Consider the following 72,089-nt stretch of genomic DNA (forward strand, 5'->3'; position numbering starts at 1 on the left):
AAAAATTCATACGCATTTAAACAACAAGCGTGTTACATATAATGACTCCTAAAGGACACCGTAATTAACACCCCTGAAGAAATCAGTAGAGGACTTTGCTATGCACTTCACGTTACCCGTAGCAAAATACTGAACATCCATTTTAAGTGAACTAAGATGATCATATTCTGTGAACTATAGACATTTTGGTATTAAATGAGACTCTAGTAGGGATCATCCTGCTTGCCCTACATTCTCAGTTTTAGATTTTAATAGATAGTTGCCAAATTTTATGCAGTGTTTCTCCAGCCAGTGGAGGAATTTACAGAACAACAACAACCCCAGAAAGGATACGTTACAGGTCAGACATTTTAAAAGTTTGTGTTGTCTTATTTTGGTTTTCATTTTTTTTTTTATTAAATTTGACTATATACTGCACAATTATTGTAAAAAAAAAACACAGCAAAAGCGTACTTGGTATGTCCTACGTGGAGATTGTAAGTTCTCGTTGATGTTACAAGAAACAGTAAAATCATAAAAAAAACTTCAGATCATAGATTTATTATCTATGTTCAGATTTACTGATTACTCGAATTCATGTCAATTTTTTCATGCAAGTGGCTCCCCGTACGAACAATTCGTACGGCGAGTCCCAGGGCTCCTAGTACGAACTGCCATATAGATGAAACGGATACGAATTTCCAAATTTCGGTCTTGGAATAAATCCCGTGAATGGTGCATTGACTTTGACCCAAAAAAATCATTATGTCGAAATATAAAATCATTCAATTGATAGACTAGCCTGATGTTTAGTGACTATATGGACATGTATCCTACAAAATTTTAGATGAAAATGCCAAACACACTAAGAATACGCAAACATCTTAACTGACGATGGCTGGTTATTGTTAAAAGAATTGATGATTCAGAATAAGGAGCATCATGAATGGGATTGTTTTGCTTGTAAACAAACACTTGGTGTTAAGGAAACTCTGGCATGTGATTGCTGTCTAGAGTGGCACCATCTGCAAATGTGTCCATCTGAAATGTGTGCCCAAACAAACGTATTGGATCTGTAAATCTTGTAAGTAGTTTCATGCGTTTAAGGCAAAATACAGATTTGAACTTAATATATTTAAATGTAAATTATATGTCTATTGTAACATTGAAATTAAATTTCCTACTTCCATGAACCCCATAGTACGTAAGTTCAATGATGGCTGATAATTATTTTAATTAATTTATATTTCTTATTTGATATGAGCATGTTTATATTGATTCTATATTCATTATGTTTCCTTCTATTTCTCTCATTGCATGAATTTGTTTTCATTTTAAGTCATGTTTAAAATTTATTGACTGTTTTACATTTTATTTAAAATTGTTAAAGACATTTTAATCTGTGGCTCTATGTGGATTCTGCATATTTTAAGTATTTGATTTTAACTGGGATCAATATAAAACGATTGGGATTTGAATCACTCAGTATTTCTATGATACAACAGTAAATTTTCTACGTCGTGTCTCAAACTTTCACCTATAACTTTTGATTTACTCATCATAAAATTATTCTAAAAATTATGCAGGGAAGCTGATTTATTACTGATTTGCAAGATTAAATTTTCTTTCGCATAACAATAAAATCCTAATTTTAGAAAAATAATAAAGGCATGAGGGGTAGTTTTCTTGTGAAAAGAGGTCGTAAAAATGTCAAGAAACCTTCCAATAAACAATTGAAGTTATCGATGATTAACGAGCGGCGGAATACTAGAAATCAAGAAAATTGCGTAACTTTAACTGGTTAGTTTACCTGTTAAATTCCACACTACTATTATGAAATTTAACCTGGATAAAGCTCTTAATATTGGCTTTGTAACCATATACAATTTATGCAGGTGAGAATATTTACAGTGTGATTTTAGTTTTACTGACGTGACCCCACTAACGGAAATTTACATCAAATTTTTGGGGTTCAAAAACTGAACTTTTCATTATATATTTTTGAACTAAATATTCAACTAAATTTAAAGAAAAATATATCATAGGATGCCTCGAAGTTTCCTCTTTTCAGTCATATAATTTTAAAGTATGAAATATTTTTGGGAAAAATAGAGAGTGTTCCCAAATTCACGCCAACCAATCTCTCTCATTCACCACCAAATGTGATGCAAAGAAATTAATGAGAGAGACACCCGGTGCTGAATGAGAGAGATAAATTTTAGATCAATTAGAGGTAAGTACGTAAATTAAGACCCCTTATTCAATTTGTTTTAAAAATCAGAGAATGCTATTCTGTGGCAAATTCATTTCTCTATACGTTGGTATTCATTGCTTGCATGTAAACACAAAACTGACAACGTAAGACGTTTTCTCCTACAAACATGTCAATGGAAATACAAGAAAAAAAGTCAAACAATTGTCCAGAAATCAATGTTAATCTAATCTTATCTTACCAATTTCACTGTTGTAGAAAGTTTACCAGCAAGGTATCACTACCATGTCATATCAAGTGTCAGACTCTATCCGTTTTCTCTCAATCATTCTTTGAAGTTAGTGATGATGCATGAGAACTAGTGGTGATGCAGGAGAAAAGTGGTGGTGCATGAGAGGACAACAAATTTCTTTATGCTTATATCAAAGTGTTCGACAATTATCATGTGAAATGACTGTTTCAAGTTTCAGTTATTCATCAAAACCTGAAATTGTCTTTCTGGGGACCTTAATTATCATGTTTACCTGGTTCAGTCGACATTGCGAAAGCAATGCGATGTCTGCCTTTTTGATTTTCTCTATTTTCTGATAATAAAGTTACCATTTTCATGTAATTTATCAAAATAGAGGAAGATTACCAAGAGCAATTTTTGTCCGTCCCGCCTGCAACAAAAGTCATGAAGGCGAGACGTAGCGCTCCTTAATTTCGTCGTCGTCGTCGTCGGCGTTGTGATGATCAACATCTGGTACACCCTGTGTTTAAATTCCTTTAAACATTAATAACTTAATCAAATCATTATGAAATCATTTGAAATTTAGACAGTGACTTTATGTTGAGGAGGCACTATCTATAACAATATTTTGAGAGAAAAAAAAGTTTTATTATTTTTTCTGAATTTTATTGGCAAATGGACAGTATGTTGCACATCATATTTTGTACACGCTATGGTTAAAAAAAAATTCAAACATCAATGACTTCATCAAATCTTAATCAAATCATTTGAAACTTGGATAGCAGCTTCTTCATGATCAAGAGATATAGCATGTTTCAAAACTAAATTTTGAGAAAAAAAAAAGATTTTCTTTCTGAATTTCACTGGTAATTGGAATAAGTTTTTTGCACTTTACATTTAGGTTCAGTCTGTAGTTAAAGTTCTTTAAACATCGTTTACTTTATCGGCATGTCTCTTTGGAATTCCTTCTAAATTGGATCGAGGCACCTTTATGATCAAGAAATTGTACCAAAAAATATTTATCTATTTTTCCACAATGTACTGATAAATGGACTTAGGTTTGTTTTTTTTTAATTTTTTTTTTTGCATTTCACATTAAAGGGTAGTGTATTGTTAAAGTTTTTAATTATCAATATTTATATCAAACCTTCATGAAACTAACTGAAACTAGTACCAAAGCTTTTAGTGATAAAAGTACAGTGTTTTTATCAAAATTTAACAACAATATAGATTTTTCCAAAATTGATTGATAATAAGACTTATTTTTTGTCAATTTACATTCTGGTACAGTCTGTTGTAAATCTTTCCGTCATCAGAGACTCTTATTAAGTATTATGAGGTGGGGAACATTTTTCTTCAGGACAGTTTTTGAAGATCAACAAATTAAGAGTTACATGTTATCACTGATTCCATGGAACCTTAACGAATTTTTATAGTATGGATTTATTTTTCCAAAGGCCACATCTGTCTAACCCCTCGCATGCATATGCACCAGTTCAAAGGCAGGAAAATATTGGCCATGGGTACATTTAGTAGTTCTATTTTGTATGTTTGTTGATGTTGTGACAAACTAATGTGTTATACTGTTCGATATATATTTTTTTTAAATCTTGTCTGGGTCATTCAGAGCTTGATACCCTGTTGAAAAACTTGAGGTGACCACAGTGAATTTGTGTCTTGTATTATGACCGTTTTTTATTCATGCCTATGCCGTTCTAAGCCAAGTCACCATTCATGCAAAAGTTACCTTTATCAATGAGCAAATTTGAAAATACTGATCATATACACCATTGGAAAAATAAAACCATATTATAAAAAACACTCCAGGTATTCTTCCTCTATTTTTACAAATTGAGATGCAAATGGTAAAGTTATACCGAAAATAGAGAAAAATCAAAAAGGCAGACACCGCATTGCTTTTGCAATGTCGACTGATTCAGGTAAACATGATAATTAAGGTCTCCAGAAAGACGATTTCAGGTTTTGATGTATAACTGAAACTTGAAACAGTCATTTCACGTGATAGTATAGAGAAATGAATTTGCCACAGAATAGCATTCTCTGATTTTTAAAACAATTTGAGTAAGAGGTTTTAATTTACACACTTACCTCTAATTGATCTAAAATGTATCTCTCTCATTCAGCTCCGATTGTCTCTCTCATTAATTTCTTTGCATCACATTTGGTGGTGAATGAGAGAGATTGGTAGGCGTGAAATTGCGTCATGAAGTGAAAAATTCTGCGGTTGATTTCTATAAAAACAAAAATTACCCAACTTTTAGAGCAAAATTTCTGTACTTTGGAATAAAACTCTCTGTCAAAAAACTATATCATCCCATGCAGGAATCTTTTCTCTTTAAAATTTTCGGATTAATCAGATGAAGCATTTTTGAGTTACTGTACGACATTCAAGAAATATGGCATTTTTTTAAAAATCAAAGTCCCATAACTCTGGACACATCGCAAAATTGGAAAAAAAAAGGTAACCAGACATTACCAGCCTAATTTTAAAATTTCAGTTCAATTGGATGAAGCATTTTTGAATTCATGAACGACATACAAGAATAAAGAGCTTGGCCGAGTGCACCATGATATGACCGCAATGATCGACAAGTGTTGACACACTTCTAAAGTGGACACAATAATATGTTTGACACAGTAATTTGCTGGACACAGAAATTTCATTAGTACTAAAAAGCACCACTTTGGCCCTTAATCATTTTAATAGGTTGGAAAAACTGCAAGTCCTAGCTAAAATTCTCTGTTGGAAATTTCATAAGGACTCTAAAGAAAAAAAAAACCTTTGAAATTATACGAGAAATAAAAAAGTTTGTTTTTTGGGATTGAGCACCACTTTGGCCCCAAATAGCTCGGAAACGGTACAAGCTACGTTAAATCCTTCGAGACTCTATCAGTGCAGAAGTTCATAAGGAAAACAATGAAAAAATCAAAATGAAAATAAGATGAAAAATATAAATTTCATGAAAAAAAAAAAAGAGAAGTCCGTTTTAGCCCCTTTTAGCTCTGAACCCTTAAGTCCTAGCTCAGATCTGTAAAAATTCACTTATTTTCTATGATACTCTTTGATCTCACCAATCTTAGTATTTACAATTACGTGTATTTCATTTCTCAAACAAAATCTTCATATTAAGTAGTGTTGTCAAATTGAACAATTATGCCTAACCGGTTAACCGAATAATCGTTCGACCGATTAACCGGTTAACCGGTAGTTACGTTGATGTTCAAAGTCTTATACAAAGTACTTCACGAATGACTGGTTTTATGATACAATAAATTGACATTTATCCCAGGGTATTATAACACAATAATGCAAACACTAACACAATTAGGATTTCAATATGTAATAAATTACAAAAAAAACAAATTTATAAGTATGTACATTTAGAAAGAACGAAAGAAGAGTTTTTCACATTTTTCCTCGGGTACATAGTTTTTATTCAGGAATATTATCTGGTCGATTACAGAGGAAGATAGTCGATTTCTCAGTTTAGTAACAATGAGACCCGCGCATGAAAAGATTCGTTCTGACGGAACAGAGGTAGCAGGAATACTTAAATATTGTCTAGCTAACACAAAGAGTCTGGGGAATTTACAATTATTTTCTTTCCACCACTCGAGTGGGTTTGAATCTTGCACAGCACGCTCCTTGATGTATAAGGACATTTCCGATTCATCTTGAAAGGACGTATCTTCGTCGGTGTCAAACAAAAGAAAGTCCAAAGATCGTTGGACTCTTTGTTTCTTGGCTGGTTGCTTGTCAACTTCAGTTCCAAGGTTTTTTTATGACGTTTTAACTGCGGGCTTTAATGGCACATCGTCTAACTTGGACTCTAACATTTCAATGGCGACTTTTTTTTGTTCTGGGGAGAAAAAGTTAAGTGTTCTATGCCTCGGATCAAGTAAGGACGCTAAAGCATGCTGTGTAGATGCAGTTTCAATGTCATACGGTTTAAAGCGGGTGATGAGTTCTTCCGAAAGACTTGCTTTCATTTTATGCGCAAGAGCACTATCCTCTTCAGAGTTTTTTAGGTGTTTTTTTAAGAGTCCGTTGACAATAGGAAGCATTACAGAGGCTGATACGTCCTTTTCCAAACACATGTATGTTGTAACATGAGACATTTGCTTCAATACTGCGGAAATTTCAACCAGATAATCCCACTCATGATCTTTGAGAAGCATATGTGTGTCACATTTCTTAGTAACAGTTGTATCTAGCATTACATCCGTAATAACTCTGCGTTGTTCACATAGGCGTTCAATCATTAGCTGAGTCGAATTCCATCTCGTAACTACGTCTTGTATAAGTTCGTTCTGTCTTAGTCCGAACAACTTTTGTCTTTTCCTCATTTCTGCAGTTATTGTAGTTGAATGCTTGAAATGTCCCACTAACTTACGAGCACGTGAAGTAAGTTTGGCAATAGCGGGTATTTCCAAGCATGGTTTAATGCAAAGCTGAATGGTATGACCAAAGCATCTCATATCGTCAAAGTCACATTTCTCTGATGCACAATTCATGTTCCTAGCATTGTCATGTACAGAACTCACTATTTTACCGTCCAATTCAAACTCTGAAATTGTAGATTTCAGTCGTTCAGCAAGATTTTCGCCTGTATGGCGTTCAGGCATTTCACGAGTAACAAGCACATTTGACTGTAAATTCCAGTCTTTGTCAACGTGATGTTCTGGACTGTTAAAAAGCTTTTTGTAGCATTCGATGTCCATGTATCAGAAGTAAGGGATACGCTGTCAATGAGATTTAACTCTTTAATCAAACTCTCTTTTTTGTCACTATATGACTTTTCTATTCTGGATTTAATAGTATTTCTAGACGGAATTTTAAATTCTGGAGCTATTATCGACATAAGTTTTGAAAATCCTTTTCCCTCAACAATGCGAATGGGTAGGTAATCCAATATAATCATATCCACTATTGAATTTGTTATTAGTTCAGATTGAGTAGACGAAAATCTTCTAGATCTGGGTGTCTGAACAAAGTCTAAAACCGATGACTGCTTAACTTTCTCAGGCGTTTCAGAAAAGTCATTGGGATGCTTTAACTTCAGATGATTCAGCATATTACTTGTACCACCAGTATAGACTAATTCCATTTCACATAGTTTGCATTTCACTATTTTGGAGTCGGCATTACGTTTAAAAAAAGACCAAGCCTTAGATGACGGAGGTGGCATATTTACATGTACGCACACACAATATAAAGTCAAAGTGAAGAAATAAACTAAATCATAAAATTTATTCAGCATGTTCAGCTTACAACTGTTCAAAATAAACTTAATATGCTAATTATGTTTACATTATACTTGCCCGGAGCTGACAGACAAGTTGTCTATGTGCTAATTAAGTAATAAAATTTAAATGTTTTCAAGGTTAACAAGATTAATCAATAAACTGAACAATTGATCTGTCTAATCAAGTACCAATCAATTCGTACAATCATTTCACATTATTTACTAATGATTTCAGTACACATTTACATCAATTTTATTAAAATTTTAAAAAGGTCCGGTTAACCGGTAAGCGTTTTTGGTATTCGGTATTCGGTCGTTCGACCGGTTAACCGGTTAACCGTTGACAACACTAATATTAAGTGATCAATGACTTGTTTGTAGAGCTTTTATTGCTGATCATTTTTGCAATTTTTAATTTTTTTTCTATCTATTAAAACTTATTAGATAATAGCCAAAAACATTAAAATTGGCCAAAAATAGTCTTTTATATGCAATAACCCCTATGCGGGGGCCATCCGACAATTTTAACTCAAAAGTAACTAAGGTAGATCTTGTCAATCTGAACATTTGTCACCCTGTCAGATTTTCTCAATCTGTTACAGTTTCCAAGATGGCAGTTAATATTTGCATTTTACCCCTATGTTCTATTTTTAGCCTTGGCAGCCATGTTGGTTGTCCGGCAGAAATGTCGTTCACAACATTTAAACTAGTTACCCTAAGGATGATTGTGGCCAAGTTTGGTTCCATTTTGGCTTGGCAGTTTCAGAGAAGAAGATCTTTGAAAAAGTTAAAGGACTGACGATGACAGACGACGACGGACGCCAAGTGATAGAAATAGCTCACTTGGCCCTTTAGGTCAGGTGAGCTTAAAACTAGAAATTTATATACCTATAAATTTGCTTCCATTTGGTCTCATCAGTCAGGGTAGGAATCAAATTCATGGTTTCAAGAAATATCTATATCATCTGACTTTCCCTGAGACCTTCCTGGTTCTAAAAGTTAGTACATAATTGTTAATGTACATAACTATTCCAAACTTGAGCTTTTAATTTTTTAAAAATCATCAATTTTTATTTTCATTTCAAAAATTGTATTCAGAGGATATTTAATATTTGACAACAAATAAAAATAAATAATTCTAAGTTTAATTTAAACTGAACCAGGAAAGTTTCGACCTGCCAGTTAAGCATTAGGACATGCAAGTATTTACATATATATATGAACATAAATACAATAAAAATTTGATGCCTGAAAACTGTAGAAGCAAGACAAAATACTCTACCAACTGAGGATTACCCCATACAATTTAGCTAATCTATTGGGAGTCCTCAAAACAAAATTATATACATAAAATAATATACAAAAAGGTGAGTTGACCAAAGAAATAAAAAACAATACCTTATACACAACAAACAAGCAAGTAAAATGTCATATGAAACAAGTATTAACTATTATATTAATTTTACACAGTATTTTCAGAAAATTTCCAAATCTTCAACTGTCCATGTTTTATGGGTGAACAGAACTTCAGCTGATAATGTGATTAAACTTTTGTCGTATACATCCTTTGTATAGTGTAATTCATTAGTTTGAAGTGCAGATTTTGAATATTCTATAGGAAAAGTATGATTTAAGGCGTATAATACAAGCATATCAATAACAATATAGACTAGCTACATCCCTTTTTGATATTTATCCCATGGCTTTTTTTCAAGATGCACTTTATATTTTCTTATCAAGTTAGTTATAAGAATAGAGGATGTGGTATGATTGTCAATGAGACAGTCATCTGGAAAGGTTCCAAGTACAAATAAAAATTTATCTACAGGTTACCGTACGGCTTTCAACAATGGACAAGAATCCACAACATAAAGTAAGCTGTAAAAAGCCCCTAAACAAGAAAATGTGACACAATTCAAGATAACAACAAACCTTTATAAATTTAGATTCACCTTTATAAATCAAGGCATCATGCATCCCCTGTAGGTCGATATTAACAGAGATTTTCATATACAATGCTATAAACCTCTTTATATAAGCAAAAGTAATACATGCATATAACTGCCAATAAGTGCACTCTAAATCTAAGACTACTTTTTAACTCATGTAATTTATATCAAAAGAGCAAAACCTAAGAAGATATAATTGTAACAGGATGCTGTTATAGATGTCCAAAGAAACACAAATTGAATTCTCCTTCAAATCAAAAACTATCTCCAGGGCCTGTATAATTCTAGAAATGCCCCTCAGGGCACTAACCTTGTATGATCAGTGAATGTGCCTTGCTAAAACATAGGGTAATCCATGATTACAAAGTTCGCCTCATCTGCAACATTCTTTGTACCTAAGACAAACCTATAAAACACAATAATTCATAAAAGTAAGAGCTTTAAGCTAAGGAGGGTCAACTATGCATGAAATGTAGGTCAAATTACATGATCCTAGACCATATAGTGACTGAGAAATGAACTCGACATAAACTTTAACCAAAGTCAATCAAGCATGAAATGTAGGTCAAATTGACCTATTTTGGTATGGATGCTGACAGGCTCCCAAAGTTACATCCCCACATCAAGTGACACGATCCTAGGTCATAAAGTATCCGAGAAATGAACTCGGATGTAAACTTTAACCAAAGTCAATAAAAGCATGAAATGTAGGTCAAATTGACCAATTTTGGTATGGATGCTGACAGGCTCCCAAAGTTACACTCCCACATCAAGTTATATGATCCTAGGCCACATAGTATCTAAGAAATGAACTTCGACGTAAACTTTAACCAAAGTCAATCAAGCATGAAATGTAGGTCAAATTGACCTATTTTGGTATGGATGCTGACAGGCTCGCAAAGTTACATCCCCACATCAAGTTACATGATCCTAGGCCACATAGTATCTGAGAAATGAACTCGGACGTAAACTTTAACCAAAGTCAATCAAGCATGAAATGGAGGTCAAATTGACCTATTTTGGTATTGATGCTGACAGGCTTGCAAAGTTACATCCCCACATCAAATTACATGATCCTAGGCCACATAGTATCTGAGAAATGAACTCGGACGTAAACTTTTAACCAAAGTTAATCAATGTGTACTTACATTTTTGATACTTACCAATCACTTGGTGTGAACGTTGAAGGAGCCTTCCTTTTTCTCTTGCCAGTTTTGAGTGATACAACTTCTATTAATTCATTATTATTATAGGTTCAAGATAGGAATTAAATATTAAACAAGATGAACTGTGAGCTATTACTCACAAAAGTCTACCCCCGCTAACCATATCATTATAGGATCTGCAAGTTCGTAAACAGGAAGTAGAAGAGCAGCAGACCTGAAAACCACTTAAACAATACAGCACCCCAACCTGATACTTGATAACAAATATCTAATAGCTGTAATACATAGTAGTTGAGAAAAGTGTTACGAAAATTTTTCATTAATATCCCTGTCTAATTTATGTACTAAGTCCGTAAACAGGAAGTTGAAGAGCGACAGACCTGAAAACCGCTTACACAGTACAGCACCCCAACCTGATGCTTGATATCAAATATCAAATAGCTGTGATTCATAGTAGCAGAGAAAAGTCTTACGAAAATTTTTCATTAATACCCCTATGTCTAATATATGTACTAAGTCTGTAAACAGGAAGTAGAAGAGCGACAGACCTGAAAACCGTTTACATGGTACAGCACCCCAACCTGATGCTTGATACCAAATATCTAATAGCTGTGATACATAGTAGTTGAGAAAAGTGTTATGAAAATTTTTCATTAATACCCCTATGTCTAATATATGTACTAAGTCTGTAAACAGGAAGTAGATGAGCACCAGACCTGAAAACCACTTACACGGTACAGCACCCCAACCTGATGCTTGATACCAAATATCTAATAGCTGTAATACATAGTAGCTGAGAAAAGTGTTACAAAAAAGTGTTACGGATGGACTGACAGAGGACGGACTGACTGACGGACAGAGGTAAAACACTATACCCCCCCTCTCCTTCGGAGCGGGGGTATAATTATTACTGTTAATTTACTTAGCTGGCACTGATAACGGTAATTAAAGAGAAATTTAAAATATGACAGGTGTGTTTTTTCTTTTATATTGTCTTAATTACATGTACTTAGCCAAGTGGCATTTATAACCATGCTAATTTTTATTCCGATTAAGTTGATGCCCTGACCTCTTTTGATCTCTAGTTAACACTTGCCAATAATATAAACATACAGACCATGAAAAGAAAACTTGTTAAGTATGAAAATGGGAAAGAACAAGAGCAAAGTCGGCTCTGGACCTGCAGCGCTGGCACTTCATGGAAACATAGGTGCTTACCAATCGCAGCATAATAGTATGTAGCATTGGATAATAAAGTGAATTGTGAAAACAAAAGGAAATTGAGTACAGGTTTTTTATATATAAAATGCAAGAAATATGACAATTTTAGCATGATATACATCTATTAAATTTTGGCCTTGGCAGCCATGTTGGTTGCCCGTCAAGGACTACGGATATAATTTTAAAAATAGATACCATAAGGATGATTGTGGCCAAGATTGGTTCCATTTGACCTGGTAGTTTCAGAGGAGAAAATTATTATTTGCGAAATTTTAACCCTCGCTAACACTCGGGATTAAAATTTTACACAAACAATGCAACCCATGTTAAAATCTCCAATAAACCATGGCTGCCATGAATTATTTCTTAAATAGTCAAAAACGTTAAAATTGGCCAAAAATCATCATTTATGGGCAATAACCCCTTTGCAAGGGCATCCGACAATTTTGGCATAAATGGAACTTAGGTAGATTTTGACATTCTGAACATTTTTGCCTATGTCAGATTTTCTCTATCTGCAATGGTTTTCAAGAAATTAGTCAATATTTGCATTTTACCCCTATGTTCTATTTTTAGCCCTGGCGGCCATCTTGGTTGACTGACATGGACATCATACCCTAAGGATGATTGTGGCTAGTTTTCGTTCCATTTGGCCTGGCAGTTGCAGAGGAGAAGATTTTTGTTAAAAGTTAACGGACGACGACGACGGACGCCAAGTGATGGGAATAGCTCAGTTGATCTTTCAGGTCAGGTGAGCTAATAAAAAGTGAAAGGGAACCAGGCATTACAAATTCCAGCCTAATTTTAAAATTTCAATTCAATCGGATGAAGCATTTTTGAATTAGTGTACAACATACAAGAAAAACGCATTTTTTTAACACCAAAGTCCCACAACTCTAGAACAACATATAGAAAAATCAGAAAAAAAACGAAAGAGAACCAGGCATTACCTATTCTAGCCTAATTATAAAATTTCGGATTAATCGGATGAAGCATTTTTGAGTTACTGTACGACATTCAAGAAAAATGGCATTTTTTGTAAAAATCAAAGTCCCATACTCTGGACACATCGCAAAATTGGAAAAAAACAACAGGTAACCAGACATTACCAATTCCAGCCTAATTTTAAAATTTCAGTTCAATTGGATGAAGCATTTTTGAATTCATGAACGACATACAAGAATAAAGAGCTTGGCCGAGTGCACCATGATACGACCGCAATGGTCGACAAGTGTTCATTTGGGCAAGTGTTGACACACTTCTAAAGTGGACACAATAATATGCTTGACACAGTAATTTGCTGGACACAGAAATTACATTAGTACTAAAAAGCACCACTTTGGCCCCTAATAGGTTGGAAGAACTGCAAGTCCTAGCTCAAATCTGCTAAAATTCTCTATGTTGGAAATTCGATAAGGACTCTAAAGAAGAAAAAAAAACCTTTGAAATCGGACGAGAAATAAAAAAGTTTGTTTTTTGGGATTGAGCACCACTTTGGCCCCTAATAGCTCGGAAACGGTACAAGCTACGTTAAATCCGTCGAGACTCTACCAGTGCAAAAGTTCATAAGGAAAACAATGAAAAATGAAAAAATCAAAATGAAAATATGAAAATTAAAAATTTCATGAACAAAAAAGAGAAGTCCGTTTTAGCCCCTTTTAGCTCTGAAACCTTAAGTCCTAGCTCAAATCTGTAAAAATTCACTTTGTTGGAAAAAATATGACTACTTTTGACATAACTGAAAATCGAAATTGTCAATTTTATTTAATATAAAAAGAAATTCAGGTTTAAAGATATTTTTTAGCCTACAACTTTTGAAAATTTACTGGATTTTTTTTCCTTAAATTGACGATTGTTGTTGGAAGGGACTTGGACAATATTCATGACATGGTCAAATTACAACTAGATGGAAAATTAGACGCCTTTTTCGTGCCACCGTGACAATAAGTGAAGGGCATATTGTTTATACTGATCCATCTGTCCGTTTGATGTTTTAGAACAAAATAAAACATAAATTATGGATGGATGGACAACAGACAGACGATAAATAATGGATGAAAATGCTTAGTGATGGTGCTTAGTGATGGCAAAAACTTGCAAGCCTTTCAGGCTAAGTGACCAAAACAGAAACCAATAATACAAATCAGCAATTCTTACTTTTCTTGTTTTCTTGCTTTTCAGCTACTTTACTGCTGCTTGGAGTATATATTTTTCTAGGAATTCTTTTCCTTTTTGGATAGGAAATTGGAGTTTCCATTGTTGGTAGATCTGCAAAAGATGAATATCATATTTGACAGATGTTTCACTATCAACTGTTTCATTACCAGGACCAAAATAAAAAAAATAATGCATGATCTGACAAAAAAAAAAAAACAAGCTGTGTCAAGTCTTGTATTGCTGTTTTATATTTCAGAATATTTATGTGTCCGTGTCGTTACCAATTCCACTCTGAATGTAAATCATAATAATTTTGCGCTTGACACGAACCAGCTAGTAACTATTGCAAGAAAGGTAACTAGAGGCTCCAAGGAGCCTGTGTCGCTCACCTGTTTTCAAATTTGTCTAAATCTTCCTTTGAGGATGATTTCAGACCCACTGGCTGTATTTTTTAGATCTTGTCCTACTTAACATTTTTGCTGTTCAAACTTTCAATATATCTATAACAGTTTAAAAGATACTTTTTAAAGCACTAAAATCGGTGAAAATATAAAAATAGAGGATATGGTAATAAACAAGTAATAAACATTTAAGGGCAATAAATCCAATAACAAGTGGTCATTTGAACTGTGTGTAGAGCTTTTATTGCTGAACATATTTGCAATCTAAAATATTTTTTTTTCTATCTATAATGACTGTGCTTAAACAGCTGTGGGTAACTTAAGTTACCCACAGCCCAAGATGGCGCAAGACATCTTCTGTTTATATAGATTTTAGTTATTTTAAAGCAAAACAAAGTTGTTTAACGAAGATAAAGCTTTCAAGAAGATGTATATCAGTTTCGCCCGCACTAATAAAAGTAGAAATAACTCAAGTATAAAACAATAAGTCGAAAAACAACTGATTTTAAAAGTCCAAAAGAGGTACGTAACTTTTACAAGAGATATCCGTAACTTTTTTTACGTAATTTACAGAGATGTCCGTAACTTCATGATGTGTCTTTAACTTTTCTCAGAATTTATATTGTTATACACAAAAATATAAAGGTAAGCTATGAAATATCGTAAGTTGGTATACAACTACATTTAGTTACAGTAAAGAGTAAAGGTTAACGCCTTACTTATTCCCAAAAACGGCAAGGGGAATTCATAGTCAGAAGTTCCAATTTTCGAAACGATCCCTTAAAGCAAAACACTAAACCCCTTCAACATTTTTTATTCTAGATTATATGTGATATCACTCTGTCTGTTTTACTCATAAAATTACAGCAACACAGTACTGCAACATACATTTTTACAATAACAAACCACGGCTGTCCTTAATCAACTAGTTTAAGATGAATATTAAGAAGCCGAAAAATCTGAACATGTAGCTTAAATGTTTTTCTTCTATGCGGTGCCAATATTCAAATTTTCAGATGAAATTACAAAAGGGAATAAACCGTACATTAATACTGAAACAATGAAAATATCTTAGCCTTATTTTTTAAGAAACCAGGACTAGTTGGGTTAATAAACTTTCTTCATTATTTACTTGTGTTACTCATCGAAACATAGTGCAATTACATATATGTAATTTCAAATAGATTTGCCAGGATCACATTGTTGTTTTTCTTCAAACAGTTGAAAATAAAATTTCTACTGGGATAATGATTTATTGAGTTCTTTGAAACCCTGTCTCTCCTTCGGTAGCTGTTAATAGTGGAAAACACTGGTATAAAGCCGATGCCCGTAAATGCAGTTACGGTTAGCCGTAGATGGCATACGAAAATATGGGCATTATATTTTCTAGCTTTTAAGCCTATAAAATTGTTACAATTGTTGAATTTTGCAATTTAGGAAAAGGTCAGTGTCTCAAGATTTAATATAGACCAGAATCATGTTTATTATATGTCTAGCTATTTCATTTTTAAAGCTCTTAGTGAGCTGTAAGATGCGTGTACCTGCTGCTTTTTCTACAGTTTAGATGCCCTTAACTTGTAAAGCGGATGCGTGTAACTTGCAGATCTAATGATTGTAAATTGCAGTAGCTGAAATGCTGAAGTTTATTGCATGTTTAATGTACAAATTATCCTGTATTGGTACGCAATTTTATGTTATATTTTCATGAACGTAGAGAGCGTGGCACTCTTCCTATACGAGGCATCGGATTTAATGTCCCTAATCTGACCGGACCTGACTGTGTATTTGTACATCCAGCACAGCTAAACGGACCAAAGTTAAGCGCTTAAGTTGGTATTATCCCCATGTTTGTGAGTGTCATTTTCTTCGGTGTCCGTGGAAAAGGAAAACAAATGTCAGATCATTATGTATAAAGAATCCTTATATACGCAAAAATTATGCATCCAAAGGCTACAACAGAAAAATTACCCACGGCCAGAGTTTTCGGTTAAGAAAAGTTACGGACATCTTTTGCCATTTTTAAAATTGTTCTTAGGCTAAGCTAAGACAAAATGCATTACATTTTTTGTTTTCAGTTGATTATTTTGCCTTAGATACAATACATTGACAACTTGTAAAGAATTATTAATGCGTAAATCTAAAGATATTTGATAAAATTAAAATCGCATTATTTTACGCCGCCATATTGGGCTGTGGGTAACTTAAGTTACCCACAGCCGTTTAAGCACAGTGATAATAGTTTATGAGATAATAGCCAAAAGCATTCAAATTTGCCAAAAACTGTCATTTATGGCCAATAACCCCTATGCAGGAGTATCCAACAATTTTGACATAAATATAAATTAAATAGATCTTGTCATTCTGAACATTTTTGTCCTTGTCACATTTTCTCTGTTTGCAATGAATGGTTTTTGAGATATTAGTCAATACAGTCGAACATGTTTTTCATTAACAGCCATATGTTTAATATATGTACTAAGTCCGTAAACAGGATGGCTTAGTATGACGGACGAAGGGACAGACAAAGTCCATGATTTGCTATTGGAAACCGCAGAAATTGGTAGGATCAAAATCTAAATTAGGAGGTGCACAATGGGAACATGTAACAAAGATTCTCTGACAGTTTCATGGAATTCCCTTCAGTAGTTTAGGGACGGAAGGATGAACGGACGGACACAACGAATACTATATACCCCGTTTTTTTAAGCGGGGGTAAAACTAAATAATGTATCAAATTATTACAATAAAATATCAATGAAAGACTCATTTTTTTTTTTACAAAATTTTAAAAATAAAGATTGATAGTCATGTTACTGTAAAGGACAGTTGAAAGTATAATTAAAGAAATTGTTCATTGAAACTTTAGGCCAAATTGTAATATATGGACTGGCAGGCCACTCCAAAAGGCCCTCAGTGTCTTGAACTATTTCTTAAATATTGACCTTAATCACATGAAATATTTGTACAAGGTAAATAAATCCTTGTATCCACCTCATCAAAAGTCATAAATTGTATAATATACAATTATGACCTTCATGGAAAGTTATTAATACAATGTATCCAAAATTGATAAATCGAGGAAGAGGTTATTTCCTGCAGGCATAGCCAAAGGGAAATTCCCCCTTTCGAGATTTAACAATTTTGGATATTAACTTTTCATGAAGGACATAATTGTTTTATTATACCACACTAAACATTGGACTTGTTTTAACCCATTTTACAAGCATCAGCGTAAAAGTTTCATTTCAAAAACTAACTAGTCTTTGAGACTTTCAGGAAATTTACCAAAGTTGGAATTGCAACTTTTGGAATCAGAGCATTTCAAAACATTTCATTAGTTTTTATGATATATATATATGGTAAGTCTTGTAGAATGATTCCAAAAATCAAGCAGTCTTTTTAAGACTTTCAGAAAATTTACAAAACTTGGAATTGCAATTTTTTGAAATCTTAGTGTTCCATGTAATTCCAATAAATAAAATGTAGCAAAAGAGATTAATTGCAAGTTAAATTTTGAAAAATTAATGAGTCTTTGAGACTTTCAGGAAATTTACCAAAAATGGAAATCTGAACATTCAAAAATATTTTGTTTGTTTTTGCAATGTAAGAATAGTAAGTTTTGAAGAACATTTTCAAAGATTTGCCAGTCTTTGAGACTTTCAGGAATTTTCTTAAAACTGGAATTGGCATTTTTTTAAAATCCAAGTGTGCATATCTTTTTATATGTTATTGTAAAACACAATTAGTTTCAAGGAACATTTCCAAAATTTAAACAGTCTTTGAGACTTTCAGGAAATTTACCAAAGTTGGAATTGCCATATTTGGAATCCAAACATACAGTATTGTTCCAACTGTTATACTAATACATAATAAAAAGCTTCGCCGAGCACAGCATGATACGACCGCAGTTGTCGACAAGTGTTCATTTGGGCAAGTATTGACACACTACTAAAGTGGACACAATAATGTGCTGGACACAGTAATTTGCTGGACACAGTAATTTGCTGGATACAGTAATTAGCTGGACACAGTAATATACTGGACACAGAAATTAAGACCCTTGTAGCAGGGAAACCGTAAGTCCCAGCTTAAATTTGGAGAGAATCAAACGGGTTGGAAATTTGTTAAGGAATCCAAACAAAAAAAATGTTGTAATTTGACGAGAAATAAAAAAGTTCTATTTTTGGAGTTAGCACCACTTTGGCCCCTAATAGCTCGGAAACGGTAAAAGCTATGTTAAATCCGTTGACATACTTTCGGTGCGGAAGTTCATAAGGAACATAATGAAAAAAACAAAACCAAAATAAGATGAAAAATAAAAATTTGACAAACAAAAAAGAGAAGTTCGTTTTAGCCCTTTTAGCCCCTTGTAGCTCAGAAACCGTAAGTCCTAGCTCAAATCGGTAAAAATTTTCTGAGTTGGAAATTTCATAAGGAATGCAAAGAAAAAAAAACCCGTTGAAATCGGACGAGAAATAAAAAAGTTTTTTTTTTTTTATTTAGCACCACTTTGGTCCCTAATAGCTCGGAAACGGTAAAAGCTACCATAAGTCCGTTGACATACTATCGGTGCGGAATTTCATAAGGAACATAATGAAAAAAACAAAATGAAAATAAGATGAAAAATAAAAATTTGACGAACAAAAAAGAGAAGGCAGTTTTAGCCCCTTTTGGCCCCTTGTAGCTCCGAAACCGTAGGTCCTAGCTCAAATCGCTTAAAATTTCATGAGGAATCAAAAAAAAAAAAACCATTGAAATCGGACAAGAAATAAAAAAGTTCGTTTTTTGGGATTTAGCACCACTTTGGCCGCTTATAGCTCGGAAACGGTAAAGGCTATGTTAAATCCGTTGCAATATTACAGTTGCGGGATTTCATAAGGAACATTATGAAAAAAATTTGATTAAAATTGAACAAACAAGAATGTGTCCTCAGTACACAAATGCTCCACTTGCACTATCATTTTCTATGTTCAGTGGACCGTGAAATTGGGGTAAAATCTCTAATTTGGCATTAAAATTAGAAAGATCATATCATAGGGAACATGTGTACCAAGTTTGAAGTCGATTGGACTTCAACTTCATCAAAAACTACCTCGACCAAAAACTTTAACCTGAAGCGGGACAGACGGACGGACGGACGAACGAACGGACGCACATCCCAGAAAACATAATGCCCCTCTACTATCGTAGGTGGGGCATAAAAATAAATCCTCTACATCATATTTAATATAAACACTTATTTTGCCCTTTTTGGCCCCTATTTCAGGAACCGGCGGGGGCATAACCCCCAAAAACAATCCTAAGCTGTATTTTGTGGTTATATTCCTTGTGTTAAAATTTCGTAGCATTTGCTCTATCAGAACTTAAGTTATTGTCCGGAAACCATTAATCTGGACGACGACGACGACGCCGACACCGACGACGCCAACGGACAGGGGCGATACCATTATACGAACGCAAAATTTTTGCGGTTGTATAAAAAGTTAGTTGCTTGGATCATAATCATACCAAAAGATGTCGCATATTAATCATTTGGTGGGAAATCATTTTGCCCTAAGGGCAAAGTTCAAAATTCCGAAACCTTCGACACAGACAACTTTCATAGTACTACTTATACACTTATAATTTTCATGTTTCTACCATGAAAGGTGTAAGAGGAGTTCGTGCAGAATCGATTTTGTCATTATTTTTAACCCTTAGGAAAATGCCCTCAGGGCTTGCAGGCAAAATACCATGCCACTGCTAGACTTGGTACCCATAATGGGAGGTCATACTGTTGGAACCAACTTCCTATTGTAAATAGTTTGGAAGATTTCACCATTTTCTGCCTATCTCAAAAACGAAATTTCGCTCATAAATTTGCCCTAGGGCATGAATTTCATACCCTGATCACATACTCTAACATGCTACCAAGTTTCAAGTTTCCATCATTTCTAGTTTCTGAGATTTTGCATGACATTACATACATACAAACAGACGGACTGCATTACATACATGACATAATCCCCCCGCTTTCGCTTAGCAGGGGGGATAAAAACAGCACTTGACAATATTTATACCCTCTTCTTCATTGATAATATTCTCTTCTGAATCGATGAACTGTTCCCTCTCAAAATCTTCTTCTGCCTCTACACCTTCCATCTGAGTATTTCTATCTTCTTCTCTGTCTATTTCTAACTCTTTCTCTGAATAAGGAAAGATATTTCATTAACTAACATAAATTGCTTACCTGGATAGTCTTAACCAAACATATCAATGGCTAAATATAGCAATTTTAATGCCGTTTTAATTTTTTGTGTGTGATCTATGCATTCTTTTAGTAACAATTTTGAAGATGACTGAATAAAAAAAAAACTAGAGGCTCAGGTGAGCATCAAGAATTGCCCATGGCAGCCAATTTTGTTGTCCAATCAGGACGAAATGAGGCAATTTTATAACAGACCTTACATAGATGCATCCTGCCAAGTTTGATTCCATTTAGCCCAGCGGTTTCAGAGGGGAAGATTAAAGTGTGATAAGTTATGATAGATGTTTCATGGTGGCAAAAGCTCACATTACCCTAATAATAATCTATAAAGCAATCAACAATGCACATCTTTCATACATGTTGTCTGAAATAAATTAAATATTCTGCAATCATGGACTAATGCAAAACATATTACAATTAATCATTCAATTATTAAACAGAAATCAAAAACACATGTTTCTGAATTCACAATTCCATTTGTTTCTTTGGTAAAACTCTAAATTTACCTGAATCAGAGTCCAAAATGCATTGCAGTTGTTCTATTACCCTGGGCCTACTTATGACGTACTGCATCACCACAGATGGATTTGCATCTGCAAATCTGGTCCATTTTTCTTTAACTGAAAATATAAGATTTTCATCCAATGATAAACAGAGGACAGGTCTGAGCTTTTTTTTTGCAAAGGTTTATTTTGCCTCTCAAGCTTAAAATGACTTAATTGACAGTCCAAAATAACATTTGAAATTACAGATAATTTTATCAATACAAACTGAGGTGCTCAACAACCTACTTTGTTGACTACTCAATAACCTATATTGTGGTCAACACAGGAATTGTGTTACCAGTAGCTTGCTTCATACAGTAATGTGTTTGATATGCTTACTTTCTTGACAGTCTAACTTGCTTGCCACGATTATGTTGGTAGTTCACTATTATTGAAATATATTGGAAATCAGAATTAGAATAAACAGCTGCGCCACAAGTGCAATATACATACGCCCATTCCGATTTTTTTTTATAGTTCATTTCAAAACATATGCAGTGGAACCTGTCTTATCCGACACACCTCGGGACCAGAGAAATATGTCGGATTGGACAGGGTGTCGGAATACTCGGGTTTCACATTTGATAAAAGTGAAATAAGCATGTAAGATACAAACGTGGGCAATAACACCCAAAATAGGTTTTACTAAGGAGATCCTTTAAAGAAAAATAGTGTTTATGAAACATTACACCACGTCAAGTACGAATTCCCAAGATCTCGTAAATATTTAGTACGATAAATTTCAGTGAGATTGACAAGTTCTTAGAACATTTACAGTGTTAGTCTTCATCAATTGTTTAACTATTTTCCCAGTCATGGTTATTTGTATCATTTAGTCGGAATATTGTCTTCGACACTGGTTACATAAAGTAAACTGTCAAAATGAAATCGTTTCACAGTCCAATTAGCAATATTTCTTCGTCTGGATTTTTTTCCCCAACAATTTACTCACATTGAATTAAGAAAGACATTATGAAAAGTATGTATTAAGATTTATATATTTTCCATATGTTGTAGAAATGTTTTTATCCCGTACTGAGCCTCAAATTTCCTATCCGATCAATAAAAAATAACAAGATATTTGTGTACACAGGTAATGGATTAAATTACCTTTAATAAAAATGCATGAAATACACCTGACTGAATTATGATTACCTTGTTTATAAATTGATTAAGGAGATCAAAGGGTCGGATTAAACAAGTATAATTAGAGTACTTATGAAGGCTGGGACTTGAAAATGCTGTCGGATTACGGAGTAGACGGGTGACGGAATACAGAAGATTTTTTAACAAAGAATGTTAAAGAAAACTTTCGGGACCAGTAAATTTTGTCAGATTTCACAGGATGTCGGAATATTCAGGTGTCGGATTAAGCAGATTCGACTGTAATTATCAGATCATGTCTATTTCAAACAAAACAAAAGAAGAAACACTATGTGAATTTTAAAAGCAAACAGACAATTATTTTTATAAAAATAAAATTTAATAAAATAATGAAAAAAATAATAAATTAAATATAGAACCAAAAAAAATCTAAATGAAAATAGGAAAAAAATATTCTTTAGTTATTCACAAAAAAAAAGTAAGTTACTTAGTCCGCTCCCAACTCCAGAACTCTAAAAGGACAATAGGGAAAATAACAAAAACCAAAGGCATTTACTCTACATAGGACCTACATGTAACATCATGTTAAAATTTAGTAAGAATTGGTCAAAGTAAACTTGAGTTTTTGTGAAAAATGTCAATTTTCAATGAACAAAGTCCCATAACTCTTGAACGACAAAAGTGAAAATCAATGAACCGTAACAAGACTCAAACTCAATCTGTAACATCAATAAATATCTATATACCAAAAATCAGTTCAATATCTCAAGGTGTTTAGTAAAAAAGTCTGGAAAACTGGTTGTTGCGCAACAAGTCAGAATGACAAACAAGGGTAAAACTATATGTCCCGACCACTTTGTGGCGGGACATAAAAAAGTGCTGAAAACTTCAAATTCACTGTAATTTTCTAAGTCCGAGGGCGTAACTTCCGTAAAAATTATTCAACCACAACCAAAGTAGAACTTAATCTGTAACTTCTCATGATAAGACCACATACCAAAAATAAAATCAATTGGTTGAACATTACAAAAAAAAGTGTGGAATACTTAAAATTCACTGTAATTTTGTATGTATAGAAATATTTTATATTTTGGGCCACTTTTACCTTTAACCTATGTCTTTTACTTTTTATTGTTTTGTATGTTTTATATTTGGTTTGTTTAGCCCCACTGCCAGTGGTTTTACATTTACAATTTCTTTGATATTGAATTTTTCTATGTCCAAGGGCTGTAGCTTCCGTGAAAATCATTGAACCGTCACCAAACTCTAACTTAATCTGTAACTCTTCATAATAAGGCTACATACCAAAGATATTATCATTTGGTTGAAGCATTACCAAAATAAAGAGCTACGCCAAGCGCAGCATGATACGACCGCTGTGGTCGTACACACTACTAAAGTGGACACAATAATATGCTGGACACAATAATATGCTGGACACAGTAATATGCTGGACAGAGAATTCTGATTAGTAATAAAAAAACTTTTTTTTTGTTTTTTTTTTATTTAGCACCACTTTGGCCCCTAATAGCTCGAAAACGGTAAAAGCTATGCTAAATCTGTCGTACTCTACTGTTGCGAAAGTTCATAAGGAACATAAAGAACCAGATGCTTCGCAGGGCGTAGCTTTATACGACCGCAGAGGTTGAACCCTGAACGGTTGGGGCAAGTATGGACACAACATTCAAGCTGGATTCAGCTCTAAATTTGGATTGTGATTAAATAGTTGACACAGCATAGGTTTCTGACACAGAATGAATGTGTTCTAATGAACTTAAAAATTTTGTTTTCTCTAAGAGCAATTCACTATGCTGTTCAATATTAATCCTCTCAAAATAATGTTTGAAGAAATTTTCTTTTTGTTTATGAAATTTCAAATGAAAAAATTGAACCCAATTTTTTAATCACATCCCCCTTTCCCTTATTCCAAAACTAATCTCAATTAAAATATTCTAATGGAGTTTGCAACAATAACTACTCATTTAAATACATCATAAAATAAACTAAATAAAATGTAAAAAAACTGCTTGTTATCACTAAATGGTAAAGATTATTTGAATTTATCAGTTGGTAGTAAAAAGTGAATATACATTGTATATTGTATATAACAAAGATTTAAGTTGATTCTGGACAAAGAAAGAGGACAAAGAAAGATAACTCCAATCAAAAAAAAAATTTGCAATAAGATATTTCTTGCTTACTATTTTGGACAAAGAAAGATAACTCTAATTGAAAAAAAAATTTGCTATTTCACAATATTGTGAAATTAGATATTACTTGCCATTGCACAATACTGTGCAATTGAAAAGACTTGCTATTCCACAATACTTAATATAATAATTTTAGATCCTGATTTGGACCAACTTGAAAACTGGGCCCATAATCAAAAATCTAAGTACATGTTTAGATTCAGCATATCAAAGAGGCCCAAGAATTTAATTTTTGTTAAAATCAAACTTAGTTTAATTTTGGACTCTTTGGACCTTAATGTAGGCCAATTTGAAAACGGGACCAAAAATGAAGAATCTACATACACAGTTAGATTTGGCATATCAAAGAACCCCATTTATTCAATTTTTGATGAAATCAAAAAAGTTTAATTTTGGACCCCGATTTGGGCCAACTTGAAAACTGGACCAATAATAAAAAATCTAAGTTCATTTTTAGATTCAGCATATCAAAGAACCCCAAGGATTCAATTTTTGTTAAAATCAAACAAGGTTTAATTTTGGACCCTTTGGACCTTAATGTAGACCAATTTGAAAACGGGACCAAAAGTTAAGAATCTACATACACAGTTAGATTCGGCATATCAAAGAACCCCAATTATTCAATTTTGATGAAATAAAACAAAGTTTAATTTTGGACCCTTTGGGCCCCTTTTTCCTAAACTGTTGGGACCAAAACTCCCAAAATCAATACCTACTTTCCTTTTATGGTCATTAACCTTGTGTTTAAATTTCATAGATTTCTATTTACTTATACTAACGTTATGGTGCGAAAACCAAGAAAAATGCTTATTTGGGTCCCTTTTTGGCCCCTAATTCCTAAACTGTTGGGACCTAAACTCCCAAAATCAATACCAATCTTCCTTTTGTGGTCATAAACATTATGTTTAAATTTTATTGATTTTTATTTACTTAAACTAAAGTTATTGTGCGAAAACCCAGAATAATGCTTATTTGGGCCCTTTTTTGGCCCCTAATTCCTAAACTGTTAAAACCAAAACTCCCAAAATCAATCCCAACCTTTCTTTTGTGGTCATCAACCTTGTGTCAAAATTTCATAGATTTCTATTAACTTAAACTAAAGTTATAGTGCGAAAACCAAGAAAATGCTTATTTGGGCCCTTTTTGGCCCCTAATTCCTAAAATGTTGGGACCAAAACTCCCAAAATCAATACCAACCTTCCTTTTATGGTCATAAACCTTGTGTTAAAATTTCATAGATTTCTATTCACTTTTATTAAAGTTAGAGTGCGAAAACTAAAAGTATTCGGACGACGACGACGACGACGACGACGACGACGACGACGACGACGCCAACGTGATAGCAATATACGACGAAATTTTTTTCAAAATTTGCGGTCGTATAAAAACTAGAAAATGTGTCTGTAAGCCACAGATGCCCTGCCATTAAGATCAATATGAGGTTCCATGTTGTCTCATGTAAAAATTGACCAAAATGCTGCTGAAAAGAGCTGTATGGCAAATTTAAACCAAAGTCACTCAAGCATAAGATATGTCAAAGTGACCAAAAAGAGGTCAAACTGTGCTGCACTGTGCAAGAATACTACAACAGTGTAATATCATTGATACACTACCACAGATTCCGAGAAATGGCAGTAAATGCAAAACTTAACCAAAATCATTCAAGCATAAAATGTAGGTCATGGTATTCTAGAAGATGCTGAACTGTGCTGCACTATGCAAGGGCACTACAATACATTAATATCATTGATATACTACATTAGGTTCTTGAGAAATAATCCTCGACACAAAACTTTACCAAAATCACTGAAGCATAAAATGTAGGTCATAGTGACCAAAAAGATGCTGAACTGTGCTGCACTAAGCAAGAACACTACCAATAGTCTAATATCATTGATACACTACCATAGGGTTCTGAGAAATGGACCTATACACAAAACATAACCAAAACCACTGAAGCATAAAATGTAGGTCATATTGACCAAAAAGATGCTGAACTGTGTTGCACTAAGCAAGAACACTACAACAGTCTAATATCATTGATGCACTACCATAGGGTTCTGAGAAATGGACCTAAACGCAAAACTTAACCGAAATCACTCAAGCATAAAATGTAGGTCATAGTGACCCAAAAGATGCTGAACTGTTGAACTGTGTTACACTACATAGGAACACCACAGTGGTGAAATATCATTCATATATTACAATAGGTTTCTTCACAATGGTCATTTATGAAAAAAGTTATTGAAGTCAATCAAGCATGAAATGTAGGTCAAATTGACCCAAATGTTGTTGATCAATGTAGTACTATTTAAGAAGAATATACTGATGAAATATCATTGGTACATCATTATCACATTCTGAGAAATGGACCTTAACGCAAAACTTAACCAAGATCGGGACAGACGGACGTACATACGTATGTACGGACGGACAAGGGTAAATCTATATGCCCCTTTCACTTCGTGGCGGGGCATAAAAAACAAAACCAAAATAAGATGAAAAATAAAAATTTGACGAACAAAAAAGAGAAGTCTTTTTTAACCCCTTTTAGCCCCTTATAGCTCAGAAAATGTAAGTCCTAGCTCAAATCTGTTAAAATACACTATGTTGGAAATTCATAATTTGCTGTTATACATTTTGAAATTGTTTAAAACACTAAGGTTTTTCTACCTCAAGGCATAGGATTTCCTTGGTCTTATTTTGGTGCCCTGTTTCGGTATATTTTGGGTTTATAAGCTCTTCAACTTTATAGTGATTTTGGATTTGCATAGTTTTAGATACATGTAAGAGCGTCACTGATGAGTATTTTATAGACGAAACACGCGTCTGGCGCAGAAAAAATCTTGCCTTGAACTTTGATGTGATTTTTTTTTTTAACACCATGATGGTTTTCACTGCTGGTGGAGGTATTCTTCCTAGAGGTTAACCCGCTCCGCTAGTCAACACTTCGGTGCTGACGTGATTCATCAAACTAAATGTGCTGTTATAAATTTTGAAATTGTTTAAAACAATAAAGTTTTTCTACTTCAAGGCATAGGATTTCCTTGGTCTTATTTTGGTTCCCTGTTTCGGTATATTTTGGGTTTATAATCTCTTCAACTTCATAGTGATTTGGATTTGCATAGTTTTAGATAAGAGTGTCACTAATGAGTCTTTTATAGACGAAACACTCGACTGGCGCAGAAAAAATATTGCCTTGAACTTTGATGTGATTTTGGGTTTTTTTTGACTGGAAAATGTAATTTTAAGAATTGAATTCAGATTTTTTGCATTTTATGGGCGTGTAAAAGCGTTGACCGTGCGCACATTTTTTGTATGAAGCGCTTCCACGCTTTATATTAAATGTGCTTCGGTCAACGCTTTTACACGCCGATTAAGTACAAAAAATATGCATTCAATTCTTAAATCAATGTGCATATAAACATGATAAACATCATAAACTCACAAGATTCCACAGGTGCACACGTCTTTCTTGTTGTGAAATTTTTTATCCAGGTGTAAAGTCTATTCTTTTCTTTCCTTTTCCTTGAATTCTGTCCACAACTGTCCTTCTCATCTAGAGGGGGACTGTTATACTTGGTTCCAACTTCCTAAAGATAACACACATGAAAATCAATATTCAGCAGTTACAAAACTGTACACTAAATAATAATATATGTATGCAAGAGCAAAACAAGAAATCTGTGTGAACTGATGCTTATTAGTGATACTCCGCTCCCGAACTTTGGCGCTAAATACGGAAAATTGAATAATAGATAGAAATAAAATTGTATAATAATAACATCATGAAATAATGGGTGAGATATCACTGATGAAGATGCGTGTCAAAATTCTTTCAAATCTCCTTCCCAAGGGTATGAAGTTAAACTTGTAAATGTATCATGTGTATTGAGTCTGCAATGAAATTCTTGTTCCATATTAAATCTAACTTGAAACTATGAGCACAACTCTATACCCCACCCCTTTTTCCCTCTCACTTTCCTAACCCTATAAGTCATGAGACTTACATCTGATATCGCAAGAAGTTCATCTTCCAATGATACAACCACCTAGGCTCTACAGTACAAAAGCTATGCCAATGATACAACCACCTAGGCTCTACAGTACAAAAGCTATGACATGAAGAACATGAAGAAGAAAAGCTTTAAAAATTATAAAGAAAAAGTGGATGACATTTTACTATCATGAAGGTCAAGGGTCACATTGACCTAAATTTGGTACGTGACACATCATCTTCGTTTTGCTATCATGAAGATCAAAGTCAAGGTCATTGTGACATAATTTCATTCGTGACACATCCACCTCCCGTATATGATTCATCCACATACCAAGTTTGATAATCCTACAATGTAGGTACTAAGGTACAAAAGTTCTGCTCAGGACAATGAGCAGGACGGATGGACAGACAGACAGACAGACAGAGGTGATTCCTATATACCCACACAAACTTCATTTGATGGGGTATAAAAACGTCAAATAATGCCTTCAAGTTTTTACATGATGTTAACAGTCTACAAACAAACATTTGGGACCATCTTATATTCTTACAGGGTATAAAAAATTGTCATGCATGTCCATCAGACAAACATATATTCCTAAAATTGAACAACCCGTCAACAGTAAAAACAGCAGTCTACATGTAGTCAAAATCTTTTTACTACCTGTCTATATCCTACTATAGTACAAACCTGAACAATGTCAGTTTCTGTTTTCATTTCCAGATATATTTTTAAAATATATATCTCCAGGGGTGATGTCTTTGGTGTTTTTTTGATGACTTCCATCAATTTTTCTTCAAACAAGATAAATGGGGATGTAGGTGCCATGCTCATAAACTATAAAAAAAATAAACACAGATTTGTTACAACAATCATGACAATATCATCTTTTGAGGAGAAAAACGTCACATTTTAGCAATGCGTATTGCACACATATTTGTGTCAGGATGTTAATGCTACAGATACATGTAGTGAATGGGCTATTCCAGAAATAATCCATACCCCCCCCCCCCCCCTATAGAGGGTACATGGGGTTCAGAAAAAAATCCATGGAAAATTTGGGATGTGGTTCAGAAAAAAATCTGGAATTCCATGTCGGTCCTATAGAAGGCAAAAAGATAAATTAAAATATTCCATGGAAAATTATGCTGTTGTTATTAGAAAATTTCTGGAAATCCAGAGCATCCTATAGAAGGCAACAATAAAAGTTTAAAAATTCCATTGAAAATCTGGATTCTAGTCGCTTTCAGTAAACTTAAGATAAATTTGTGCTTGTATGTATATCTGTAGTTCATTAGGTAATTCTAAAGCCCTATGTATCTTTACAAACAATGTACCAGAAATTTAAAGTGGTTTAATAGGTTTTTGCTCGTTGTTGAAGGCTGTACGATATTCTTAAGTGGTTAATTTTGTATCTTTTGATCTCTGGTGGGGAGTTAGTACAAATAATTATGATGTCTAGGAAAGCTATTTTAAGCTTTTGCTTTGACGCCTTCCAGTGGATCAAAAGATGTGAAAATTGAAAAATACCCACAGCAGATGGCATGATTATCTTAACTATTGGAGAGTAGTCTTATTGGCAATTTGGAAATGATACCACATTTTATTATTTTAATACTACATGTATAAAGTGTGTCCATACATGTTGTAAGCCAGAGTTGTCAGTACTGAACTTAAGTCTGAGAGTTGTAAATTTGAAATTGTTTGCAATAGGACCTAAAAAAAAATAAAAAAATGTACATTTGTTCATGTACCTCAGCTTCTAACATAACATTCAGGGGATATGATATTCATGTAGATATTGATAGTGATAATACTTCAAAAGAAATGCATACTTTCAACACCACATGACATGTTTACTATTACATTTGTAATCTTATTGGGACAATTCACAACTTCTAATTGGAGATTGAGATAATAATATTTCCCCTCTTTTCTTTTACCATGGAAGTTACATGTACATGCATGTATATCAGTATATTGGTATTATAGAACTTGTTTGCTTTTTTGCATTTTCATAAAACATGTGTTATCATGGTTATGGTCATGGCATAAGGGAAAAAATTCTCAGAAAATAAATGCCTGTGATTAAAAAAAATATTTTGAAACTTGCATTTCTAGAACTAAGTGAAATTAAATTGATATGAATACTGTGTATATTATAATTTATTCATGACAAAAATGATAAAAAAAAAACCTTTATAAACATAACAAATGGTTCTAACATCCAAATTCCACTAATTATATTTAACTTTTGATTTTGTAATCAAACTTGATTATAGACCCATAGTTATCTTTTTGTTTCAAGTTTGTTTTTTATTGTGAAGGAGTCATATTTTAATGCAGCTATAAGGTTTATGATAAAAAATGTAAAACATCCATACTAAGAAATGAAGAATCAAAAGAAATGACTAAGTAAAAAAACTGGATGTTGATAACAAATCAAGATTTTTACAACTATTTACAAGTCAGTGTTTTAATGGTTTTAAAATAAAAACAAAATCATAGTTCACTATCTGGATTTATAGGGTTTTATTTACAATGATTTATGTTCTCTACAAGTATGTTTGTATTGAAATTTGTGAGAAACCACACACCAGGACCTACTGCTTTTCATAGTCTATTAGTTGTTGAGGTTGAAGATTATTTTATCTAGCCATCTAGTTGACAAACAATCAGTAATTAAAAAGCTTTAAAGAAGTCCCACTGTGAACACATGGCCATTTCTGTGGACTTTAATTATATCATAATATACTACATGCAATTACTTGAACCACATGTTATAAGACAAAGGAGATAAATACTAGGAACTATGTATCCACAATCCCTTGCTCTGCAAAAATAAATATTAAGTCTCAGTTTTAAAATTAGAAAAGTTTATTTTTTTATTATTTAAATTGTTATTTTTTCCGTTTATTTATCAATCATTATAATACATTGACTCTATTTGTCTAAGTGGATTAATATGATTACATCTATTATATGAATATGTTTTGAATATATATATACATAATGTATCATCTTTCAGTTCCATAACTTATCTTAACTTTAAAAATGTTAAACATGTATACATTTAAAAAATCAAATGTCATTCATATTATACAAATTTAGAGTTTAACAATTGTTTAAAAGTTTTGTAATTTTCTTTAATTTCATGATGTTTTAGGAAATTATAACATGTAAAGAAATACAGGAATTTGAAAACAATAAGAAATTATATAAATCGTTCCCCAAAGAAGGATTGTTAGATGTCTAGATTTGGCGACTTTAGTTGCAGGCGACAAATAGAAAATTGTAAAACTGCATGTACAGGAAATTATATGAGATTAGAGACACATTTATTTTGTAATGTATTGTGAACTAATTTATAATTTTTTTAAAAACCATTTGTATTTGGAGAAAACATTTTCAAATTGTGACTGTGGTATGAGAACATTAAAGGAGTAGGTCCGGTAAGGGCCGATTTTGGCCCCAAATTTCAGTTTCATCTAACGAGATATTTAGGACACTTTTTAAACACTTAAGTGTATATTTCAATTGATTCGATTAGTTTATGTAAAAGATTTTAACTGATCAGTCATTAAAAACGCTCCGATTGAAGCTTAAATATGAAAAATCTAACAAATATGCCAAAAAACGTCACTTTTCAGATGGTTTTCGTCAAAAATGAAAGTGGCCGCATCCGTGTTCATCCTCAACCTTTATATATGTTATGTATTATCATCAAATACAACTTACATTTTAATATTATGAATGAACACGAATGCGCCCACTTTACAATACGCACATTTAAAATTCAGTTCAAGAGAAGTCCGAGTCTGATGTCAGAAGATATTACCAAAGAAAATATTTAATCTCCTGAATAAATGTCTCAGAATATTCACATGACATTCATATTTACCAAGCCAAAATATGAAGAAACTCGCCCCTTTACCCTCGTTACCCGTAATGCTGTATACATAACTTCTCTTCATTAGAGGCTGCATTATCTAAGCTTTAGACGGAAACTGTCTAAAATTTAACTAAAATGCTATAATTGTGAAGATTTCAGTAATTTAGCATGACTTTATGATGCTAGTACACGATATTTGTACATTGTATTGTCAAAAACAGCACATATTTATGTAGCAGAAGCATTCTACTTTCCAAAAAATAGCTAAAAGATTACATTTGCTCAATTTTGCAAAGCTGCTTAATTTTGGAGCCAAAAAGGGGTCTTACTGAACCTACTCCTTTGATAACTTCTCAAATTTCATTCCAGTATACAATTTTTTTTTGTAGAAAATCAGTCATTTCTTATTCAAATTTATATTGAAGATTTTATAATATAAATATAAAGATAACATACATACTAAACAAAAATTTTGTTTTACAAAAAAAAGGGGGGATGTCTGGAGCTTATAAAATTCAAAACTCAGAAGATTTTGCCACTAGCTGATTTTGATAACCAATATAACAATCTATTTATGTTGAACCATGGAAGTATTATATTGACAAGAACTACAACGATTTGTTAGCACTTATTTATAACCCGGGGAGCTCTGTAGAAAAGATATGGAAACTGACTAATTAGTATGTTATCGTTAATAGCCCTTTGTGACCATGTGCGATGCCGCCGTCCTAAATTGACCAGACATACTTCTTATCATCACGTGGTTTTTATTGCGAAAGGTTATCTCTAATACCTGTCGGAAAACCCCTTTGTTTATTTCAATCTCGTCTGTGGTCTTTCAGAATTATTCAATTTTTCAAAACAAATCGACTAATGTACAAAACAAGAAAATCGGACGAGAACTTTGAATACTACAACGTTTTGAAGTGGTGAGTGACAATATTTCATTAGTTTGTGGGTTAAGTTTAAATCGTAATTAAGGTGTGTTCCGGTTACCGCCGGTTAAAAATAAATATATTTGATAAAAATAATTACTGTGAAGTTTCGAGTAGTCTATATAGTTAAGGTACTGGATAACCCTGGAAAGTAGAAATTTCCAGTTTAAAATACGAAAAATTAATCGAACAAGTACCAACATCAACAAAATACAGAAGAAGAAAACAGAGATCTCACTTCGTTGTGTAGCTATTTATATAATGTTGGTTAATATCTTTTTAATTGTGAATATAAAAACTTCATGTCTACCCGCAATTGAAAGACCTTTCCGATCATATAAAGCCATGGTCAGTATTTTATCATTTGAACATGTATGACTATGCCAATATATATACTAGCCAAGATTTAAAAAAAGTCTTTATGACCCGAGTATTGTTTTCTCACAAGGACAAATCTTAAAGTTATCAACTTCTACTGTAAATCTTATACTTTATATATGCACTTAAAAAACAAGGTTTAATGTTTATTTCAAAAACGTAAACTGAAACTGTTTTACAGTGCACTTAACATATACATGTCCATGAAATCAGAAATCAGTGATGTATATTTGGCAGTCAGGATATTTCATATATCAGTGGCGGATGCAGGAATTTTCGAAAGGGGGGGGGTGCTAGCCCAGGGCAAAGGGGGGGTGCAAAACATATGTCCCGATTCAAATGCATTGATCTGCCAAAATAAAGGGGGGTGCGCACCCCCGGAACCCCCCTCTGGATCCGCCACTGTATATAATAACTAGAACACACCCGTGATTTCGCGGGTCCGTGACTGAATTAAAGTATATAACTATGCGCAAGACTTATTATTGTATTAGTATTGTCATCTGATAAAGTCATGCCGATTATAAGATAGTTATCACAGTTTTCTCTGCTTTCAAATCTTTCTGTTTGAACCCGTCTAACTGGAACTTATCAATTATTGGTAATATTAATTATTTGGAAAACAAAAGTTTCTGGTATGGAGTATTTTTTTAATCATCGGCAACAGCATTGTCCTATATTAGTTATAAATAAAGTTGAATTCTTTGATACGCTGTTTTACGTCATGCCCGCTAACAAATTGAAAACTGTCCCTATACGCCTTATTTTTAGTATTCGTATTGTTATCTTATAAAGTCTTACTGATTAAAATACTACAATAGGTAACAATTTGACAATTTAGTAGTGTCAACCTTGTGATTATGACCCGTGTATTTGCATATCCTGAATACACCGTTTGGTGGTGCGCCTGTCAAATGCGGAACATACAGATAAGGTAATAGGTAACAGATGAATATACTATTTGTATCGGTATCGGACTCGACCCGGAACTTCTTAGTTATTGGCAATATTAATTACGTGGAAAACAAAAGGGCCTGGAGTGGTGTAATTTTTAATCTACACCTTTGTACTATATAAGTTATATATAAAGTTGAATTCTTTGATTCGTCGTTTTTACGTGATGACGGCTGACAAATTGGACCTCGTAATTTTAGTATTATAGATATACGTAAAGCCTTATTTAACATGGTGTTAAACCAGCCCTGGATTTGGAGTAAGTCTTATAATTGCTCTATAATAAAATTGTCTTTTTTTAAATCTTGATTAAATCGGCTCAATTTTCAATATGTACAGTCCCGAAATATGAATGAAATACATGCCACTGGACGTAAGACAAACAACTTTCAATCACAACTTATGATGTGCTTTTTCTACCCTTCAACCCTTTAAAACAAATCCAAAATAGTCTTTTTTTGTCAACAGATATGGTATAAAATGGACCCAGACTATAACTGTCGTTTATGTGGAACTACAGAAAAGAGAACTGCTCACCACCTATCATACGAAAAATCAAAATATGCTAGAGACATTAAACTCTCACTAAACATTGATATTCAAAATGATCCAAGTGATTTTCCAAAATTTATTTGTATTAGTTGTCAATCTAAGTTGTATATATGTTGAATCATTGCAAACTAGATTTCGCAAAAAGACTTGTTTTTGACATTAGTGCCCTTGAATCTTTCTCTTTTGTTCCATCGCGCTTTAGCATGCTGTACCATCGTACTTTAGGGAACAAACAAACATCGCACTTTAGCGTGAGACACCGTCATACTTTAGCGTAGACCATTGCACTTTAGCGTGACCATCGCACTTTAGAGTACCATCGCACTTTAGAGTCCTACATGTATAAACAAGAAGATGTGGTAAGAATACCAATGAGACATCTCTCAACCCAAATCACAGCGCATAAAAAGTTAACAGGTATAGGTCAAAAACATGGAGCCTTGGCTCACACCAAGCAACAAGTTATAATGGGCCCCAAAAATAACAGAAAACCAACTGTGGAATCTATATGAAAAAAAAAGAAACCAGAAACATGAACAAGTTACTACACCAACAAATGACAACCACTGAACAATGTCAATGGCATCTGACTTAGAAAAGGTGCATAAAAAAATGTAGTGTTTTAAACATTACAACAGGAGCCAACCTTCACCCTTACCAGAGACCGTAATGTATCATAACAATATAAAAAGACCCAAGATAAATTATCCATTGAATGATTGTACATTTGAAATGGATGAACTTGATCACAAAGACATTTAAACAAAAACAAGTAAGCATACAGCTGCCATACACTGAATGAATGCCAGTTTGATCTAATCATCTACATGTATGACACAAAAAAAACAATATTAAAACTTATATGTTTCATGAAAATTGTTTATCTGGAATTTTTCTGTTGGAAATTAAATTTGTCTGGAAATATTTATTTCCACAGGATATTTTCTTGGAATTTTTAGTATTATTCTCATTTTTTTCCTGGAATATTTTTTAGAATTTTTGAAATAATCTGGAAATTATTGACAACTTACAGAATATTTTCTTGAAAATCTGAGATTTTAACAGATTTTTTTTCTAGAAATCCTTAACCTTCTATAGGGGGGGTATGGATTATTTCTGGAATAGCCCAATACGGCAATAGTGAATAATCAAAAATAAGGGATTCTACACTTCAAGAGGATTTTCCAACTGAAGTGGTTCATCTGGTAAAGGTGGAAAATACGGGGGGGGAGGGGTCCGCCACTGTCTCACCATTCCTCCATAATTATTTTTATGGTTGTGTTTCCTATTCTTATCGTTGCGTTTTGTTGTTAGCGCCTTATGACAAATCCATTAAATATGTGCATGATGTGTACACTGGTTTTGCTGACGTATCTATTATACAATAAACTGCATATCGGAATCGGTTTTTGAGATCCGGATTGGACACGACTGGTGTGCGACTAAACCCGAGACTCGCCGAGCGTTTTACACTCCTACCTAGGAGTCTACTCCCGTATTCGGAAGAAGAAATATTTAAAATTTAACTGTCGAGAGTGGATAAATATCGTATTACACGAGATTTGGTGGTGGAATCTGTTTATCTAATGATTTTCTAACAATACGCAGGCAAACTTATTCCTTCTTTGCGACTGATCTGCAAAAAGATGTGTTCTTTCTATGTGATGTCATCAGGCATGGTCGCCTTTTTTTCATGCCGTCACAATAGGAAATTCGGAGGAAAACAAGAAAATTCGACGTCATAATCGGATTTTAACCAATCAAGAACTGAGATCAAACGAAGCACACGTGGATTTTTTTTATACAATGGGTGCACTAGAAAGGGATAAATTGACTAAAAATTAGAGAAAAATATTTATAAAACTTCTGAGTAGTTGCTATTGTAGAGGGGGAGGACAGGGGGTACCCTTCTCCCTTCTTCCACCCCTCTTCTCCTTTCTCCTACCCCTCTTCTCCTTATTTTTTTTTTAATTTACCGGAAAAAAGAGAGATATTTTATTTTGTCATATTTTATTTTTTTGTCCAACTTTTTCTCCTTTCTCCCAGCCTTCCTCTCCTTTCTCCTACCCATTTCTCCTTTCTCCCACCCCCTTTCTCCTTTCTCCTACCCCCTTTCTCCTTGTCTCCCTTACCCCTGTCCTCCCCCTCATTGTACGTATTTTAAAAAATAACGATTTTTTAAAATAAAAAACAAATAAAATAATTGTTGAAACTTCATTTAAAAAAAAACGGCTATTTTTAGGTTGTCCCGCGTAACATATTTCAGTTATTGTAACCACTAAACTATGATTTTCGTCAAAACTATTTAATATTTTGAAAAACGTGTTTTTCCATTATTAAACAGAATAGTTCCTCCATTCCTTTCTGCATTTTTATGACGTTATGATGACGTCATAGAAAAAAAAACGCGTTCAATACTAAAAGGGCAAATCTGTCCCGCGGGAAAAAAAATTGGGATTCCAGATTTGAGAATCAAAAAATATTTATCTAAAATGAAAAAAGTGTAGTATTTGTATTTACTACATCAATGTTAATTTGCTTAATTTTATGAATTTAAAGACAAATATCCTGAAACATGATATATGGTAATTTATGAGCGATTTTTCAAAGGCTTACAAGTTTGTCGCACCGCCATTTTTTAACTTAAAAACGAACTCAACTCAAATTTACGTCAATTGTTTGCTTATCACTGCTCTTATAATGGTAGAATTTATGATTTTTTAAAATGTTATTTTTCTTAAATTTTCAAAAAACTGAAATACATCAATTTTCGATAAGTAGTTAAAAAGCACCGTCGATTTTGCCGAGTCTTACAAGAATGTCGCACTTGCTTAAAAACAACGTTTCAGTCGAATTTTCGGTTTGAACGTTACGAAATATTCGCGACGTTGTGTTACGCTTACATGTACGAACATATCGCGCGTAACGCCTTAGACATATCCTATCATATATTTTTTTCACTATGTCTGACGGTATTTTGTACAGAATATTCTACAATCAGACAAAACTATATAAAACATAATTAAAAATTTTAAGATGTGCAAATCACAATGACATTGGTGTCCTGTATACTGACAGTGTAGTATATTCTTCAGGATGACAGTGTTCAATGATTTAATTGTTTGCATCTTTTTGTTGACGGTTTACCGTAGCGGTTGTTCAGGTGCAGAATGGTCGTTCGTTTAGATTAGTTGCCCTTGGAAAAACGCGTACACAATATTTTCCCAAAAGGTGTAAAGCAATTTTCAAAAACATTTTTTAATGTGTGGCAACATGTCAACATGTCATATTTGCTGTATTTGAAGATGTTTTTGATAATCAAATATCAAATGTGTATTTATTTGCCCTTGTGAAAAAATAAATTTACCAATATCTGTCTAATAGACCACAATAGATAAAAAATATAGCTTGACTATACATTAGACAGGTCTGTGCCGATGATTTGCCATTAATTTTGTATATAGTGTACGGAAGTCATCGGGGTCGTTTGACCTCCAAAAAAATAGAAACACAAAATTAATATGCTACTACGTTACACAAATCCCTGAGTGTAAATCTGATGTCAATTTATATTTCCCAATAGATGTACATGTATATGTATTAAACGAGTACCAAGGTCCTAGCTGTAATATATACCAAATGAATGTGGTCTATGGTCCAATATCCAAAATCTAAATACAAGGTTAGATTCAGCATATCATAGAACCCCAAGAATTCAATTTTTGATGAAATCAAATAATGTCAATTTTAGACCTTTTAGACCTCAATGTGGACCAATTTGATAACCAGGACCAAATATTAAAAATCTAAATACATGATTAGATTCAGCATATTGAAGAACCCCATATATTCAATTTTTGTTAAAATCAAATAAAGTTAAATTTTGGACCCCGATTTGGACCATCTTGAAAACTGGGCCCATAATCAAAAATCAAAGTACATGTTTAGATTCAGCATATCAAAGAACCCCAAGAATGCAATTTTTGTAAAAATCAAACTAAGTTTAATGTTGGACCCTTTGGACCTTAATGTAGACCGATTTGAAAGTTCGAGGCAATTTGGACTGCAAATGGAAAATGAAGGTTAATTGGATATGGACCCTTCAAAGAGCTGTTACAATGGTTCTTATCTTGCAGTGACCGTAGCACTCTCTACACGAGGCATCGATTTACAGTATGTATGAAAATTTAATTGGTCTATACTTTAGGTTCAAATAATATGAACCTCATGAAGACAAAGCCTCCCAAACTATTTATGGCAATACATTAATTTATCATATCTGGGTATATGTAGGTAGAATAGTTTTGCACTTCCAGTCTTGAAGTAGTGTTGATGTGTATCTCAAGAAAACAAAGGCTGTCTAAAGTTGTGATGATAATACTTAGAATCCCAGTTGCTTACAAAGTATGTGTATATTTCTTTCACCACAAAGTATTTCTGTTAACAACTTAGTATCACTGTTCTCAAAGAAATTCTAATAACTTTCTAATATCTAAAAATGTTTGCACTAGCTGTTTCCTCTCTTCTTTTTTTAAGAAAATTGTATTCTTTGCTATATGTAACAACTGCTTCTTTTTTGCGTAAATATACTTTTCTAAACCAGTGAATGAATTTCGTTCAAACAAACTTCCACAAATTAATTGGGTTTTCGCTTAGCAAATATTTGACTGTTCATTGCTATATATGGGGAGTGTATATGGTGTATCCTCCATTTCTTCTAAAATTTTAGAATTTATTGAAACTTTCTTAGATTAATTCTTAACCATGTTAACTATATAATGCCGTTGTATAATTTGTTTTTTTCCTAATGTGAATAGGCGTTGCCGTCAGTTCATATTGTTTTTCAGAAGATTGGTAGAAGATTATTTCTTTACCCTTTTAAAGTATATGTGCTTTTGAGACATTTTCTGACTCCTGTCCTGTTCAAAAGTTTGAACGATAAGCTGCAGATTCTTTTTGTTATCAGGGGGTCTCATTGAGGTGTGCCGATCCCGGATCCCGCTTACTGTTTTGTCACATTCCCGTTTCCCGCTTACACTATGTACGTAAGCAATTCTCATTTTTTTGTCATTTCCTGGATCCCGCTAGACCTCATTTCCCGTTTTCACGACACAATAATTTGACTTTCACGTTTCACGCTTACAAAATAATCGGCAATCCCGCGTCACGCTTAGACCCCAATGAGACCCATTTATCATAAAACTTGTCCTAGATTTTTTCTAAAGATTTTGATTGATTGGTATAGGCTTGCGAATTATGTGGACAGTTTTTTTTTTTAATTACCATTGCTTACCATGCATGTACATATTGTATATGTCACATGCCTTTTTTCCTCTCACACAATGCTTTGAAGGGTACATAGAAACAACTTATATCAGGGGTTAAATCAGCAATGTCTTGGGCTCATAGGTTAAATCAGCTTTATCTTGGACGAGTTCAAAAATCAGTGTGGATTACTTACTTTAAAAAGAATAATGCCCGTTGAAACATGAACTATTTGGGAAATTGTATACTAAGCGCTCTCATGTGTACAATTCTTGCCATATTTTTTTTTATGAAATAATGATTTCACCCAACAAAGGTAGGTGTGTAAATACATCATGGTGTAGAAAATCTATTTATATTTATAACATTTTAGTGGGGAAAACAAGCGGAAATGGAAATATAAAGGAAGATCACAAATTAAAAGGGTTTCCTTGTTAATGGTTTTAAGTACAATGTTATGTTTGGATTACCTGCTTTTAAATTATAATGTATAAAGAAATGTTGTACTGTCTTAAGGTGATTAGCTGTCATTGTATTTTTAGAAGTAACTGGTGTATTATGCATGATTGTTCTACCTCTGCTGTGCACGTGCTTAATGGCAATACAGCAAAAAACAGCTGTAAATGCACAATGTTAGGATCATATAGTGAACAGTGAAAATAAGTATTAACAAGAATGTGTTCATAGTACATGGATGCCCCACTCGCACTATCATTTTCTATGTTTAGTGAACCATTAAAAAAGGGGGTAAAAAATCTAATTTGGCATTACAATTGGAAAGATCATATCAAAGGGAACATGTGTACTATGTACTATTTCATGTGGACCATGCAATTTGGGTCAAAAGTCTGAGTTAGCTTTAAAATTAGAAAGATCATATGATAAGCAACAAGTGTACTAAGCTTCAAGTTGATTGGACTTCAGCTTCATCAAAAACTGTACCTTGACCAAAAACTTTAACCTGAAGCAGGACCGATTCTATTTGAATGAATTAATGTTGATGATCATTAATGACCCATCCAATAAACGGATAACCTAGAACAACAGATGTTACTGTTGATTAGCTTGGAGTCGTAAAGAAAGCCAGGTAAAATTTCGTTATTGGCGGATCATATCAATACGAACAAAATAATATACAATCCATCTTCAAAAAAAAGGCAGGGCGCCCTGGAAACTGTACAAAGGGCACAGGGCGGCACTCGGGTAAGGGCGGGTGGACCGCCCTGTGAAAAAGGACTAGCTTGAACACTGTCCATACACCAAATATAGTTGATTTATTGCATGTAGTATGTGATATTAGAACATTGATATTGAATTGAAAGTAAAAGGTTCAATGGGCCGGGTGTTTTATATATTATATATCATATCCATTTTACAATATCTTAACATTTAGATACAAAATGAAACATATTGTGCGCCATGTGGGAGCTTACATGCATGTGTCACTCTATGCGACATTTCTGAACAAAAAGCGCAATTTTCAGGTCTCGTAGCCCAGCTGGCTACTGATCTTTATAAGTTAATCTCTACCTCTGAGATCATCATCTTCCCAATCACTGGATGTATAACCCACATCAATGGTTTAATAGCTTTAGATTTTCAGTAAGAAATAAATTTAAAGATACCTTTGTGCCCTGTAACATAATTTTCAACTTCAAAAATTAAAAAACTAATGCTAAACAGCCTATACAAGTCCTTGTTCTATTAAAGTGTATCAATCCCAATCCCAATCAATTCTATACTCATATGTTATTGAGGTCAAAGGGCCCCGTTGAAACCTGAGGTAGATGTGATGAAATTCATTGTAGGTAACTAACAATATTTCAACGGGAACAGACCTCACCTTTCTTGGCTTCAGTGCATAGAGTATACATTAAACTATTTAACAAACATCGGTGTTTTTTTATGTATGATATTACAACATGTATAATTAAGATTTGGTGATCAGGAAGCTTGATAAATAGCAAGTACTCTTGACCTGAAATAAGACGAATGTGTTGTTTAAAATAAATAATGACAGTTAACTTCTGATTTAAAAATACGCTGTTTGTGTAAAAGAATTTCAAGGCCGACAACCCAATGTGAAAAACTGTATTTGATGTACATGTCGTGTTTGATTGGTCATTCATTTGTCTTAGTGCAATTCGGACAAAATGAGCCCCGAATGTAATTTTGAATAAAGACTTTTGCCTAATTGATGAACCAATCATTGTATTAAATGTGTTAAAGTTCTTTAATTTCCAAAGTAGAAAGTTATTCAAAGACGAATCTGACCTCTCTCAGTATTAAATAACTAATGTTTACAATAAAAGTGACATCACCTCCTCATTCTGCAATTCATAAACAAAAATCCCTACAGTTTGCCTAGACCCAAAGACCCAGGTGGGTAAAGTTATGAAACATTTTAAATTGAGGCCCAAAGTTGGGGTAGGGTGACCCTAGCAACTAGAGTGAAATTTAGAAAGACCCAAATTCAAAGAAAATGGGGGGGGGGTAAAAGTATTAAAAAATTGCCACCACCTCTTCTTATACACGAAATACAATAAACAGCGTTGGTATGGCAATACTATAATATTAGTATAGTTAATTTCATAAAGTTTGATACAAATATGTTTTCTCTAATCTACAATGAAATAATATCTGTACAAAACTTTATGTTAACATATGGTTATTTTTCTACAAGTGGGTCCGTTATACCCAACCCTGCTTTCCTGCAATTATTTAGTCTCCAAAGTTTTTTTTTTATCATTTCTTCTTCTTCTTCTTCTTCTTCCCACTACGAGTCGAACTCTGTAGTAAAGTGTAATTGACTCGGGCGCATCTCAAACAGACAGGAGGCCACTCTTCTGGCCAAAAGTAAAAGTCCAGGAAATAAACTGGACGGTGTTTACAATAAAATATGATATTAATTACATCTATGTACACTGGTTATCCTGCTGTCTATTTCAGATGTGGCTGGGTCCAGGGGATGGTATTCACTCTGGCCCTGAAGTCCTCTAGAGATCCAGACTCCACTACAGATTCGGGGAGTTTATTCCATTCTCTAGTTGTTCTTGGGAAGAATGAGTGGTAGTATACATCCCTCTTCACTCTAGTTTTTCTAAATTTATGGTTGCCCCTGGTCCTACTGTCCCCTGTTGTGTAGTATTTGGCTGGATGAATGGCAATCATCTCGTGTTGAGTCTTGTAACACAGCACCAGACACTGTTTCCATCGTCTGTGTTGCAGTGATTCCCACTGAAGTTGGTCCAGTAGCTTAGTTACACATCCATGAGAGATTTTTTTTACTTAACGAGTAGCTAGTCTATCTGCTATCAATATCTATGTAGCAGCTAGGCTAGCTACACGTTCAATAGTCATAATTAAATCTATGTAACTTAAGGCTGACTGTTTTGTGGCATTTCTTGTTTGTGAGATTAACAAAGTCTCAACGTGTTTTATTTTTAACAAACTGTCCTAGGTGGTCGTCAGTAGCGTACACAACAAAACAGAAATGCATTAAATTCTGTCCTGTGAAGTTGAATAGACTATGCACGGGAAATAGTGCAGCCACGCATATTAGAAGCATTTTATGCACACAAACGCCTTGAAATGTCATGCCGTGCATTTACTCACATTGCACAAGGTATGTTCAATTTGCACCTTATGTATGTCATATTGTCCTTGGTCTTATGAAAATATTACTAGAGATAAGACCGTGGTGTCTTGTATATGTAATATATGGTCCATGGTCTTATGAAAATATTACTAGAGCTAAGACCATGGCGTCTTGTGTATGTCATATGGGGTCCCTGGTCTTATGAAATTATTACTAGAGATAAGACCGTGGTGTCTTGTGTATGTTATATAAGGTCCCTGGTCTTTGAAAATATTACTAGAGCTAAGAACATGGCGTCTTGTGTATGTCATATAAGGTCCCTGGTCTTATGAAAATATTACTAGAGATAAGACCATGGCGTCTTGTGTATGTCATATGGGGTCCCTGGTCTTATGAAAATATTACTAGAGCTAAGACCATGGCGTCTTGTGTATGTCATATAAGGTCCCTGGTCTTATGAAAATATTACTAGAGATAAGACCGTGGTGTCTTGTGTATGTCATATAAGGTCCCTGGTCTTATGAAAATATTACTAGAGCTAAGACCATGGCGTCTTGTGTATGTCATATAAGGTCCCTGGTCTTATGAAAATATTACTAGAGCTAAGACCATGGCGTCTTGTGTATGTCATATAAGGTCCCTGGTCTTATGAAAATATTACTAGAGATAAGACCGTGGTGTCTTGTGTATGTCATATAAGGTCCCTGGTCTTATGAAAATATTACTAGAGATAAGACCGTGGTGTCTTGTGTATGTCATATAAGGTCCCTGGTCTTATGAAAATATTACTAGAGCTAAGACCATGGCGTCTTGTGTATGTCATATGGGGTCCCTGGTCTTATGAAAATATTACTAGAGATAAGACCATGGCGTCTTGTGTATGTCATATAAGGTCCCTGGTCTTATGAAAATATTACTAGAGATAAGACCATGGGGTCTTGTGTATGTCATATAAGGTCCCTGGTCTTATGAAAATATTACTAGAGATAAGACCATGGCGTCTTGTGTATGTCATATAAGGTCCCTGGTCTTATGAAAATATTACTAGAGCTAAGACCATGGCGTCTTGTGTATGTCATATAAGGTCCCTGGTCTTTGAAAATATTACTAGAGATAAGACCGTGGCGTCTTGTGTATGTCATATGGGGTCCCTGGTCTTATGAAAATATTACTAGAGCTAAGACCATGGCGTCTTGTGTATGTCATATGGGGTCCCTGGTCTTATGAAAATATTACTAGAGCTAAGACCATGGCGTCTTGTGTATGTCATATGGGGTCCCTGGTCTTATGAAAATATTACTAGAGCTAAGACCATGGCGTCTTGTGTATGTCATATGGGGTCCCTGGTCTTATGAAAATATTACTAGAGATAAGACCGTGGTGTCTTGTGTATGTTATATAGGGTCCCTGGTCTTTGAAAATATTACTAGAGCTAAGACCATGGCGTCTTGTGTATGTCATATAAGGTCCCTGGTCTTATGAAAATATTACTAGAGATAAGACCATGGCGTCTTGTGTATGTCATATGGGGTCCCTGGTCTTATGAAAATATTACTAGAGCTAAGACCATGGCGTCTTGTGTATGTCATATAAGGTCCCTGGTCTTATGAAAATATTACTAGAGCTAAGACCATGGCGTCTTGTGTATGTCATATAAGGTCCCTGGTCTTATGAAAATATTACTAGAGCTAAGACCATGGTGTCTTGTGTATGTCATATGGGGTCCCTGGTCTTTGAAAATATTACTAGAGCTAAGACCATGGCGTCTTGTGTATGTCATATGGGGTCCCTGGTCTTATGAAATTATTACTAGAGATAAGACCGTGGTGTCTTGTGTATGTTATATAGGGTCCCTGGTCTTTGAAAATATTACTAGAGATAAGACCATGGGGTCTTGTGTATGTTATATGGGGTCCCTGGTCTTTGAAAATATTACTAGAGATAAGACCATGGCGTCTTGTGTATGTCATATGGGGTCCCTGGTCTTATGAAAATATTACTAGAGATAAGACCATGGGGTCTTGTGTATGTCATATTGGGTCCCTGGTCTTATGAAAATATTACTAGAGATAAGACCATGGTGTCTTGTGTATGTCATATGGGGTCCTTGGTCTTTGTAAATATTACTAGAGATAAGACCATGGCGTCTTGTGTATGTCATATGGGGTGCCTGTTCTTATGAAAATATTACTTAGGATAAGACCATGGGGTCTTGTGTATGTCATATAGGGTCCCTGGTCTTTGAAAATATTACTAGAGATACACCTTGGTTTGTTGTACGTTGCACCTTTTAGAAAAGGATTTTCAATTGTGTCCATGTCTCTGGTGATAACAATGTGTTCTTAGAGATGAAATGTGTTCTTAGAGATGAAATGACCCGCTCGGTTTATATCCTGTTACTTATTCGTTCCTTAATCGCTTTTAATACGCGTGATTTACGTTGCACCTTGAAATAAATCGTTTTTTAATTGTGTTCATGTCACTGGTGGTAATTATGTGTTCTCTGAGTTGAAAAACCCCTATTAGCGCCTATGTACCCGTTTCACCGCTACACTGATATCCTGTTAATTATTCGTTCCTTATTCGCTTATAAAACGTGTGTTATGCGTTTCGCTTTAACAAAAGAAATATTTTTGTGTCTCTGGTTGTAATTGTCGGTTCTAAAAGGTGAAATAACCCTAATAGAACATATCTTCCCGTTTCAGCGCTCGACTCAGTGATACCCTGTTACTTATTCGACCCTTATTCGCTTTTAAAACGTGTGTTATGCTTTGCACTTTAAAAAAGAAATGATTTTGTGTCTCTGGTGGTAACTGTCGGTTCTTAGAGGTGAAATAACCCTAAAAGAACATATGTACCCGTTTCAGCGCTCGACTGGTACCCTGTTACTTATTCGTTCCTTATTCGCTTTTAAAATGTGTGTTATGCGTTACACTTTAAAAAAGAAATAGTTTTGTGTCTCTGGTGGTAACAGTGTTGGTTCTTAGAGGTGAAATTACCCTAATAGAATATATGTACCCGTTTCAGCGCTAAAGTGATACCCTGTTACTTATTCGTTCCTTATTCGCTTTTAATGCGCAGGGTATACGTTCTTATAATACGTTTGTTGTACGTTGCACCTTTTAGAAAAGGATTTTCAATTGTGTTCATGTCTCTGGTGGTAACAATGTGTTCTTAGAGATGAAATGACCCTATTTGCGCGCATGTACCCGTTCCAGAGCTCGGTTAATACCCTGTTACCTATTCGTTACCTATTCGCTTTTTTACGTTTGTTGTACGTTGCACCTTTTAGAAAAGGATTTTCAATTGTGTTCATATCTCTGGTGGTAATAATGTGTTCTTATAGATGAAATATCCTTATTAGCGCGTATGTTCCCGTTCCAGCGCTCGGATAATACCCGGTTACTTATTCGTTCCTTATTCGCTTTTAATGCGCAGGGTATACGTTGCACTTTAAAATAAATCGTTTTTTAATTGTGTTCATGTCTCTGGTGGTAACAATGTGTTCTTAGAGATGAAATTACCCTATTAGAGCGCATGTACCCGTTCCAGCACTCGGTAAATACCCTGTTACCTATTTGTTACCTATTCACTTATAATACGTTTGTTGTACGTTGCACCTCTTAGAAAAGAACTTTCAATTAAGTTCATATCTCTGGTGGTAATAATGTTTTCTTATAGATGAAATACCCCTATTAGCGCTATTATTTTTATTGAATATTGCGGTGGACACGTTGCTTGTTTATGTGTTCTGTGTCATTTTGGTCTCTTGTGGAGAGTTGTCTCTTAAGCAATCATACCACATCTTCACATTTTTATATGTCTTATTATGTATATTTTCTGTATATGTTCCGGACCATATGAGTATTTGGACCATACGCGTATGGTCATGACCATATGGGTATATACTGATATGGTCCGACCGTACGCGTATGGTCGGGGTAATTAACACTCTGTTACAGTTTACTTTTTTTAAATACTTCTAAACTCTGCATATGGTATGACCGTTCATTAAAAAGACGCTATCATGTAGGTAATTTTATTATTATATTATAATAAAAAGATAAGCTAAATAAAAATAAGAAGTTTCACATAGTTATTTTACTTAATTGTCAAATTTATAGTAAACACATTTTATACCGATGGTCATTACCGATGGTCATTACCGATTTGTTATTACGAGTAAATGGCAATAGGTCGACTAAAAAATTAAATACCAAAAACTTCTTAATGAACTGTTACATTTATATAAGAAGTCACTGCACTGGAAAGTAACATTCAATTAGTTTATTTAAGTTGTGTTGTGAAGATGGTGTATTGCAGTCATGTTACGATATTTGAAATGTAGAGCTTCTTAAAAACACCGTAGACATCGGAATGGCCAAAGAGCTCGGTATCACTGTATGCAGCTGCAAGAAAGGCTTGTTTTTCACTCGCAAACAAAATGTGTAAATGAAAACGATCGTGCACAAATTTCTTGCAAATGCAAAAAAGCTATGATACCATGTGGAAGTGAATGTCAACCAAGCCTACATGCACGAATGTAACTAGCGATGAAAACTAACTATGTCATCAATATTCAATTTTTACGAAGATTTTGGATTATAAAATTAAAAAATTGTCATGTTTTTAGATAAAGTTTTTGTATTATTGAAACATTATATACCCTTCCGGAGCACCTGAGATCACCCCTAGTTTTTGTTGGGGTTCGTGTTGTTTATTCTTTAGTTTTCTATGTTGTGTCATGTGTACTATTGTTTTTCTGTTTGTCTTTTTCATTTTTAGCCATGGCGTTGTCAGTTTGTTTTAGATTTATGAGTTTGATTGTCCCTTTGGTGTCTTTCGTCCCTCTTTTATAATGTAATTTGAAAAAAAAATATACCTCATATGGTCCGGCCCGTTAATAACCAAATGAGTATTATACTCATATGGTCCGACCATACGCGTATGGTCGGACCATATGAGTATACGCATATGGTCATGACCATAAACGTATGGTCAAAATACTCATATGGTCCGGAATATATATAATGAACGCATTTCTAACCCTTTTGAAACCATAAAGCACATGCATATGTATAAAGAAAATTGCAAAAGATTTATATTTTTTTTATTAGATACTATAATCAATAACAGATAAGAATAACAATACATTAAATCATTCGAAAACTGTTCATCTCAAAATGTTTAAATGTTCAATAAATGTTCAATACTGTTCAATCACACAATTGACCACTGAGCGTTTTTCAGCTCTATTGTTGCTTATCTATTCTCTATATGAGCAATCTCATATTTGATTATTGTTTTTACATATTTTAATTCCAGTGAAATATAATTTAATTAGAGCCGGCTAAATAGCAAATTTGCTATTTTGCCGCTGCCAGTCAAATAGCCACTGCCTTTTTTTTTACTATACATTCAATTTTTACTTGAGATCAACAATGTTAATTTTAGAACAGTATTTTCTTCAATTTAAGAACCTTGCTTAACTGCAAAAAAGATATGTTTTAGGAAAACAAAGTTCTCAATCACAACTTCGAAGATATTTATAAATATCTTGATCTTGGACTACTTGGTATTTTTTGCAATTTATTTTAATCTTTATATGATAATGTACTCCAAAGGTTAGTTTTATTTATAGACGAGATTAAAAATACAGAAGAATATAAGCTCTCTAAATATAAAAATGCTGTATATTATATTCCCATGAAGCATTTAAAATAAGAAAAGCAAAACCTGAACCTCGTTGGCATTTTGACTGTCCCTCTGGTATCTTTCGTCCCTCTTTTTTAGATATCCATGATTTATCCTTATTCTGTACATGGGATTTGAAAACTGACATGTATTCTTTTAACTTGCGAAAACCAAGAAAATGCTTATTTGGGCCCTTTTTGGCCCCTAATTCCTAAACTGTTGGGACCAAAACTTACAAAAACAATCCAAACCTTTCTTTTATGGTCATAAACCTAGTGTTTAAATTGCATAGATTTCTATTTACTTAAACTAAAGTTATAGTGCGAAAACCAAAAGTATTCGGACGACGACGACGACAACGCCAACCTGATACCAATATACGACCAAAAAATTAAAATTTTTGCGGTCGTATAAAAAAGTTAAAGCACTTTACCCATCTTGGTCGTTGGGTCCAAACAACCTTAGGTAATTCCCTATCATTTGTACTTATTGTTGACAAAGCTGTGCCGTAGGGAATTTTTGATAAATTAAAGGTGGAAGGTGGTAACACTACCCAAACTTTAAACCTTATAAAACCTTACCCACCTTGGTCCCATCATTTGAACTAAGTGTGGACAAAACCTTTCCCGATGGGATTTTTTTTTTATGCATTGCAGAATAAAGGAGGTTGTTTCACCCTACCATAACTTTGGAACTCAACTAAAATAGTCCCACCTTTTACCACCTAGGGATTCGGGTCAAAGCAACCTTATGCAATTGGCTATTATTGGTACCGTGTGTGGATAAAAGCTTAGCATAAGGTTGTCTTAAACACATTTCATTTACCTTAAACTTCTCATTTCCTCTTGCTAAACTGCATCTGCTATGCTTCTTTAATATGTACACATGTATGAATTTAAATGAAAATTTAATTCACTTATTTTCATTCTTCTAAATAATCAAAATTTGTATTCATTGAAATGTATACTAAAGTAATTCAACAGTATAACCAAAATCATATATAAAATAGTGTATAATGTTGCAAAGCATGAGCCAATAAAAAACAGTATTGTGCCTGCACAATTTCTACTTTCAGAATGATAAAACAGAAAAAAACTATATTGACAATCCTGTGTATTGTTAGCTTAATTTTGTTGTAAAATTTAATATAGAAAATGTGGAAAAATGATGCAAATTTTACAGATCATAACTATAAAAGAACATTTTTGCTGTAAAATTAGTCAGTTGGCATTTCAACAACCAGGAGTATAGTTTCGTCATTTGATCGAAATAATTTGTTTAATAGTCCCGGACAGTTCGCTGATTTGAATTTCATTATTTCTCAAAAGATCACAATTTGAAGTTCGTTCGTCGTCATTTGAACGCATTTTCGTCACAATTGATATAAATTGTCATCAAAAAACTTTGGACATTTCCATTTAAAAAATGACTTGAAATAAGTTCCTGTACTTTACATGATTAAACATATTTATCCTTGTCAACACAAATCACAAACAAAAAATCACAGACACTGGATTTCTAATAGTATTTCTTTGTCTTTGGTGTCAATGAGGTTGCACAGGTTGAACATTAGAGCAACAAAAACTTTTTTTTTGTTCACTATAGCACTTGTTGTAAAAACATGAGATTGAATAAGATGTATGGTTGTCTTCTTTGAACAATTAAGTCAAGTATAATTCAATATGTGGAAGACGATCTAGATGATTGAGATAATGAAACAACCACTGCCTATTAGTATAAAACACAGTTGTCAGTGAATGCCTCGTACATGAGAGAGACTATGATCATGATGATATGATGGGATGTATACTGTTACAATCATCTAGATTTGGATATTCCTGAAATGAAAAAAAAATATATTTGAAGAAGTATTACAACTTTAGTTATAGCTAAAAATGGCAAAGTTTACTTAAAACTACTAATTAATAAGCAGGTTGTCTGATTCATTTGAAAATGTCAGGGCAGACAGATCTTGTCCTGATTAACAATATTACTCCATGTCAGATTTGATGTAAATGCTTTGGTTTCAGAGATATAAGCCAAATCTACATTTTACCCTTATGTTCTATTTTTAGCTATGGAGGCCATTTTGGTTATATCTTTTAAACACTTTACTCCAATGATGATTGTGGCCAAGTTTGGTTAAGTTTGGTCCAGTAGTTTCAGAGATTTTTGTAAAAGTTCAGGCTAGGTGAGCTTAAATCTTTTACCATCCTGATGTCTCAACAAGTCACCAGTCTAGCATATACTGAATAAGCATCATCATCTCTCAACCAACAGTCAGTCATATCCTGAATAACCATCATCATGTTTCAACAAATAAAAGGTTTGGCATATACTGTATTAGCATCATCATCCTTCAACCAACAGTCTGGCATAAACTGAAGAAACAGCATCATCTTCAACCAACAAACAGTCTGGTATATACTGAATAAGCATCATCATCTCTCAACCAAGAGACCATCTGGCATATATTGATTCAGCATCATCATTTTTCTACCAACAAACAGTCTGGCTTATACTGAATTACAATTTCATCTCTCAACCAACAGACATCCGGGCATTTACTGAATTAGCATCATCATCTCTCAACCAACAACAGTCTTGCATATATACTGAATAAGCATCATACTCTTTCAACCAACGAGAAGTCTGGCTTATACCGAATTAGCATCATCATCTGTCAACCAACAAACACTCTGGCATATACTGAATTAGCATAATCATCTCTCTACCAACAAACAGCCTGGCTTATACTGAATTAACATCATTTTCTCTCAACATACAATAGTCTGGCATATACTGAATTAGCATCATCATCTCTCAACTAACAAACAGCATAGTGTGTAAAGAATTAGCATCTTCATCTCTAAACCAACTAGCAGTCTGGCATATATTGAACAAGCCTCGTCATCTCTCTACCAACAAACAGTCTGGCATATAGTGAATAAGCAAAATCATCTCTCTACCAACAAACAGTCTGGCATATACTGAATTAGTATCATCTTTCAACCAACAAACAGTCTGGCATATACTGAATAAGCATCATCATCTTTCAACCCAACAAACAGTCTGGCATATACCTAAGTAGCATCATCATCTTTCAACCAACAAACAGTCTGGCATAAACTCAACAAGGAAAATTATCCCTTAACCAACAAACAGTCTGGCAAATATTCCATTAGCATTATCTTCTATACCAACAAACAGTCTGTGATGTACTAAATGACAATCCTCATGTCTCAACCAACAAACAGTCTGGTATATATAAATTCAGCATCTTCATCTCTCAACCAACAAACAATCTGGAACATACTGAATCAGCATCATCATCTCTTTACCAACAAACAGTCTGGCATATACCGAATTACAATCCTGATGTCTTAACAAGTCACCAGTCTAGCATATACTGAATAAGCATCATCATCTCTCAACCAACAGTCTGGCATAAACTGAAGAAACAGCATCATCTTTCAATCAACAAACAGTCTGGTATATACTGAATAAGCATCATCATCTCTTAACCAACAAACCGTCTGGTATATATAAATTTAGCATCTTCATCTCTCAACCAACAAACAATCTGGTACATACTGAATTAGCATCATCATCTCTTTACCAACAAACAGTCTGGCATATACCGAATTACCATCCTGATGTCTCAACAAGTCACCAGTCTAGCATATACTGAATAAGCATCATCATCTCTCAACCAACAGTCAGTCATATCCTGAATAACCATCATCATGTTTCAACAAATAAAACGTTTGGCATATACTGTATTAGCATCATCATCCTTCAACCAACAGTCTGGCATAAACTGAAGAAACAGCATCATCTTTCAACCAACAAACAGTCTGGTATATACTGAATAAGCATCATCATCTCTCAACCAAGAGACCATCTGGCATGTATTGATTCAGCATCATCATCTTTCTACCAACAAACAGTCTAGCTTATACTGAATTACAATTTCATCTCTCAACCAACAGACAGCCGGGCATTTACTGAATTAGCATCATCATCTCTCAACCAACAACAGTCTTGCATATATACTGAATAAGCATCATACTCTTTCAACCAACGAGAAGTCTGGCTTATTCCGAATTAGCATCATCATTTGTTAACCAACAAATACTCTGGTATATACTGAATTAGCATAATCATCTCTCTACCAACAAACAGCCTGGCTTATACTGAATTAGCATCATTTTCTCTCAACTAACACACAGCGTAGTGTGTACTGAATTAGCATCTTCATCTCTAAACCAACTAGCAGTCTGGCATATATTGAACAAGCCTCGTCATCTCTCTACCAACAAACAGTCTGGCATATACTGAATAAGCAAAATCATCTTTCAACCAACAAACAGTATGGCATATACTGAATTAGTATCATCTTTCAACCAGCAAACAGTCTGGCATATACTGAATAAGCATTATCATCTTTCAATCAAGAAACAGTCTGGCATATACCTAATTAGCATCATCATCTTTCAACCAACAAACAGTCTGGCATAAACTAAACAAGGAACATTATTTCTTAACCAACAAACAGTCTGGCATATATTCCATTAGCATTATCTTCTATACCAACAAACAGTCTGGGATGTACTAAATGACAATCTCATGTCTCAACCAACAAACAGTCTGGTATATATAAATTCTGCATCTTCATCTCTCAACCAACAAACAATCTGGTACATACTGAATTAGCATCATCATCTCTTTACCAACAAACAGTCTGGCACATACCGAATTACCAGCCCGGTGGGTACTGAATCAACATCTTGATCTCTTAAGCAAAAAACAGCCTAATGTGTACTGAACTAGCATCATCCTATCTCCAACTACTGACAGCATGGTGAGATCTGAATCAACATTAGCACATCTCATTATTAGACATACTTGTGTGAACTGAATCAGCCTTCTCATCTCTCCATGACAGATAACCATGTTTAAATTTCATCAGCATCATCATCTCTCAGCCAACAGACAATCTAGTATCGACTTAATAAGCCTACACATCTCTCCACCAACAGACAGCCTGGTCTAAACTGGAACAGCCTTTTAATCTTAAAACTAACAGCCAGCCTGGTCTGTACGGAATCAGCATCCTCATAGCTACATTTACAGATAGTCTGGTGTGTACTGATACAGACCTCCATATCTCGTGATCAACAGAGATCATGGTTTGTACTGAAACAGCTTTTCATCTATCAACCAACAAACAACCTGGTGTGTTATTAATCAGCATCATCATCCCTCCACCAACAGAAAAACAGGTGTGTATTTAAAAACTACTGATTTCTCAACCAACAGACAGTTTTAATTTTGAGTATCCGAGTTGTGGGGTTTTATTCAATTAAAAAAGGGTTATTTTCCAGTTTAGGAACAATATCTCAAAAATGCCTTAAGCAGTTCTCATTAAACTTGGTTAAATTAATTATTCTATTGATTAAAGCTCCTTTTTGATTTTCATCAATTGACATTGAGAAGTAGTCAAACGTTATTCTTTGAAAATATGACAGGTGTATCATATGCTTACGGGGCAGCTGTTTATTTAACGTTCTTAATTAATCAGATTTTTCCTAGGTTTTGTGGTTTCTGAGCTATTAAGGGGGCTCATGGGTCTAAATCTATTTTTGTTTATCTAATATAGGATTTGGATATATTTTTCTTTAAAATGAACTTTGTCTTATACTTAATAGACAAATGAAATAAAAAAAATGGGGTCACCATTCATTTACACTCACAATCTCCCTTCGAAAGAAGCATACATTTTTGTAAATGTCCTTTTTTTCTGTTGAACTAATAGGAGAAATAGCGGTAATATCGAAATAAAAAAAAGAAGTAAATTATAGAAATCTCTTAAATTTTACAATTATGAAGTTTATGTACAGCATATTTGAAAACAAACAATAGAAAATAAAGGTCAGCGATGAGTTAAAAAGATATTTCAATTTTGGCATTTTTGCACCAAAGGGAGATAATTTGGAGCTTTTTCAATGATATCTACATTTAAATGTCAGCTGGGGCCAACAAGAATTGACTTTTAGGAATGATGTTTGTGCCATATGATAAAGTAACAACTACTTAAGGTAATAAATAAAACTTGTAATGAAAAATAAATGTTTCATTTTTTTCTGAAAATCTTATATACCTAAGATGTGGTATGATTGCCAATGAGACAAGGCTCCACAGCAGACCAATTGGCACATAAATTAACACTGTACAGCCTTTACCAATGAGCAAATCCCACACTGCCTAGCCAGCTATAAAAGGCCAAGACATGACAATGTAAAACAATTCAAACAATAAAACTAACTGCCTAATTAATGTACAGAAAGTGACAAGAAAACAAATATGTAATACATAAACAAAAGACAACCACTGAATTACAGACTCCTGTACTAGAGTAATAATTTTGTTTAAGTCAAAATCATATTTTTAATGATTCATAATTCATCAACTTTTTTTCATTGCAGTTTATTTTTCCTACACTTTTAGTTGTGACCTGCAGCAGATATTTTAGTCAATATTTTTCCATTGTAAAGCCCTGCAGCTGAAGAGTCGCAGAAAATGCTAAGTATTTTACTGCTTTACCATAGCTTATGATATATATGATTAAAGGTTTACCACAGCTTATATAAAATTTTGTTTAAAGGTACTATAATTGACGCATAAACGTCGGCGTAAAATGCAAGTTTTGTTTTAATTAGCTTTAAGGATTATTGTTAAGATAGTACATACAAAAAACTTGAAACCCTATTTTTATATGACCATAAATTTTGGCGGTCTTGCTGCTGTTCAACATTATCGGCCACAAATATAGTTTCCTGACTAAAACTGAAGTATTTGCTCAATTGTTAATAATTTTAACTTAACGTAAATGAATGTGTGTATCGTGAGTTTCTCTCACTGACAACACTGGATAATAGCTAAGTGCTATATGCTAATGACTAAAAAATTAACCTGGTTAAACTTATATTGTATGACTTCAATAACTTATATTTAAAAGGGAAGTTACAAACATATGTTAAATAGACATATAGATTCTATATCAATGAAACTGAATTAATCACGGAATGTAAAATATATTTCTGTTTGATTTTGGTTTGACTATCACAAGATGATCTAAGCTTTTTTCCCCCTACAATGCAGAAATTAGAATATTGTTTAAACATAGCTCTTGTCAGAAAACTACCATTCACCAATTGGCCTTTAGGAAGATATATAAGCATATATTTTCTTTTAGCAATATAAATGATATTTTCTTTAATAATTGAGCTTTGTTAATGGTCTATTTGGCATTTTAACTTTCATCACTTATCTCCCTTTTTATGAAAGGTATATTAAGTCCAGGCAATGTTGCTCTCTTTCAAGCTTTTGTTGTTGGATAGATTAATTGACTAATTGTTTTGCTTATTCATTCATAGAACAAGTACAGTATGAAATTGTGTACAGTCTTTTGCAGCAATTCATATGATTGTCTGTTTTATTTTCATTTTTTCTGGTTCAGGACTTACGCCAAACACTGCTGGTTTCTGTCATTTTGGTGTATGATAGAGAAATGCTTGTCTTTAAATGACTTTGTCTGTATTATTCATAATTTTATTTTAGGCTATCCCTTATATGAAACTATAGACTAAGATCATCATATTAAATAACAGCAATAGAGTATTCCCTCTTATTGGTGTTATTTCTTGAATTGCACTGCATTACGATTGATACCCTGGTTAAATGATGCTTTTAAAAATGAATTGCTGTTTCAAGTGCAAACCATGTTTATTGTAGTCACATACTCCAACTACTTAACTTTTTTTTAAGTCAGCATATTTCCATTGGTGGTGAAAAAATTAATAATCCCAAATTACAATTAATGCATTAAAACTAGCTATGATTTGCTTCTTGAATAGATTGTCAAAGTCTCTTCGTCATAAGGATGTATTGAAGTGAAACTAAAAAAAAACACCTAGATTTTGAAATTGATGAAAAAAGCTAAAATTTTGGGTTAGGAAAATCTTTAAAAATGTTGATGATCGGGGAGCTCCTTTTCCAGATATTTTTTTTTAAATTAGCAGGAAAAGGTTCACTTGATCAGACCATAAATTTGGCATTGATAGTATTTGGGTCTTAAAACCTAAGAAACGAAACCTAGTCTGCCCTAAATTTTGGGTAATGACCCTTTATCAGATATTGCAGTCATATATGGGTGTTATGGAGCAGAATAGTTTACTCTTGTTCTGAATTCTCTTGGAATCCTGACTCTCAAAAACATTGAAAGGGATACTTCTTTATAATTTCACACATTAAAGATTGGAAATAATATTTTTTAGCAGAGATTTTTATTGCACTTTTTATTTGGCATATAACATGTATAAGGAAAATAGAAAAAAAAATATCATATTATTTTTGTTGATTAACACTCTTATCAGCGTTTACAATTAACACAATCTGTGATATCAATATATTATGGTACTTTGAAATCAAGTAGTCATTTGTTGATTGATGCAGTTGTCTGTTCATCAATACAAATGGTGGTTGAAACGAAAAGATAAATAGAAAGACTTCTGGTAGAAGGGAGAGTATTTTTTTTACATTGATGACAATGACATGACAGCCTCATCAGACTGATTTCGTAGAGGGAATCCGTTTGAATTCCCCCTTTACTCCAAGAATCTTTCACACATGGATTCCAGACAGGTTCAGGGCATCTTCGCTAGCCAAGGGTTACGATCCACTCCCGCTCTCTTCACCCTTGGCGGATTGAGATAAAATTTCGGAAACACAAGGTAAGGATTTTTATTGGTTGCAGTCAAACCTCGCTGCATCCAATCAAAAAGCGCCTATAACATGATCACGTGTAAATGTAGAAAGTATTTGTAAACAATTGCCACGTGTTTATTGTGCAACAAGTCTTTACATCCCTAAACATACGACTATTTTAACTAACAACTTGAATGTTTTTAATCAACCAACAGAAATTCCTGTGTACGTTTCATGCACAAATGCATGAATGTTGACGTATATTTTCATTTCCGGCTTTACTAAGTGTGTAGAATCTAGACGCTACCGTGTTTTTACCTCCAAATTAAAGAGTTCAAGTGCTTACATTGGTCAAGAATAATATATTCGGAATGGGCGTGATTTTTTTATTCCGATAGATGGCGCAACATTGTTATCACAAATGTTGGCTCAATCCGCCAAGGGTAAAGAGAGCGGGAGTGGATCGTAACCCTTGGCTAGCGAAGATGGGTTCAGGGTGGAATTTGCTTGTGTGTGTTCAGAGATGATATCTGCCAAAAAAGCTGTGTTACAAATATCACAAGTATACCTTTTTTTCTTAAGAATGAGTCCTCTGATTCTTAGGAATGATGTATTTTGAATAACATATAAATCACATGCCTATCTTTGATGTTTCTTCATCTTACAATTTAAGCTTTCTTCTTCATTCTAGAATTCACTTTGCCTGGTAATAAGCCATGGGTGAAACCTACTATCTGCAGGACAGAATTTTGCTGTCTGGGTTTTCCTTTCCATAGATGATTGCATACCATGACTGACGAGCTCAATCTTCTCATCTTTTCTTTCTGGGCTTGCTCCCATAGCTCTTGATCTTCCCAGATCTAACCACAAGGCACTTGTTCTATTAACCATAGATTTTAAGAATAAGAATTCCATGCAAAAAAATACATTAAAGATTATTGGAACAATGTTATTCAATACTTTGGATCAATAAAACAGCAAAATTTGCATTAAAGTCAGGCAAGTTTATAATTATTTATCAATCTATGGTACAAAAATGTACAAGTGTATAAAATATAAAAAAAAATCATTTGAAAGCATCTATACACAACTGAGAATCTCAAAAGTGTGTCAAGTCCCTAATTTTATATTTAGTTTATTGACAAATGAAATGTAAACTATTTGCTTATCCTGCAGAATATATAACAAGCAGAGATCATTTCCTGTTACATTGCCATCATAAGGGGGTCATTCTTTAAACATTTGTATTGCTGATCCATCTTGGTTTACATAGAATGCAATAAAAGAAAAAGTAATAAAACAATTGTTATATTTCTAAAACCATTTAACTTATGTATAATATACCTTTTATTAGTTGTTTTTTTCTGCATGTGTTTGATTAACACTTTGTTGGCACACAAGGAACATAATCTTACTCCTCATAAACTTCCTTTCATATTTCACTATTTATCGCTATTCTCCATCAAGAGACAACAGGATTAAGAAAGCAAGCTGTCTATAGATTATAACATACACAGTAATTTTATGTACATGATGATTGTACAACAAATTTTTAAAAGAGTAGAAATTTTTTGGTATAAATGCTTTCTTTAAAGTACCTCAGTTAGTCCTCCATTGTCAACTTCTTCTATATCATCATCATCACAGCTGTTATCTGGTACTTTCCTCTTTTTCTTTGACTTTGGTTCCTCAACATCTTAATGAACAAATAATGTAAAAACATTTAGTTAATCCTTATATCTAAAATTCTTATGGATTGTAAAAAAAAAATAAAAGTAAATGTATAAAATGAAACTCAATGTTACAATATTAATTGTAAATGGGTCATATTAGATTTTAATGTAAATGGCGTTTGCCATCTTATTTAAATATCAAAATTTCGTAAGTAGGTATGAAGGACGCCTCTGATTTACTAGTAGTCAATCCTTATATCTAACTTTTTTATGAATTGTAGAAAAATAATGGTTAATGTATAAATCAAAACTCAATGTAATAAAACTGATTGTTAAATGAGTCAGATCAGATTTTACTGTCAATGGCATTTTTCATCTTATTTAAAATATCAAAATTTTGTAAGTAGGTAAACTAATCATTGAATTTATGTTGTAAGTCTTTAAGTTTCACTCCCTGAGAATTCAGTTGTTGTTGAAATCATATAAAAGTTTAATTTTGGATCCTTTGGCTTTCAAAATGACTTAAAGTTTTAATAAAATATCTGTTTGTTGTAATGAGTCTGCTGCTGCTCTATACTTGCTTTTATTTTATATAATCTATTCAAGATTAAATGAAGGTATTCTTCCTGTAAAATCAGATTAAAATATGATATTGTGTAGACATATCTCACAATTCTTTATAACATGGGCAGTGATGAGTTTTAATCCCATTCTTATTGATAGCAGGGTTCTCTAACTATTTAAGACAGGGGTGTGGAAATGCTATCCCTGACTCACCTGACTCATACATTGGAACATCAGGACAAGTTATTATTTTTTGTCTGTGTTGCTCGTCGACAAGTAAAAAAAATTGTTCAAATCCAACAAAAATATAGGATCAGTTAGCATATTTACCTGAAGATATCGGGATATAGGTATTAAGTCAGATCTTAACATGTACTTTTAATTTGTTTCAAACCAGTTTTGATCAAAATAAACAAACAAATGACAAAATTATGTTATAACATAAACAGTAATTTTATGTACATGGTGTTTGGTCCATTTTTTAAAGTAGACATTTTTTGTGATCATTGTTTTAATTTGAGTACATTAGTAAGTCCTACATTGTCATCTTTTATTTCATCAGCTTTTCTATTACAGCTGTTATCTGGTGCTCTCCTCCTTTTCTTGGACTTTGGTTCCTCAACATCTTAATGAACAAATAATGTAAACACATTTAGTTAATCCTTATATCTAACTTTCTTATGGATTGTAGAAAAAAAATATAATTGTAAATGCATAAAATCAAAACTCAATGTTTCAATGTTAATTGTAAATGGGTCATATTAGATTTTAATGTAAATGGCGTTTGCCATCTTATTTAAATATCAAAGTTTCGTAAGTAGGTATGAAGGACACCTCTGATTTACTAGTAGTCAATCCTTATATCCAACTTTTTTATGAATTGTGGAAAAATAATGGTTAATGTATAAATCAAAACTCAATGTATTAATACTGATTGTTAAATGAGTCAGATCAGATTTTACTGTAAATGGCATTTTTCATCTCATTTAAAATATCAAAATTTTGTAAGTAGGTAAACTAATCATTGAATTTATGTTGTAAGTTTTTAAGTTTCACTACCAAATACCCTGAGAATTCAGTTGTTGTTGAAATCATATAAAAGTTTAATTTTGGATCCTTTGGCTTTTAAAATGACTCAAAGTTTTAATAAAATATCTGTTTGTTGTAATGAGTCTGCTGCTGCTCTTTACTTGCTTATATTTTTTACAATCTATTCAAGATTAAATGAAGGTATTCTTCCTGTAAAATCACATTAAAGTATGATTTTGTGAACATTAACATATCTCATAATTCTTTATAACATGGGCAGTGATGAGTTTTAATCCCATTTTTATTAATAGCAGGGTTCTCTAACTATTTAAGACAGGGGTGTGGAAATGCTATCCCTGACTCATTCATTTGAACATCAGGACAAGTTATTATTTTTTGTCTGTGTTTATTTTTTGTCTGTGTTGCTCGTAGACAAGTAAAAAAAATATGTTCAAATCCAACAAAAATATAGGATCATTTAGCATATTTACCTGAAGATATCAGGATATAGGTATTTAGTCAGATCTTAACATGTACTTTTGATTTGTTTCAAACCAGTTTTGATCAAAATAAACAAACAAATGTCAAAATTATGTTATAACATATACAGTAATTTTATGTACATGATATTTGGACAACAAGTTTTTTAAAAGAGTAGAATAATTTTGTTATAAATGCTTTCTTTAAAGTACCTCAGTTAGTCCTCCATTGTCAACTTCTTCGATATCATCATCACAGCTGTTATCTGGTACTTTCCTCCTTTTCTTTGTTTTTGGTTCCTCAACATCTTAAAGAACAAATAATGTAAAATATTTACTAGTAGTCAATCCTTATATCTAACTTTTTTATGAATTGTAGAAAAAATAATTAATTGTTAATGTAGAAATCAAAACTCATACTGATTGTTAAATGAGTCAGTTCAGTTTTTCCTGTCAATGGCATTTGTCATCTTATTTGAAATATCAAAATTTTGTAAGAAGGTAAACTAATCATTGAATTTATGTTGTAAGTCTTGAAGTTTCACTACAAAGAACCGAGAATTCAGTTTTTGTTGAAATCATTTATATAAAATTTTACTTTTGAATCCTTTGGCTTTCAAAACAGGGTTCTTTAACTATTTAAGACAGGGGTGTGGAAATGCTATCCCTATTTGATAACAATATATTTCTAGGAGGCATGCATCTAGTCTTTTCGTACCATTTAATTGCATTCTACACAGATCACTACACAGATCACTAAAAGTAAGTTGAGCAATACAAATCACAGCCTTTGTCAGATTGTTGCACATGCCTTAGGTATTACCCATGTTCATGTTATCTATTGATTTTTACAAATCTGATACTGATACAATTATCTGACAGATCTGGGACTTTTTGGGATCTTCAAATTTTCTATTCAAAGGTTTATCTTCTAACAATTGTAAACTAATTATTTGTGATTTTATTCCTATCAATTTTGTGACTTTCTGATATCTGTGAAATAATATTGTGTGTAGTTCATAAAATGATTTTTAGCAACATGATGAATAATATTCAATAGATCTCAGGAAATAAGCTTAATGTCTAAAAATTCAGGCAATAACTTAATGCCTAGGCGTTAGCTTATTATCTAGGATTCAAGCTTTAAATGGCTAATTTCACTTATTGCCACTAACATATATATTTATTGCAAATCTTTTCCCACATATATTACAATCATATTGCTTTTGGTTGGATTGCTTTATTTGCTTGTGGGTGTTCAGAAATGGTGACTGTGAGAAAGCTGTGTTACAAATATCACGATTATATAGGTTTTCTTCAGTGTGTGTCCTCTGGTGGTTTTTCAGGAATGAAGTCGTTTAAAACATATTGCCACACAAATAACATATGATGTTTCTTCATCTTACAATTTAAGATTTCTTCTTCATTCTAGTATTCATCTGTTTGCATAGTGTATATTGTACACTAGATCTTAAGCTTGCCAATTCAAAGATTATGCATATCTTTTCTACACTGATGGCAAAGAAAAGCTGCTTACAAATTGGGCACAAATCATTGCCATGATTTGGATGTGATGATTTAAACATTTGCAATGCTGATCCTTCCATTGAACTCAGGGTTCCACCTTGAAAAGCTCTTTGAAATTCAGTTCCTTTTCAAGCAGAAGAAACAGAAAGGTCATAAGTATGACGTACTAAGTATGTCCTCATTCACACAATTCAGTATTTGGTTGGAGTTGTGCAAAAAATTGATGCAAAAAAGCCAGACTAAGCAAGGACATCACTACAACTGATATGTGACACAGGGCTGTAACTTTATATGCTGCAAAGGACATCCTGAGAAAAGAACGCTGATTATTTTATTTACACATGGGACACAGTGCAGACATGAATAGAGATGTGTACCAGTGTCCTGGAATCCGTTAGGATAACAACATCTGTAGGGAAAGCTCCTCAATGTTTAGACAGGAGTAAATACATTTGAGTTTTGAAACATTCAGAATAATTTTAAAACTGTAATTGTATTTACTTTTCAACTTAGAAATGGTAGGAACTTGGACAGTTATCAGTAATTATGTTACTGAAAAAAGTAATTATAACTGCCTTCCTCATTTTAAGGACACTGTAAATATGTCATAATACATAAAACCTATAACCATGCTCTATAATGTATACCATACAGAATTTCATGAAGCAAATTGGCTATTCAAATAGCTCTCTTCAATTTGTCTTTTAGTTACCATGCAATCTCAATTCTCTACTTGTCATTTGTTGTCATTCGTCATTGTCAGTTGTTTTCCGTCATTGTATGTTGTCTTTTATCTTAAACCATTTGAAGGATCCTCACCCCAAGAACCCTGCTTGGTCAAATATTCTCAAACTTGAAATGATTGTTTCTTAAGATATTAAGTTGATAAATTATATCCAGGGATTTGATTCATCGATAGACATGGCCACTGTTGCTGAAAATTTAACATAGGGGTCAAATGCTATTTGGTGTTAGTCCAAAAAACTTAAGCAGTAAGAGCAAAACCGACAAATGGTGAACAGTTTAAGAATTATCTGCTTTGAAATTTCAAACCAATTGGACATCTAATTTATTGTTGAGCTACACTGTCTTGCAATAGTTTATTTTAGAAAGTTTTACACTTTTTGGTTATTAACTATGTTATTATAACAGAGGGAGAAATGGCAAAAATGTTTGGCAAAGTATGATCTTCAAATAAGTCAAACATGACCAACATGGTCAAATGACTCCCTTAAGGAGTTATTGGCCTTTAAAGAATTTTTAGCATAATTATTTGATATGACTTTAAAATTAATCCTATCATACCCATCACAAACAAAGTATTAGAGGGGAATATAGGAATCACCCTGTCCATCTGTCTCTTTGTCCATTTTCTTGTAAGCACAACTCCTTCTAAGCAGTCAGATGGATTGAATTTCCATTTGGTTTCTTGTGCCTCTTAATTATTTTGATCTGCCTTGATTAACCAAAAATTATTGACAAATTATGTATTGTTGCATGCTAAGAAAAAATAAACAAAAATACCATGCTTTTGATAACAATATATTTCTAGGAGGCATGCATGACTAATTTTTTATATAGTCTTAAAAATAGTTATGAAATTTATTTAGATGAAATTGTTGGTAATATCAACCTACCAGATACTATGTATAAGCTTATAATATATATCAAAATGAAGGTACAAAATATTAACAATTCTGAGTCCAATAACTACAATGACTGTCTTATATATTTTTTTAACATTTAGGTTTAATGAATTAAGTCTTATAAATTTGTGTTGTAACTATTAACATATGGTTAATGAAATGTGGTATTAAAATCTATTTTATATTTTCTGTATTGATATATTTCGCTTTGGCAAGATATTGAAGTCTTTGTGCTATAATCTCAAGAGATATTGTTATAACTTTAGGTTTTATCAGTCTTGTATTTAGTCTTTTCGTACCATTTAATTGCATTCTACACAGATCACTAACATTAAGTTGAGCAATACAAATCCCAGCCTTTGTCAGATTGCTGCACATGCCTTCTATTGATTTTTACAAATCTGATACTGATACTATTATTGGACAGATCTGGGACTTTTTGGGATCTTCGAAATTTCTATTCAAAGTTACATCTTCTAACAATTGTAAACTAATTATTTGTGATTTTATTCCTATCAATTTTGTGACTTTCTGATATCTGTGAACTGAAATAATATTGTTTGTAGTTTATAAAACTATGTTTAGCAACACGATGAATAATCATCATCAGATCTCAGGAAATAAGCTTAATGTCTAAAAATTCAGGCAATAACTTAATGCCTAGGCGTTAGCTTATTGTCTAGGATTCAAGCTTTAAATGGCTAATTTCACTTATTGTCACTAACATATATATTTATTGCAAATCTTTTCCCACATATATTACAAGCATATTGCTTTTGGTTGGATTGCTTTATTTGCTTGTGGGTGTTCAGAAATGGTGACTGTGAGAAAGCTGTGTTACAAATATCACGATTATATAGGTTTTCTTCAGTGTGTGTCCTCTGGTGGTTTTTCAGGAATGAAGTCGTTTAAAACATATTTCCACACAAATTACATATGATGTTTCTTCATCTTACCATTTAAGCTTTCTCCTTCATTCTAGTATTCATCCGTTTGCATAGTGTATATTGTACACTAGATCTTAAGCTTGTCAATTCGCAGCTTATGTATATCTTTTCTACACTGTTGGCAAAGAAAAGCTGCTTACAAATTAAGCACAAATCATTGCCATGATTTGGAGGAGATGATTCAAACTTTCGTATTGCTGATCCTTACATTGAACTCAGAATTTACCTTGAAAAGCTCTTTTAAATTCAGTACCTTTTCAATCAAAAACAAAAAGAAAGGTCATCTGTATGAGGTGTCCATGTGACGATGGTCCTACACACTGCCTCTCTATGGTCCTAGTTGCTCTCTGGTCCTCTACAATAATGCATAGGATGCAAGATCGTAGTTACAATATGCTGTTGTGGGGAGCATTATAGAGGTCTTGAATAGTGTAAGAGGCTATGTACTGGCAGAAAGACTTACACGCTCGTCTTCCTGTTCACCTACAAAGCAAACTACATCTTACAATTTAAGCTTTCTCCTTCATTCTAGTATTCATCCGTTTGCATAGTGTCTATTGTAACACTAGATCTTAAGCTTGTCAATTCGCAGCTTATGTATATCTTTTCTACACTGTTGGCAAAGAAAAGCTGCTTACAAATTGCCATGATTTGGAGGAGATGATTTCAACATTCGCATTGCTTGATCCTTCCATTGAACTGAGGGTGTTGCCTTGAAAATCTCTTTCAAATTCAGTACCTGTTTAAGCAAAAACAAAAAGAAAGGTCATCTGTATGACGTACTAAGTATGTCCTCATTCACACAATTTATTGTTGTATTTTGTGTTGTGTCCGTATTCAGCTTCTGTTAGATTTGCCTGCCAATAAGCCATGCATGAAACCTATCTGTTAAATTAGATTTTACTGTCTGGTGTTTTACTTCCCATAAACTATTCCTAAGATGGCTGACAATCTCTGTCTTACTGTCTTTTCTTTTTGGGTCTGCTTCCATAGCCTTAGATATTCCAAGATCTTACAACAAGGTAGTGGTACTATTTACCATAGGGGGACAAGGTTGATGAATGCAAAGAGATGTCCATGCGACGATGGCACTACACACTGCATTCCTAGGGTCATAGTTGCTCTGCGATCCTCTACAATAATGCCTAGGATGCAAGATCGTACACAATCATGTGGTACAATCCACCATGCAGCAAACCAAAAAACAAAAAAATATTATACTGTACATGTTTTTCTTTCTCTGCATTTGCTCTGTGTATTGATGATTGGATTTCAGATTATTTTGCAAAATTCACTTCTCTTTTGCCAAGGCATGAGTTCCTCCTTTCTGTAGCAGGAATTTAAAGTCTGTTTTTCTGTTTTTTTGCATAGTTGTCTTAAATCTTATATTAATCATTGAAGGCTTGCATCAGAGGCGAATGTCTGTCTCTGTTTTCAAAGAGTACTACACCACTTTTGAAACTTAGAGTTCTTAAATTCAATCCAACAATGTAAATCATCTAAATTAAGTTTTTACTATTAATAGAATAAGTGATGAATTATAGATTATATTTGAATTGCATATCAGTCTAAAAGTTTGCATATTTATTTACTAAAAGATTTAGATAGTGTTGAGATCAAAATAGTTCATCAAACATACTAGACTTATAAGTTTGTGTTGAATCAGTTATACTGAAAGTTAAGCATTTTTAACAAATGCTATCATAATATATTTCATTAGTGCTTAAAATCAAGTTTTTTAATGTAATTATTGTTTGTACAATTTAGTTCTAGTACTCATTGACTGATCATTACAGCAGTTTGTTAGGTATTTTGCATGGCATGCAATTAAAACTATCTGGCAGGTCGAAACTTTTCTGGTTCAGTTCAAAATTACGTTTTTGGACCCTGATTAAGAAAGATAAAACATGTAATAATGTTGTGGATTATTTTCTACAATGTAATATCACTATAAATTTTGAATATGCTGTTTAGATTAAAACACGATCTTTGGCTTGTTATTTTCTTTAAAAAAAAATCTATGCTGATTTTTTAGAAGTGCTGTATATAAAAACATTTACAAGCATATAGAACCAGGAAGGTCTCAGGGAAAAGTCAGATTAGTATGTTATGTTCCTCACAAATTGTAAATTTGATGCATTCCCTGACTGATGAGACCAAATATGCAATCAAATTTATGTTTTTTCAGATAGTTATATAAAAGCACATATCAAATTGCCCTGCTATTTTTATGCCCCACCTACGATAGGAGAGGGAGATGAAGTTTTCTGGTCTGTGTGTCCATTTATCCGTCCGTCCGTCCGTTTTCTCAAATGGGATTCATGAACTTTAAAAACTTGTTTTTAAGAGGAGTTGCTATCCTGTTTCAAAATAATTTTGAAGAATTAATCATAGTCATCTGATAAATGATGAATTATAGATTATATTTGAATTGCATTCCCGTCTTAAAGTTATATATTTATTTACTTTAAGATTTAGATAGTGTTCTGCTTTTTTACAATCAAGATAACAAAAGATAATTGAGATCAAAATAATTCATCAAACATACTAGGCTTATAAGTTTGTGTTGAATCAGTTATACTAAAAGTTAAGCATTTTTAACAAATGCTATCATAATATATTTCATTAGATACCAACTTATGTTTATGAATTTAAGTTGCATGAACTTTAACCTCATTTCAAATAAAACATAATGCTGTCATTAATGATAAGTATTTTACTAATACAATAGTGAAGTATATAGATAATTAATTGCTTTTACGCACTAGAATATATTTTCATATTGGTGCATATATTGTTCTTAAGTATTTCACACAAAAATGAATAATTGAAATAACAAGGCATATCCGACCAGTAATGAAAGACGTGCAGTGTTTGCCAATAAAAAAAACTCACCATCTTGAAAGCGGAACAATAAATCAAGGCATTTGCCCCATGCCTTACCCTTTTAAGACGAAAGTTTATATGAAGGTAGTGTTCGAAAAATAAAGACACAAAGTTACCTTAAATAACAAACGACAAATGGAGTACATATTATTGTCCTTTTTTGATACAATAACAATAATTGGAGAGAATATTGGAAAAAAAGAACTTCGATGAAGAAACTATTTTTTTTCTTTTTGGATTCGCCCAAAGGTCCCATATTTACTTTTTTTATTCGCCCAAAGATCCATTTTATTTATCAAAAAACTATAAACCTTAAGGCAGATACCAACTTATGTTTATGAATTTTAGTTGCATGAACGTTAACCTCATTTCAAATAAAACATAATGCTGTCATTAATGATAAGTATTTTACTAATATAATAGTGAAGTATATAGATAATTAATTGCTTTTACGCACTAGAATATATTTTCATTTTGGTGCATATATTGTTCTTAAGTATTTCACACAAAAATGATTAATTGAAATAACAAGGCATATCCGACCAGTAATGAAAGACGTGCAGTGTTTGCCAATAAAAGAAAACTCACCATCTTGAAAGCGGAACAATGAATCAAGGCATTTGCCTCATGCCTTACCTTTTTAAGACGAAAGTTTATATGAAGGAAGTGTTCGAAAAATAAAGACACAAAGTTACCTTATATAACAAACGACAAATGGAGTACATATTATTGTCCTTTTTTGATACAATAACAATAATTGGAGAGAATATTGGAAAAAAAGAACTCTGATGAAAAAACTATTATTTTTTTTGGAATTCGCCCAAAGGTCCCATATTTACTTATTTTATTCGCCCACAACCTTAAGGCAGATACCAACTGATGTTTATGAATTTAAGTTGCATGAACTTTAACCTCATTTCAAATAAAACATAATGCTGTCATTAATGATAAGTATTTTACTAATATAATAGTGAAGTATATAGATAATTAATTGCTTTTACGCACTAGAATATATTTTTCATATTGGTGCATATATTGTTCTTAAGTATTTCACACAAAAATGATTAATTGAAATAACAAGGCATATCCGACCAGTAATGAAAGACGTGCAGTGTTTGCCAATAAAAGAAAACTCACCATCTTGAAAGCGGAACAATGAATCAAGGCATTTGCCTCATGCCTTACCTTTTTAAGACGAAAGTTTATATGAAGGTAGTGTTCGAAAAATAAAGACACAAAGTTACCTTAAATAACAAACGACAAATGGAGTACATATTATTGTCCTTTTTTGATACAATAACAATAATTGGAGAGAATATTGGAAAAAAAGAACTTCGATGAAGAAACTATTTTTTTTCTTTTTGAATTCGCCCAAAGGTCCCATATTTACTTATTTTATTCGCCCAAAGATCCATTTTATTTATCAAAAAACTATCAACCTTAAGGCAGATACCAACTTATGTTTATGAATTTTAGTTGCATGAACTTTAACCTCATTTCAAATAAAACATAATGCTGTCATTAATGATAAGTATTTTACTAATATAATAGTGAAGTATATAGATAATTAATTGCTTTTACGCACTAGAATATATTTTCATTTTGGTGCATATATTGTTCTTAAGTATTTCACACAAAAATGATTAATTGAAATAACAAGGCATATCCGACCAGTAATGAAAGACGTGCAGTGTTTGTCAATAAAAGAAAACTCACCATCTTGAAAGCGGAACAATGAATCAAGGCATTTGCCTCATGCCTTACCTTTTTAAGACGAAAGTTTATATGAAGGAAGTGTTCGAAAAATAAAGACACAAAGTTACCTTATATAACAAACGACAAATGGAGTACATATTATTGTCCTTTTTTGATACAATAACAATAATTGGAGAGAATATTGGAAAAAAAGAACTCTGATGAAAAAACTATTATTTTTTTTGGAATTCGCCCAAAGGTCCCATATTTACTTATTTTATTCGCCCACAACCTTAAGGCAGATACCAACTGATGTTTATGAATTTAAGTTGCATGAACTTTAACCTCATTTCAAATAAAACATAATGCTGTCATTAATGATAAGTATTTTACTAATATAATAGTGAAGTATATAGATAATTAATTGCTTTTACGCACTAGAATATATTTTTCATATTGGTGCATATATTGTTCTTAAGTATTTCACACAAAAATGATTAATTGAAATAACAAGGCATATCCGACCAGTAATGAAAGACGTGCAGTGTTTGCCAATAAAAGAAAACTCACCATCTTGAAAGCGGAACAATGAATCAAGGCATTTGCCTCATGCCTTACCTTTTTAAGACGAAAGTTTATATGAAGGTAGTGTTCGAAAAATAAAGACACAAAGTTACCTTAAATAACAAACGACAAATGGAGTACATATTATTGTCCTTTTTTGATACAATAACAATAATTGGAGAGAATATTGGAAAAAAAGAACTTCGATGAAGAAACTATTTTTTTCTTTTTGAATTCGCCCAAAGGTCCCATATTTACTTATTTTATTCGCCCAAAGATCCATTTTATTTATCAAAAAACTATCAACCTTAAGGCAGATACCATCTTATGTTTATGAATTTAAGTTGCATG

General features: G+C 33.2%; 2 protein-coding genes across 2 annotated transcripts; both read right to left on the minus strand.

Annotated features, from left to right (window-relative positions):
- Window positions 1-6,224: 6,224 nt before the first annotated feature.
- LOC134684907 (zinc finger BED domain-containing protein 4-like) lies at window positions 6,225-7,166 on the minus strand. The gene has a single exon (XM_063544224.1). The coding sequence runs from the start codon at window positions 7,164-7,166 to the stop codon at window positions 6,225-6,227; it is 942 nt and encodes a 313-aa protein (XP_063400294.1).
- A 1,627-nt stretch (window positions 7,167-8,793) lies between these two features.
- On the minus strand, window positions 8,794-29,228 carry LOC134684908 (uncharacterized). Its single transcript, XM_063544225.1, has 6 exons — window positions 29,217-29,228; window positions 28,139-28,283; window positions 21,338-21,451; window positions 20,644-20,769; window positions 14,184-14,294; window positions 8,794-10,045 (listed from the first exon to the last, which is right to left on the minus strand). The coding sequence occupies exons 1-6, from the start codon at window positions 29,226-29,228 to the stop codon at window positions 10,035-10,037; spliced, it is 519 nt and encodes a 172-aa protein (XP_063400295.1). The 3' UTR covers window positions 8,794-10,034.
- Window positions 29,229-72,089: the final 42,861 nt, after the last annotated feature.

The sequence above is a fragment of the Mytilus trossulus genome, chromosome 9, assembly GCF_036588685.1.
Source record: "Mytilus trossulus isolate FHL-02 chromosome 9, PNRI_Mtr1.1.1.hap1, whole genome shotgun sequence".
Taxonomy (NCBI): domain Eukaryota; kingdom Metazoa; phylum Mollusca; class Bivalvia; order Mytilida; family Mytilidae; genus Mytilus; species Mytilus trossulus.

Bases quoted from the DNA above. Each gene is read 5' to 3' on its own strand.
- LOC134684908 (XM_063544225.1), bottom strand. The intron at 20,770-21,337 runs GTAAATTTAGAG...TTCCTTATTCAG, and splicing joins CATTTTGGACTCTGATTCAG to AGAAAGAGTTAGAAATAGAC. The intron at 14,295-20,643 runs GTATAAATATTG...CATCTTTTGCAG, and splicing joins TATTATCAATGAAGAAGAGG to ATCTACCAACAATGGAAACT.
- LOC134684907 (XM_063544224.1), bottom strand. From the start codon at position 7,166: ATGGACATCGAATGCTACAAAAAGCTTTTTAACAGTCCAGAACATCAC.